The 71,637-nt window shown below is 50.1% G+C and overlaps 1 pseudogene across 1 annotated transcript; it reads right to left on the bottom strand.

Annotated features, from left to right (window-relative positions):
• Positions 1-28,104: 28,104 nt before the first annotated feature.
• Positions 28,105-51,112, bottom strand: LOC138845030 (sickle tail protein homolog; annotated as a pseudogene). Its single transcript, XR_016218795.1, has 10 exons — positions 50,948-51,112; positions 40,765-40,933; positions 38,811-38,817; positions 37,309-37,437; positions 36,961-37,108; positions 34,011-34,235; positions 33,858-33,885; positions 32,886-33,063; positions 31,995-32,143; positions 28,105-31,455 (listed from the first exon to the last, which is right to left on the bottom strand). The product of XR_016218795.1 is annotated as a sickle tail protein homolog (transcript).
• Positions 51,113-71,637: the final 20,525 nt, after the last annotated feature.

Here is a 71,637-nt window from a genome sequence, read left to right as displayed (position 1 = left end):
ATGTCTCTGCCTGTCTTGCCCAAAGGAGTCACCAACTCATTGTGGTGACACAACAGTCTACATAGTCTCTTAGAAACAAGTCATATGCATCGGCAATCTGCCACCAATTCTAAGCACCAATGTGCCTAATTTGGCATGACACAATGTCTCTGCCTGTCTTGCTCAAAGGAATCTCCAACTTGTTGTGGTGACACAAGAGCAGTCAACGTAGTCTCTTAAGCCAGTCATATGCATCTGGCAATCTGCCACCAATTCTAAGCACCAATGTGCCTAATTTGGCATGACACAATGTCTCTGCCTATCTTGTCCAAAGGAGTCTTCATTTGGTGGTGACACAAAAATGGTTGACATAGTCTCATAAGCAAGCCATATTCATCTGGCAATCTGCCACCAATTCTAAGCACCAATGTGCCTAATTTGGCCTTTGTGCAGCACACAAGAAATTAGGAGGTTTTCCAAGCAGTGAATGTGGTCAGCAGTATTCCTCCTGTTGTAAAGGCATCCTGAAATATGCTCGTACTGTACAGGTGAGTGAGTGACAGGATGAATTAAGGATGTAGTGAGGAAGGACACAAACATTTGAAAGCTGGGGCCAGTTGCTGTCTTTGAGGCAGTTGTACTGGTGCTTGTGATAAAATGAGAGGGAATGTGAATGAGCAGAGGGGTAAGAGTAGGTGTTTGGCAGTGGCAGGCCAGAATATGTGCCTGTGCCTATAGGGTTGAAAACAGACATTGAAACAGTACCCATGTGCTCACTTGGACAGTGGGTAACTGTTTCTTCAAAAGAAAAGTGGGGAATAGCTTGCACCAGATGCAACGGGACCCAAAACATAATGGTTGCTCTGCATAATGGCAATGTTCTGCAGAGTGTGTTTCCGATGGAGTGCATCCTGGAGCACTCAGTCACAAATGGATTGGGTGGAGCATTTCCAGGAGATGCAAGCACAGACTTGGAGTCAGTGTGTACCCGGCTGTTGAAACCCCAGTCCTTTCTCTCTCTCTGGAGAGTTCATACATTTGGTGCAACACAGATATTGGCAAGCTGCAGGACATATGTAAGACCAAGCATTCAGACAGAACTAAGATAGTGGTGGTCAAGTTTGTTCAAAGGAAAGTGTGTTATTGATGGTCAAGGTTGTATAAGAAAGATATTGGTGGTCAAATTGTATAAAGGAAAGTGTGATATTGGTTTCAAGGTTGTTTAAGTAAGATGTTGGTGGTCAAGATTGTATAAAGTAAAGTGCAATATTGGTGGTCAAGCTTGTTTAAGTAAGATATTGGTTGTCAAGGTTGTTTAAAGGAAAGTGTGATATTGGTGGTCAAGGTTGTTTAAGGAAGATATCGGTGACAACCTTGACCACCAATATCACACTTTCCTTTAAACAACCTTGACAACCAATATCTTCCTTAAACAACCTTGACCACCAATATCACACATTCCTTTATACAACCTTGACCACCAACATCTTATACAAGCTTGACCACCAATATCACACTTTCCTTTATACAACTTGACCACCAATATCTTTCTTATGCAACCTTGACCACCAATATCACGCTTTCCTTTAAACAACCTTGACCACCAATATCTTAGTTCTGTCTGAATATTTGATCTGACGTTGTCCTGGAGCTTGTCAATCTCTGTGTTGCACAGTGTAACTCCTTTCTATCATCTCAGAATGCTTTTCCTTCATACAGTGCAGGTGATACGTGCTTCATTGGAAACATTCCTCTGCATCATTCATTTCCTATAAAAGATTTGAGAAAGAGTCAGAAATTTCTCCATCTTGAAAAGCTTCCAAATCCTGTTTGCCTATTGTCAACATGAATGCATGCAACACACACACATACACACAGCCACAATCACCACCCACACACACCCCACACACACACGTACAATGTAGATTTTTTTTTCAATCTGCCAAAACATTAAAAGCAATGTTCTATATTTTATGAAACCTGAAACACAGGTAGTAAAAGAAAAATAGGCAAATGGGATTACATCAAACTAAGGAGCTTTGGAACGGCAAAGGAAACAGCAAAGCAAACAGACAATGACAGAATGGGAGAAATATCTACAAACTAGTCAGCTGATAAAGGATTAGTATGTTAGAATAATAAGGAGCTCATGAAACTGAGTATACACAAAACAAAAAATCCAGTGAAAAAATGGGTAAAGGACATAAATAGGCATTTTTCAAAGGATGAACTACAAAGGGCCAATAGATGAGGCCAGCATTGTGTGTAGCAGATTAAGCCTCTGCCTATGATGCTGGTATCCCATATGTGCACAGGTTGGAGACCCAGCTGGTGCACTTCTAATCCAGATTCCTACTAATGCACCTGGGAAAGCAGCAGATCACCCAAGTCCTTGGTCCCCTGCACCCATGTGTGAGACCCAGCTCAAGCTAAGATGTTTATGAACAGCAAAGGAAACACTTGACAAAGAGAAGAGGCATCAGACCAAATGGTAGAAAATATTTGCAAACTATTCTCCTGATAAACCATTAAGATATAAAACATATAAGGGGCTCAAGAAACTGAACCAAAACAAAACAAATAACCCCATGAATAAATGGACAACGGAGATGAAAAGGCATTCTTCAAAGGATGAAATCCAAATGGACAACAGACACATGGACAAATGCTCGGGGTCACTAACCATCATGGAAATGCAAATAAAAACCACAATGAATTTCATGTCACCTAAGTGAGAATGCCTATCATCCAAAAATTAAAAAGAAAAAGAAAGAGAAGTGCTTTTGAAGCTGTGGGAGAAAAGGTACCTAGTCCACTGTTGGTGGGAATGTAAACTAGTACAGCCATTGTGGAAGACAGTATTGAGATTCTTCAAAAATCTGAAAATACACCTATCATATGACCCAGCCCTTGCACTCTTGGGAATTTACCCAAAGGAATGAAATCAGCATATGAAAGGGTCATCTGTACCCCCCCACATTGATGTTTATGAGTGAAGCTGACATCCTTATAGTTTATCATTTGTTACAGCCCTTGTCTACTATTGCACAACAGTGGTCTTTGTATTTTTTTCTGGTTGAGTTCTTCATTGAGTGTAGGATTAAACCTGTGAGTATGAAGTGCATTGAATGTGTGGGGTTGAGTGTTTTGTGGCCACCAGTGTCCCATATGGGTGCTGGTTTATGTCCTGTGCACAACAACTACTAAAGGCCTGGCAAAAAAGGCCGAGATTGGCTCAAGTGTTTGGACTACGGTATCCCATGTGGGAGACCTGGAAGAAGCTCCTGGCTCCTGTGTTGGCCTGGCCCAGCTCTGGCTATTGTGGCCATCTGGGAAGTGACCTACCAGATGGAAGATCTCTCTTTCTCTCCTCCTAATTCTTGCTTTCAAAAAATAAACAATATTAAAAGGGAAAAAAAAACAGGAGGAAGGAGGGAGGGAAAGGAGACAACAAAGGTGGGAGGGATCATTGCAGGCTTGAAACTGAATATATGAAATACATGAAATCTGTTCTCTTCACGTAAATAAATATGTTTAATGAGAAGTTATTTTAATGCTAGCACCAGTACAACAGCTCTGAAGGGGTGGACCAGCCCTGGTTTAATAAATCCCCAAACATCAACTCATATGTGTCCTTTCTCACTATGTACTCCACTCGTTTCTTTCCTCACACAGTTGTAGAGGAAAGTATAGTTCAGGATGTCCTTATATCAGGTAGGAATGCACTTGAAACAATAGAGCAACTCTAATTCTATGCATTGAGCACAGCTCCACGGCATGCCTCCTAGAAACCTGATTTGAGGACAGCTTTCCAATATTTGCTTACATGAGCTCATAGGAAATCTTCATCTGGGCCCTGCTAGCAAAGGGTTGGCCATCTTGTACATGGCAGCCTCACCCTGATTATTGTATTTCACTTGGGCAAATTGTCTATTAAAACACGTTTTAGAAGGAGTCAATAGCCTTTCTGACACTATTGGAAGCATAGAATCTCTCTCTGTCTTTCACACACACACACACACACCGTTTCATATGTGACAAATAATTCAGCCCAATGTGGCCAATGTAGGAACATAAACCTTTCCTAATCTAACATGATGTTGTTGCAGTTAAGCTATTTTCTGATTTTTTTCATTGGGGGTAGAGCACAATTTGAAATTCTACATTGCAGTCATTTTTAGGACTGTTTAAAGTAGACTCCTACTGAATGCAGTCTCCAGAACTTTTTATCAAGCATAACCTACTCTTCACTTCCCCTCCCCCTAGTCTCTGGCAATCAGTATTCTATTTTCTGTTTCTGTGACACTGAGCCCTATGTATACCTTAAATAAGAGAAAGAAATGAACAAAGGCCTTGCACGGGAGTGTAACTAGCCCTGGACCCTGGTCTTTGTCAGCAGTTAAACACTGATCTAAAGCCTGCACTCTTCCCACTGCACACTTCACAAATGTTTAGGCACACTGAGAAGGAACACAGGCCTCCCAAATGGTGTCTTGACGCAGTGGAGAATGCCGGCCCCATCCCCTTATGGACTGCACACGTCCTTTCACTCTGGGCCAGTGTGTTTCAGGATGTGTTTACATCAGGAACAGACAGTGTGGAACAAGCTAGCTGTTAGGACATTTCTGCAATTTCCTATTTCATCGTTCCTTCCATTAGCTAATGTTCCATGGCCTAGAATCTTCTTACTCTTTTTCTTTCTGTTTGAGAATAGCTACCCAAAGTTTACATGAGCACACACATATCACTTTTCAAAAACCATTCTCTGTACTGTAGCTTCAAGTCCCTGTTTGTGCTGTACCATGTTTGAACCCAACACTCAATGTTTAGGATTCCTCTACTGCCCACTTCAACACTGACTCACCTGGCAAGCAGATCTGGATCTCTCTTGAATTCAAATCCCTTTTGTCATGTGGCAGACCCAGGAAATAGAGGGACTTCATGACCAGACTTCATCTGGGCCAATCACTTCTTAAAAGAAGATGCTAGAGGAAGCTAGAATCCTCTCCTGCATTAAAGCAGATGGCCACAGTCAAACCCTCTTTGTCTCAAACAAAAAAATGGATGTTTCGCACATTTGATAAAACAATCTGTACCAAGGTGTCCTGAATCACCAATAAGAAAAAAATCACTCTTTCCTAACCTAACCAACTTGGTATTTTACACGTTATTGGTTTGTAACTATGGTAACATACACATAAGTGTTGACTTGTAACCATAGAAACAGACATATAAGTTTTAGCAAGTATAATTCAGGAGGGCTATTATTACTTCTTTGAATCTGCCTCCACTACATGCCTTATTTGATATACTTTATCTTAAAGCAACAGAAACAGTCCTGGAAAAGAAAGAACCCCTCCCCCAAGTCCTGGTTTTAGGAGGCACCCACACACCGACGCTGAGGCCTGGGTTCCACTCATTGTGTGTTTCCTTCATTCTTCATTCACTCACTCATTAAGCATAAGGATTTCAGGACTGTTCAGGCTGGGGACACAGTGTGGCCCTGGACCTCACAGCTGTGTGGCCCTTTTTCTCAACTTCCTGAGTTCCTTGCTTTAGCTTTAGCTCACATTCCAGGGTCTGAAAAGCTCATCCCCCTAATCTAATAGCATCTGCCCAAGCTTTTTAGGAGCTCATGTGTAATCTTTCAAAATCCATTCCAGATTCTATAACCCCCAATCTGTTTTGTCTTTGTCCCACCCCTACCCCATGTTGTGCCTCTGAGTGTCCCATTCCATCCTCTGTCCCATTCCAGCTCTGAACTCACCTGACCCAGCTGCTCAGATATGACTTGGCTACTGGGCCACTTCTGGATACCACCAGAATAGAGCTTGGGGTTATGTGGCAGAAGAAAGAAGTGGTCACCCGCTGACTAGACTTCAGGTAGGCCAATCTGCTGAAAAAGATTTTGGAGGAAGTCAAACATCTCACACTTTACAACAGATGCCCAGAGTATGAACCCTCTGCTGATCTCATACACAAAATATGTGTGACTACATGTTACCTGTCTCTACGCCTGCAGGGCTTGGCCATTGGTTGCTGCTCAGCTCTGTCATGTGGAGAATCATTTTAAAAACAAGTGAATGGAGGTCATAAGGCTGCTGCAGCCCACTCGAGGACATGGAGAGCTATCATGGGAACACCACCGCTGCAACCCAGCATACTACTAAGTACTCACACACGATGATAACATCCCCAGAGAGAGGCCAGATGGCCTTCCTTTCCTCAATACTGGATACAACAGATTATACTGGTACAAGTTATTCCTGGGGAGACTCTCACTATCAACACTAAAGAATTCAGAATATTCAATGGGCTGCCTATGTGCCTCTCATGTCCCCGTCCTCTGCCACCTATATATCTACCTCTTGGTTATACATCATAGGTGGTAGAAGACAATGGGATCCATAAAATTCACATAGTGCCTCAGAAAATGTCATGTGTCCACACCATTTCAATGCAAGTACCACAGTTCATACTATCATTCTCCTATGTATCCATCCACATGCCCTGAACTGATGCATTCCTCAAATCAAGGAGAATTTCCCCCACCTTATGTCCCACAGCCTACACCACAGCAGCTGAGGCCACCACTACCCACAACATTTTTCTACCAGCAGAATAATGGTAGGATATGAATTTCCTAAATAGCACATAGATTTAGTTTAGTAAAATTACACATTTGGACAATTATTAAAATGTCAAAGGAGCAAAACAGTAACATTTCAAGGAATGTGGGGATTTCATACAGTCATGTGAGGATTCATGATAATCCTTGGGCCTAAGATTTTGTATTGTGCAAAATACAACTTTCTATATATCAGTGTGTTGTCTTTTGATATAGCAGTGTCAAAATTCACGACCTCAATAGCAATCAAGTGCTACAGACTGCACAGCATGATATTCCTATTAGAAACAACCATTTGATCAAAGCCCCAGTCTACAGTTATTGATGTATAATGACCAGTTGCTTGGATGAGACTCTCAAGTTTTGGGATGCCTGTTTATCAAATCCTATAATGATGCTGCACATCCTGAAGAGCTTTACTATACAGATGTGATACAGTATGATCATGGTAGCAACTGTGGAGACAGGCTGACTATCAGTAAGAGAACCAACCTTCTGAATTCACAGGGATCAAAATCTCCACTGAATTGCCAGCATTGGGGTGTGGCTATTTTAATAAACAAACAGAACAAGCCAACTGGTTTGGCCCTGGGAAGTATTTGCCCTGGGAAGAGTTGTTATTCATTGTATCAATCTTGCAAATCCAGCCAAAGATAACTGCATCTCTAAAGGTCATCTATCCAATGGAATCAACACTTTAGTGCCTCAAGTTCTCTATGGAGTAAATGGAATCTCAACCATCTTGGTTTTGGCACCCTTACAACTGGCGGACCTGTTTTGTCAATTCTGGGACAGAGATGCCAGAAGAAAACTAAAACCTTCAGGACAGCTCATTCATAGAGCAACTTGCTGACTCAATTACAATAGAAACAGACCTGCCTATCCTTGCAGCTAAGACTGGTCCAAGGGACATGAGTTTCTTAATCCCTCAAAGAAGGACTGCTTTTTCCTGCGTAAGGGAGCAGAAGAGCTATAGCTTAGAGGCCAGAGGCATCAGGATTGTCCAGAATTGTTCTCATCTCTCTGCACTCATGGGAGTTGTGTTATTGGATAGCTGTCATCCACAGAAATGGAGTCCAACCACTGGAGATAATGTCATTGTTCACCAATTAGTGACTCCTCCTCTCCATTGCATGCCTGCTACAGGGATTTGCTGAAATTCCAAGGAGACGAAATTACTATAAAAGTCAGATTCCTGTGGGCAATGCCAGAGACTGCACCATGCTTATTCAACAACGTGTACATTCAAGCTATTTGAAAGCAGTCTAGTGACCCTGGACCTTGTTATAAAATATTTGGGGATTAAAAGAAACAACAAAGTTTGAGCACAACCAGATCAAGTCAATTATAACTACCACCACCCCACCAAACCAACAACAAACAAAAACCACACAGGTCCCCAGCAGCCTACAGTGGAATCCTCATGCCCTGTAGCTGAGTTCTCAGGGCTCCCCATTTCTTTCACTCACTTTAACTCAGGGCAGAGCAACAGAACACACCCTCCCCAAGAACAGAGGGGATGAATCCCTCTCATTCTCTCCTTCATTAGGCTCCTGCAGTTTGGTCTGCTCCAACCATGTTGTAAAGGCTGATGCAAGCACACTAATCAGGCAGGAGAGGATCTAACTGCCTGTTCAGAGAAAAGGAAATTGTTAGAGGTACTCTAGTCTATTCAGAGGAACCAAGTGCAGATGAAGGCAAAATACTTTAGTCACCTAACCAGGACTTGCTCATGGAAAAGGGTCCTGTAAAGAACCAAGTAATATTTCCAGCTGAGGGGTAATCTGTCCTTGGGGCCACATCCCCTATACCCACCATCATGTTTCTGGGAGTCTGGTTGTCATAACGGGGAGCTTCAGAACTGTGGCCGTGGGAAGGAAACTTCCTGCTGGGGTTCTTTTTGTAGGTGTAAAAGGATGGGGTGACTGGATCACAAGTGGGTGGGGGTGTGTTAGGGTCTAGAGGACTAGTAAGAAGGAGGAGTTGGGGATAACATAGAGGCTGAGTAGGAACAGGTAGGATAACACAGGGCCATGAGCAGGTTAGGTACGATTAGGAACAGAGTCTTGAGGAGCTGGGTGTGGAGTGAATAAGATCAGGTGCTGGGGAGGGGTGTAATTTGTCAGGGATGGAAAAAGATGACAAAGTGAGGAGACCTGGAGGAGGGTAGATTAGAGGATTATAATTTGACGGGCCTGAGGCAGGGCAAGACTGAAGCGAGAGGTCATACGGAAGGTAAGAACAGTGTGGAAGATCAGGCTGGTGTGGGAGACAAATGGGCAGACAGGACATAGTCGTAGAAGGTTGAGGTGGCTATGGAGGAATGAGAGGGAGGAGGTGGAGGAAGAGGAGGGTGAGGCTAGGGAGAAGGACCTTAGCGAGGGTGGGGCGGGAAGGAAGAGCCTGAGGAGCGGTCAGGCTGGGATGGACGAGCAGGGGGGCGAGGCAAGCGTCGAGGTACAGAGCGCAGGTGAGCATGGTCAGGAGGGTGAGGAGGAGGAGCAGCACGGGGCTGAGATGGAGGATACGGAGGAGGGTGAGGCTGGAAGGACGGAGCAGAAAGACGGACAGGCTGGGGCGCAGCAACAAGAGGCTGGAGTGGAAGAAAAAGAGGAAATGACTGATAAGGAGAACGAAAATGAGGGTAAGACTTGGGAGGAGGGTCAGAAGGAGGGTGAGGCTGAGGCTGGGAGAGAGCAGCAGGAGGAGTGCGAGGCTTGGGTGCAGGATCAGAAGGCAGGCGAGCACAGAGCGGAGAAGCAGCAGGACGCCGAGAGCGGGCTGGGGGACCAGGAGGGTGAGGGTGCTGCACAGATGTAGTAGGAGGGTGGCGCCGACGGGAGGGGACAGAAGGAGGGTGGCGTTGCGGAGAGAGACTAGAGGAAAGCCGAAGATGGCGCCGAGAAGCAGCAGAACGTGGAGAGCGGGCTGGGGGACCAGGAGGAGGGTGAGGGCGGTGTATAGGGGCAATGAAAGGTTCGCGCCAAGTTGAACGGACTGAAGGAAGGTGGCGCTGTGGAGATAGGCTGGACGAGAGACGAGGTTTATGAAGGGCAGTGACAGGAAGGTGGTGTAGGTGTAAAAGGGTAGGAGAAGGGTGAGGGTGTTGAGAAAGAAGGGCTAGGAAGCGTTTGCGTAGATCACGGCCGCAGGGGAAAGGAAGGCAGAGAGGAACATCTGGGGGAGGTTTGGACTTGGGTTTACATGTAGGAGGGCGAGGCTTGTGCTTGGGAGCAGGGGGTGGGCGGGGTTTAGGTTTAGTGACAGAAGGGCATGGCTGGTGTTTCCTATGACAAGGGGGATGAGACTTGAGGGAGGAACTAGGAGCAGGAAGAGGGTTTTGTGGAAGCCCACGACGGGAAGCTGGAGGGGCAGGAGCAGGGCCAGGTTGGGGTGCAGGATCAGAAGGAGGGTGGGGCAAGTAAGGAGGAGCAGGAGGAGGGAAAGGCTCAAACACTGGTCCGGGAGGAGGGTCCGGGAGAGGAGAAGCAGAGTCAGATGTGGGCAGGGCACTAGGAGGAGGGTGAGATCCAGATGCAGGACCTGGGGCTTTGGTCTGGTGCGAAGGGACACGAGGGAAGGATGGATAGTTGGGATGGAGTAGAGGGTGCAGAGGAGGATAAGGCCAGTTCAGAAATGCAGGGTGGTAAGATTCAAATATAGATTTAGGGGGGTCAGTCTGGGGCGGAGGAATAGACAGGTGAAGCCAGGGTTCAGGATCAGCAGGGTCAGGCCAGAGGGAAGATACGGAATAAGGGGGAATATGGTCTTGGGAGGCAAAACTTTTTTTAGTCTTATCTGTCATTCTGTCCTGCGTCCAGAAGTCAGAATCAGCGACTGGTAGGTGTCCAGGACTACAGCTGCTTTTATAGGCCAGCCTGTGTCACAGGGTCCCTTATGACATCAACATGCCCTGCCCCTCTGGGCAGTGAGTAGCCCCGCCCATCAGGGAAATGGTGCCATGGGATAGATTCAAGAGTAATCAAGGGAAATAGGACAGAGAAGAAATGGATCTATATGACAGTCCTTCTAGGGGTAACATGTTCTTTGGCCTATCCCTAGGCAGAGTGACCAAAGGCCATGGATACATTCTAATGAGAATGTTGGCACCTAGAACTGAGGTGTGATGTACAAATTGGGAGATGTGGGAAGATATCAGTTCCCCAGTTCAGCTAACTCATTTTCTTTTTCTTTCCTTTTTATTACTTTTTTTAAGATTTTATTTATTTGACAGGCAGAGTTAGAGAGAGGTACAGACAGAGAGTGAGGTCTTCCATGTGGTGGTTCACTCCCTAGATGGCCACAATGGCTGGAGCTGTGCCAATCCGAAGCCAGGAGCCAGGAGCCAGGAGCCTCTTCCTGGTCTCCCACATGAGTGCAAGGGCCCAAGGACCTGGGCCATCCTCCACTGCACTCCCAGGCCACAGTAGAGAGCTGGACTGGAAGAGGAGCAACTGGAACAGAATCCAGCACCCCAACGAGAGCTAGAACTTGGGGTGTTGGTGCCACAGGCAGAGGATTAGCCAAGTGAGCTGTGGCACTGGCCAGACCATTAAATTTCAACATGAGCTTTGGAGGAGACAAACATTCAAACCATAACAGACTGTAAGGTTTGGGAAAATTCTGAATCCTTGGTCTAAGGTTCATTGTCCTCTAAGGCCATTTCTTTAATAACAAAGGACATTAAGTGTTTGGTCCAACTGAAGCTGAACCTTTAAGTGTATTCAGGTAATTTGCCAAAATCTGCCTAGTCTCTCTAACATAAACATTCCTACCAGGACAAGGCAGGGTCTCCACATTATTGCCAACAGGCAATCAGTCGGTCTTTGAAATGTCTCTTGTTTCTAGCCCTTCTTTTTCATTCTACTCTTACTGCCATCATGCCAGTCCAGGTTCTCCTGATGACATTTATCTACATATGAGGGATGCAGAAGAAAATTATACAGATATATATGTTGCCCGAGAATTGTATGTATCACATATAATGTGCTGTGTTGATGACTACTTATACACTTTAATACATGTGGAGGGATGACACACAGAGTTATTAGCCAGCCATGCCTTGTGCCTTTAGTGCTGGGAGCACCTCTGAGAGCAGAGGACATTCACAGCCTCAAGGGAACATTTCTTTGCCCCAGAGAAAGCAGAGCACAAATTAACCCAGAAAAACGAAGAAAATGGTAGATTTAAAAAAATCCAGTCTTGAAGACCCACAGCTGGGCTTCAATTTGACATCACCCCATTTTTGGGAAGTGTTTTGAGTGTTAAAAGTTTGGCTTTGAGCTGGCATCTTGGCACAGTAGGTTAAGCCATAGCTTGCAACTCTGGAATCCCACATCAAGAATGCCAGTTTGAGTTCCAGCTGATCTGCTTCCAATCCAGCTTCCTGCTAATGTGGCTGGGAAAGCAGCAGGTGATGGCTCAAGAACTTGGGTCCCTACTACACATGCAGGAGACCCAGATGGAGTTCCTTGTTCCTGACTTCTGCCTAGCCTAGCCCTAGCTGCTGTAGTCATTTGGGTAGAACCAGTAAATGGAAGATCTCTTTCTCTTTCTCTCCATTTCTCTCTCTCTCTCTCTGTATCTCTTTCTCTCCCTCTCCCTCTTTTGCTCTGCTTTTCAAAGAAATATATAAATCTTTTCCTTTAGAGGCAGGCACTGTGGCTCACTAGGCTAATCCTCCACCTGTGGCACCGGCACCCCAGGTTCTAGTCCTGGTTGGGGCGCCCATTCTCTGCTGCTTGCTTCTCTTCCAGTCCAGCTCTCTGCCATGTCCCAGGAAGGCAGTGGAGGATGGCCCAAGTGCTTGGGCCCTGCACCCACATGGGAGACCAGGAGGAAGCACCTGGCTCCTGGCTTCGGATCGGCACTGTGCCAGCCGTAGTGGCCATTTGAGGGGTGAACCAATGGAAAGAAGACCTTTCTTTCTGTCTCTCTCATTGTCTAACTCTGCCTGTCAAAAAAAAAATCTTTTTCTTTAAAAATAAAGCAAGCTTGGCTTTGAATAAAAAATCCAAAACCCCAAGGAACTGGGTCCATGAAGGTTGCACCACAGACATAAAAGTAGTCTTTCATGGTTAAAGTGCATCTTCTGCCCACGTCTCAGTGGCTATAGGAAGGGCAGGTGAGTGGACAGGCAAGAAGGAGCCTTGCTCCACCCTCCCCAGGCCTCAGACCTGAATGATGAAGGAATAGTGCCTAAGGGAGCAGAGCTGGCAGTGGCTGCAAGCACCCCCAATGATTCTGGGTACTGAGGGGATTTTCAGCATCATTTTATCTTGGTTTTTAGCACAAATTTGTTAAGTAACTTCAGTAACCTTCTCTTAAAATCTCTCTCTAATAAATGGGGTTAACAGCTGTAAACCCCAAGGGGTGGGATGTTACATGTTTATTGGCATTCCTGTGCCATGAACGAGCACCACCTATCACTCTACATGTTCACTCTTCTCCTTTGAATTCCACATTCTCTCAAGCTCCACCACCCACAAGTCAGGAAGGTTTTCTGCCAACTAAACATGGTCCTTCTCTAGCATTTGAGACTTTTCAATTATCTATAGAGCTGAAATCTTCATAGTAAAGTAATAAGCACTTAATAAAATGTACCCAATTTAGTTCGAGACAAAAGCACCATTTGACATCTAAAAATAACTCAAGTACTGAAAAATCACTAAAACTACAAACCATAAAGGCTTTCGGGGGCTTTTATTTAGTCCTTTTGTGTGGCAGGAACTTGGATGGCAGCAATGAATTACATGAGCTCCTGTCCTAGGATACTCCCATTCTAGTAGGAGATGATGCATAAGTCAACAGGTCACTTCAATACTGTACGTGCTGTACTACAGAGCATGGGGGGAACTGTTACTTCAGCCCAGGTAGTCAGCCAAGCCTTCTGGAAGAGAGATTTGGAGCTTAGTGGAGTGTCCTTGACCTGAGAAAAGGTGACTGTGGCTTCCTAGGAGCTGGCAGTATGGTGAAGGAGACAGATGAGTAGATGGATCACTACAATACACTGAGACAAGGACTTGGAGTGGAAGCAAACATGTGCTGCTCTGGGAACACCAAAGAATCATTAATTTTGTGGGAGGTTGTGGTTGGGGGTGTGGGATCTGTGGTCAGTGGGGAGTAATGCAATAGAAAGCAGATGCCCTGGGAGCACAAATGAAAGGAGAAATAGGGGGCCAGCACTGGGGCATAGCAGGTAAGGCCGCCACCTGCAGTGCTGGCATCCCATATGGGCGCCGGTTCGAGTCCCAGCCGCTCCGCTTCTGACCCAGCTCTCTGCTATGGCCTGGGAAAGCAATGGAAGATGGCCCAAGTCTTTGGGCCTTGCACCCATGTGGGAGACCTGGAAGAAGCTCCTGGCTCCTGGTTTTGGCAGTTGCATCCATTTGGGGAGTGAGCCAAAAGATGGAAGACATCCTCTCTCTCTCTCTCTCTTCCTCTCTGTAATTCTGCCTTTCAAATAAGTAAATAAATCTTTATTTAAAAAAAGAAAGAAAAGTAGAAATGGAGATGTGCCAGGAAAGAAAGAGTGCAAACAAAAAACAAGCATTCCAGGTAAAGGGAGCATCTTGAGGCTAGCCATGAAGGCACAGATTGGGAACATTTTTTTAACTTTTATTTAGTAAATATAAATTTCCAAAGTACAGTTTATGGATTACAATGGATTTTTCCACCCATAACTTCCCTCCCACCTGCAACCGTCCCATCTCCCGCTCCCTCTCCCATTCCATTCACATCAAGATTCATTTTCAATTATCTTTATATACAGAAGATCAGTTAAGTATATATTAAGTAAAGATTTCATCAGTTTGCCCCCACACAGATCACAAAGTGCAAAATGCTGTTTGAGCACTAGTCATAACATTAATTCACATTGAACTACACATTAAGGACAGAGATGCTACATGAGGAGTAAGTGCACAGTGACTCCTGTTGTTGACTTAACAAATTGACACTCTTGTTTAAGGCATCAGCAATCTCCCCATGCTCTAGTCATGAGTTGCCAAGGCCATGGAATCCCCCTGGGCTCGCTGACTTTGATCTTATTAACACAAGGTCAGAGTCAAAGTGGAAGTTCTCTCCTCCCTTCAGAGAAAGGTACCTCCTTCTTTGGTGGCCCATTCTTTCTACTGGGATCTCACTCACAGAGGCCTTTCATTTAGATTTTTTTTTTTTTTTTGCCAGAGTGTCTTGGATTTCCATGCCTAAAATACTCTCATGGGTTCTTCAGCCAGATCCAAATGCCTTAAGGGCTGATTCCAAGGCCAGAGTGCTGTTTAGGACATCTGCCATTCTATGAGTCTGCTGTGTATCCCGCTTCCCATGTTGGATTGTTCTCTCCCTTTTTGATTCTATCAGTTAGTATTAGCAGACACTAGTCTTGTTTGTGTGATCCCTTTGACACTTAGACCTATCAGTATGATCATTTGTGAACTGAAATTGATCACTTGGACTAGTGAGATGGCATTGGTACATGCAATCTTGATGGGATTGTATTGGAATCCCCTGGCACATTTCTAACTCCACCATCTGGGGCAAGTAAGCTTGAGCATGTCCCAAATTGTACATCTCCTCCCTCTCTTATTCCCACTCTTATATTTAACAGAGATCACTTTTCAGTTAAATTTCAACACCTAAGAATAATTATGTGTTAATTACAGAGCATTACAATAACATTACAATAGCAATTAAGTAGAACAAAAAATACTAAAAGAGATAAAGTATTAAATTGTACATCAACAGTGATGACAAAGGCTGATCAAGTCACTGTTTCTCATAGTGTCCATTTCATTTCACCAGGTTTCCTTTTTGATGCTCAGTTAGTTGTCACCGATCAGGGAGAACATATAATATTTGTCCCTCTGGGACTGGCTTATTTCACTCTGCATGATGTTTTCCAGATTCCTCCATTTTGTTGCAAATGACTGGATTTCATGGTTTTTTTACTGCTGTACAGTATTCTGCAGAGTGCATGTCCCATAATTTCTTTATCCAGTCTACTGTTGATGGGCATTTGGGTTGATTCCAGGTCTTAGCTATTGTGAATTGAGCTGCAATAAACATTAAGGTGCAGACAGCTTTTTTGTTTACCAATTTAATTTCCTTTGGGTAAATTCCAAGGAGTGGTATGGTTGGGTTGAATGGTAGGGTTATATTCAGGTTTCTGAGGAATCTCCAGAATGACTTCCACAGTGGCTTTACCAGGTTGCATTCCCACCAACAGTAGGTTAGTGTCCCTTTTTCCCCACATCCTCGCCAGGATCTGTTGGTGGTGGATTTCTGAATGTGAGCCATTCTAACCGGGGGGAGGTGAAACCTCATTGTGGTTTTGATTTGCATTTCCCTGATTGCTAGTGATCCTGAACATTTTTTCATGTGCATGTTGGCCATTTGGATTTCCTCTTTTGAAAAATGTCTATTGAGGTCCTTGGCCCATCTCTCAAGTGGGTTGTTTGTTTTGTTTTTGTGGAGTTTCTTGATCTCTTTGTAGCTTCTGGTTATCAACCCTTTATCTGTTGCATAGTTTGCAAGTATTTTTTCCCATCCTGTTGGTTGCCTCTTCACTTTCCTATTTCTTTTGCAATACAGAAACTTCTCAATTTGATGCAATCCCAACAGTTAATTTTGGCTTTGACTGCCTGTGCTTCCAGGGTCTTTTCCAAGAAGTCTTTGCCTGTGCCTATATCTTACAGGGTTTCTCCAATGTTCTCTAATAATTTGATAGCGTTGGGTGATAGATTTAGGTCTTTAATCTATGTTGAGTGGATGTTTGTGTAAGGTGAAAGGTAGCAGTCTTGCTTCATGCTTCTGCACGTGGAAATCCAATTTTCCCAGCACCATTTATTGAATAGACTGTCCTTACTCCAGGGATTGGTTTTGGATCCTTGATCAAATATAAATTGGCTGTAGATATTTGGATTGATTTCTGGTGTTTCTATTCTGTTCCATTGGTCTATCCATCTGTTTCTGTACCAGTACCATGCTGTTTTGATAACAACTGCCCTGTAGTATGCCCTGAAATCTGGTATTGTGATGCCTCCGGCTTTGTTTTTGTTGTACAAGATTGCTTTAGCTATTCGAGGTCTCCTGTGTCTCCATGTGAACTTCAGCATCATTTTTTCCAGATCTGAGAAGAATGTCTTTGGTATTGATTGGTATTGCATTGAATCTATAAATTGCTATTGGGAGAATGGACATTTTGATGATATTGATTCTTCCAATCCATGAGCATGGAAGATTGTTCCATTTTTTGGTATCCTCTTCTATTTCTTTCTTTAAGATTTTGTAATTCTCATCACAGAGATCTTTAACATACTTGGTTAATTTTATTCCAAGGTATTTGATTGCTTTTGTGGCTATTGTGAATGGGATTGATCTTAGAAGTTCTTTCTCAGCCATGGCATTGCCTGTGTATACCAAGGCTGTTGCTTTTTGTGCATTGATTTCATATCCTGCTACTTTACCAAATGCTTCTATGAGTTCCAATACTCTCTTAGTAGAGTTCTTTGGGTCCCCTAAGCAAAAAATCATATCATCTGCAAAGAGGGATAATTTGAGTTCTTTTCTTCCAAATTTGTATCCTTTTAATTTCTTTTTCTTGCCTAATAGCTCTGGCTAGAACTTCCAGAACTCTGTTGAATACCAGTGGTGAGAGTGGTCATCCGTCTGGTACCAGATCTCAGTGGAAATGCTTCCAACTTTTCCCCATTCAATAGAATATGGCCATGGGTTTTTTCATAAATTGCTTTGATTGTATTGAGGAATGTTCCTTCCAAACCCAGTTTGCTTAGGGTTTTCATCATGAAAGGGTGTTGTATTTTATCAAATGCTTTCTCTGCATCTATTGAGATAATCATATGGTTTTTCTTCTGCAGTCTGTTAATGTGGTGTATCACATTGATTGATTTGCACACACTGAACCATCCCTGCATATCAGGGATAAATCCCACTTGTTCTGGGTGGATGATCTTTCTGATGTGTTCTTGCATTCTACTGGCCAGTATTTTATTGAGGATTTTTGCATCTATGTTCATCAGGGATATTGGTCTGTAATTTTCTTTCAATGCTGCATCTTTCTCCAGCTTAGGAATTAAGGTGATGATGGCTTCATAGAAAGAATTTGGGAGGATTCCCTCTTTTTCGATTGTTCTGAATAGTTTGAGAAGAATTGGAGTTAGTTCTTCTTTAAGTGTCTGGTAGAATTCAACAGTGAATCCATCTGGTCCTGGGCTTTTCTTTGTTGGGAGGGCCGTTATTACTGTTTCAATTTCTGTCTCAGTTATGGGTCTGTTTAGGTTTTCTATGTCTTCCTGGTTCAATTTAGGTAGGTTGTATGTGCCCAGGAATCTATCCATTTCTGATAGATTTCCCTGTTTGCTGGCATACAAGTCCTTGTAGTAATTTCTGATGATTCTTTTTATTTCTGTGGTGTCTGTTGTAATATTTCCTTTTTCATCTCTGATTTTATTGATTTGGGTCTTTTCTTTTCTTTTTTTAGTTAGTTGGGCCAATGGGATGTCCATTTTGTTTATTTTTTCAAAAAAACAGCTCCTCGTTTGGCTGATGTTTTGTAATTTTTTTTTTATTCAATCCTGTTGATTTCTTCTCTGATTTTATTTCTCTTCTGCTACTAGATTTGGGTCTGGTTTGCTGCAGTTTTTCTAGATCCTTGAGATGCATTGATAGCTCATTTATTTGGTGCCTTTCCAATTTCTTGATGTAGGCACCTATTGCTATAAACTTTCCTCTTAACACTGCTTTTGCCGTATCCCATAAGTTTTGATATATTGTGTTGTTATCCTCATTTACTTCCAGAAACTTTTTGATTTCTCTTTTGATTTCTTCTATGACCTAGTGTTCATTCAGGAGTATGTTGTTCAGTCTCTATGTGTTTGCATGCATTCTAGGGATTCCTGAGTTGCTAATTTCCAGCTTCATTCCACTGTGGTCTGAGAAGATGCATCATATGATTCTAATTCTTTTAAATTTGCTGAGACTTGCTTTATGGCCTAGTATGTGGTCAGTCCTAGAGTAGGTTCCATGTACTGCTGAGAAGAATGTAAAGTCTTTAAATGTAGGGTTGAAAGTTCTGTAGATATCAGTTAGATCTATTTGGGCTATAGTGTCAATTAAATCTGCTGTTTCCTTATTGATCTTCTGTCCTGTTGATCTGTCTATTTCTGAGAGTGGAGTATTGAAGTCTCCCAGTACTATTGTATTGGAGTCTAAGTCTCCCTTTAAGTCCCTTAACATATCTTTTAAATACACCGGTGCCCTGTAGTTAGGTGCATATACGTTTATAATAGTTACATCTTCCTGTTGAATTGCTCCCTTAATCATTATATAGTGCCCCTCTTTTTCTCTCTTAACAGTTTTTGTGTTAAAATTTATTTTGTCTGATATTAAGATGGCTATGCCCACTCTTTTTTCATTTCTATTGGCATGGTATATCTTTTTTCAGCCTTTCACTTTCAGTGAACTTTCCCCCATGGGGCTTCAAGCCTCATTCCCTCTAGGCTCTTTCTTCTTTTAAAAAATTAATTCAAAAGGATGGTAGATTAGTCCACGTGTGCTACTTTATCAAAATACCTTAGTCTGGGTAATTTGTAGAACAGAAATTTGTTTCTCACAGTTCTGGAGGTTGGAAGTCCAAGATGCATGAGTAGCAGGTTCACTGCCTGGTGAGACCCTGATTTCTGCTTCCAAGGTGGTACCTCCTCACTGCATCCTCTGGAGAGCACACTGTGCTCTCTCATGGCAGGAAAGCAAAGGAGAGAACTCTTGCCGAAAATTCTTTTTAAAGGACATTGATTTTTTCATGAGGGTGGAGCTCTCAGAACTTTCCACCTCTTAACAGCATCACAATGGGTGTGAAGTTGCAACATTTGGAAGGGACAAAAACATTCAAACCTTAGCAGATGGCAACAGCAGAGCATTGCACTAAGCCCAAGGCCCTTCTGAGAATGGACCCTGTGCTGCTGAGGATCTATGAGGCTGGCCCTGAGATAGGAAAGAAGAAAAGCAGAACACCCTTTGAAAATAAAACAGCAGTGGCTTTCTCAAGATGGTGGTTCTGAGCCTATTTTAAAAGCAAAACCAGGCCAAAGGGAAAGCTCCCTACTTCATGGGCTACCAGCTAGTTTTATTTGGCTGACATCTCAAATTCAAAAATGAAACTCCTTTCCCTGAGACATCCTTTTGTTGCCATTTTTCTTTTATTTCTTGTGGGATGCACCACTTAAAATACACACACACACACACACACACATACACAAACCAACCTGGATTCAGCCTGGTTAGAGGGATCGGCACTGTGGTATAATGGGTTAAGCTTCCACCTGTGATGTTGGCATCCACCTTCCAGGGGAACTCGTCTTCAAGGCATGAGTATCTCCCTGCTGGGTGTGGGAACCATCCCCATCCTCCACTTTCCAAGACCAAGTACTCCTTTTGGACTTCAAGCCCAAAGCAGGTCAACACACATCAAGAAACAAAAGCAGGGACTGGTACTGTGGTTTGCTGGGTAAAAGCTGCTGCCTGCAATGCTGGCAGCCCATTTGGGCAGTGGTTTGATTGCTGGCTGCTCCACTTCCAATCCAGCTCCCTGCTAATGTGCCTGAGAAAGCAGTAGAAGATAGCCTAAGTGCTTGGGCTCCTGCACCCATGTGAGAGACTTGGAATAAGCTCCTGGCTCCTGGCTTGGGATCAGCCCAGTGCTGGCCTTTGTGGCCATTTGGGGAGTGAACCAGCAGATGGAAGTGCTCTCTCTCTCTCTCTCTATAACTCTCTCAAATAAAAAAATAAATCTTAAAAAAAAACTGGTAAGAAGTTGGGTCCTATGCCTGTTTCATTGTCTGTAAAATGGAAATAATTAGGAAGTTTTAAAGGGCCAGTTTAATATAAAGTAACTACAGCCATCCCATCAGTCTATACAGATTATCCTATCAAATGTTGCCTTTGAATTCTCTCTTGAAGTCATTGCTTTTTTATTTTATTTATTATTTATTTGACAGGTAGAGTTATAGACAGTGAGAGAGACAGAGAGAAAGGTCTTCTTTCCATTGGTTCACTCCCCAAATGACCGCCATAGCCAGCGCTGTGCCAATCCGAAGCCAGGAGCCAGATGCTTCCTCCTGGTCTCCCATGTGGGTGCAGGGCCCAAGCACTTGGGACATCCTCCACTGCCTTCCTGGGCCACAGCGAAGAGCTGGAATGGAAGAGGTGCAACCAGGACTAGAACCCGGGACCAGAAGTCATTGCTTTTTCCCTCTCCTAGATTCTCACCTTTGGTCATTCATGGGATCCTGAGCATTGGCCTCCCTGGCTCGCCTTCTTGCATCTACTACTACCAAAATCATTTTCCTTGCAAACAGGTTCTGTCCTGTCACTGCTCCAAGAGCCAGCTTCTCTACTTACAAATCTTAAATCAGTTTTTAAAGTGTTGCCTAGTGGTCAAGTTTAAGCTTCCCTGTGTGGATTTCATGGCTCTCCCAGACCTAGTGGGAACCCTGGAGGGACAAGTTGATTGAGCTTCACAAACTTTCCTTTTATCATTCTATGTCTTCCTGTTGAGGAAGGCCATGAGAATGCAACCTGAAGACACACTTAGGAGCACTGGAGCAGGGAAAACTGTAGACTTTTATCTACTCTGCCTAGCAGTTCATCCTTCAAAGAGACAGCATGGAATGCAGGATTCAGAGGCAATAGGTGAACACAATGTGGTCTGAAAGAGTACTGGTAACTGGGGAGTTAGAACATTATCTGAAAGCACTCACATTTCTAATGACCTAGACCTTTCATTCAACAACACTTCTCATTCACTGACTCTGGGAAAGGACTCAGATTTAAGAAAGTCCCCTGATACTGCCTTCACAGACTCCATCATCTTTTATAGTATTGTGCACACAAGGGTGGTTCAGAAAGTTCATGGAAAAATGGAATTAAAAGGTAAGGTTTTGTTGTGTGTGTGTGAAAAACTTTTCAAATGCAGGTATAGTTTTTCACAATACGTATTTTCCAGAAACTTTTTGAAGAGCCCTCATACAGTCTCATGATTCTTTCATGAGTCATCAGCGGAAGAAAGAAATTCAAGAACTACAGAGTGAGGTACTTGGTGGTACATGAGGAGAAACAAGAAAGCAGGGAATTGGCTGAAAAGGAAATATTGAACTACCTATCAAAGGACAAGAAGCCAAGGAACCATAGAACCATCCCTGGGAAGTGACCAAAATGGAGGAGTGGAGCAGCTCTCCTTGAGTATTTCTGGAGAGAGAGTGCAGTGTAGGAAAAGCAATGTCACCCATGTCAAGGAGATAAGGTAGCAGGCTGGGGAAGAGGTGATGACAAACAGGGAACCAGCCAGCACTTCAAGCAGGAGAAGTAAGAAGGGTCCCCATGACTCTGGGAGGGTAGCCCATGGAGGAATTGTGTAGGAGGCAGCAAAGTGCAGTGTTTAAAACAAATGTCAGCCAAAATTTGAGGTACAGACTTAAGGAGCAGAATGGGGTGGTCCTTGGGCCACATCAAAGCAGTGGCAAAGGGAAGAATAGAGAGAGCCATGTGGAAGGAAGAGGGTGAGGAAAACAAGGAGACTGAGCAGCAGTGCAGCAAGCCCTGGACAAGGAAGAGAAGTCTCAGGTAAGACAACTCGCCTTCTCTGCCATTCTTCACACGCCCAGAGACAGGCTTTTGTCAAGGCCAAGGTCATTTTGTGGGTTCTGTGTTTCTAGGGTGGCTCCTCCTGCAATGAGCGGATGCTCCAATCCAGCTAAAATGACAGACAGGAGGCAGGCATTTGGCCTACTGGTTAACATGCCTGTCTCCTACATCAGAGGGCCAGGATTCAGTTTCCAGCTCTGGTTCCTGAGCCCAGCTTCCTGTTAAAGTAAACTCTGGGAGACAGCCAGGATAGCTCAAATCTCTGGGTTCCTGCAACTCATGCGGGGGAACTGGATGGAGCTTCTGGCACTGTGCTTCAGCCCCAGCCACTTGTGGGCATTTGGAGAATGAAACAGCAGATGGGAGCTCACCCCTTCTGTGGGGAGCAACTGGGAGCAACTCGGACTAGACTAAGTTACTGGAATTAAGACTTATTCTATGCATCTGCTCTCCCACAATATGGCGCTGGGAGAGGAGAAAACAGCTTCTACGCAGCTGCCTCTTGCCAACTTGAGTGATGACCTCCAGGAGCTGATCCTGCTCCTGATTGGAGGAGAGCAGCGTACTCGGCGTGTGGGTAGCAGAGTGGGGATTGGTGGAAGAGGACTATAAAGGAGGAGAGAGACAACATGCACCAGGAACATCTATCTGAAGGAACACCTGTGCAGCCCCTGAGAGAGCCGGCCGGCGGTGTGCTGGCGTGTGTTCCACGGAGGTGGAAGGGACGGTAGCCAACCCGGGAAGAACCAGCAGCAAACCCGGGGAGGGCCGAGCAGACAAAAGAACAGCGCAGGGTCCTGTGTCGTTCCTCCGCGAAGAGGGGAGCGACACCTTCTGTCTCTCTCTCCCTGTAGTCCAATTTTTTTTTTTATGAAAAAATGTCTATGAAAGGGTTAGCTATCCCTAAAATGAAAAAATAGGGAATGTGATTTCGTGAAAGGGATGTAGATTGCATACTGATACTACTGTCTGATGAATGCCAAATTACAACAGTAGGCATTTACACATGCCAACCTACTGTGAGGGAAACTGAGAATCTGAAAGCTTAAAAACCCAGCCCACAATGGAACCAGACTAGAAATCCATGAAATCCTCCTTCTAACTGCCTAACATCCTTCCTGTGAGCATCCAGGGAGAATCTTGAAGCTATGCGTATGGCTGGATGCAACAGCCACCTCTACACGTTTCCGTAACAGCTTTGGATGGGTGACGCTGGAAATACCTGATATTGCCGCAGCCTCTCTAATTCAGAGCAACCTGCCTTTGAGCCTCCCTTCTCGACCTTCCCCTGCCTCACAGGGGTACAGCTGCCACTGACCTCTCTAATAGTTTACAGACGGGTCATATCCACCAATGCTACACTTCACAATACCTTTAAGGATTTTGTGTGATCACCCTAGATTTCTGAGATATGTGGATGACTACAACTCATTAATCACATTTTACTAATGAGGATTAGTTTGCTTATCACACTTAGTTTTGGACAAATAGAGCAGGACTCCTGCTTCCCGATCTCTAATAAAAGCGGTAAAGACCCCCCCCTAACGTTTCTTCATCTCTGTTCAGTCTTGGATGTCTGGAAGGTTAAGCAAGAGAGAGAAGCCATTATAATTCGCAGTGGAAATCCACACACCTCTCCGCATTGCTGACATGATAGTCCCATCTTCTAGCATGTCATGATTTATAAAAAAGTTGTGTACTGCCCTTGTCAGGCAGAGCACACTGCACAAGCACAGCAGTTCCAAGCTGCACCGGCTATAGAAATTATCCAACCTAATCATCTCTTTTATTGGTAAAGAGCTTAAAGCCAAGGGAATAAGTATATTGCCCAAGGTCACACCAGCAGTTTGTGGCCAATACAAGATCAAATTTCAAGCTTTCTGACACCCTCTATTATAGCTCCATACCCTCTCTTATGAAGGTAAAATTCTTTGTTGATCTCTCCAAACTACTTCCATAATATCTTCCTGATGATTAGCAAACCAATATAATAGGCATAGATTCTGCAGGCAAGAGAGATTAAATGACTCTTCCCCGAGGGTATGGGGACTATTACAAAGGGAAGAAAAAACAAGAATAAAAAGTTCTAAGTCTCCTGAAATTTGAAGGATATGGCCGATAAAATTAGCAATCTTTCCAGGGTCTGGGTTAGATGGTGTCTAACTTGCATCGGCATTTAGTATTTGCTCTTTTTAAAGAGAATTCTTTTTGATGGAGTTTTGAGGAGTAGAGAATGGAGAAATTTGTTTAAACACATTTTCTTTCAGATAGAAATGCTTTAAATGACCAGTATCTGCAACACTGGAGAAAACATATCAAATTTACCCAAAGTGGTTCTTTCCTGCTTAAGCAAGATGAAACACTGGTTCTTAACTTTCACTGTTCCAGTCTGTCCTGTGGCTATTGGAGTCAATAGTAAGTGGCCACCCACTATGGCCAGAGGGCATGGCCAGGAGCTGGAGAACTGTCAAAAGGAAACAAGTCCTGGCACATGCTCTGAAAGAGGACTGGGGTGCAGAGAGCAGAGCTTCAAGATTTCAGTCCTGCAGAATGCATGGCCCCAAGGAGCTAGAGTGAAGAGGGAGGTCTTCCAGCAGAGGGACTTTCAAAGGTTTTTGTGGAGGAGCTGAGTCTTGAAAGGAGATAGGATTTTGAAAAGGGGCTAAGAAGGAAAGGAACTGCACGTAAAGGAAACACAGCTCTAAAGTGAGTGCTAAGATGAGTACACTGATTTTTAAACTATTAAATGCTTTGTTGGCATTATATTAAAAATGATTCTAATATAGTCCCCTACAGCAGATAGAAAGATGTAGTGTCAAATAACAGGGATGAAAGGATGCAGAGCCAACTTTTCAGTTGACAAATCTTTGTTGCACATAAAATGCTCGTCAGTTACTGCACTAGGTATTGGGAATACAAAGATGTCAGTAACTTTGAACAAATTTATCAAAGGGCTTAAAAATCAGACACACTCTTCAATTCATGGTAAAATGTTTGCTCTTCAAAATGATGCTATCATATACTTCCTTCTAGGCAGTCAAAAGATTCCATTCTATCATATTTTCGGGAGAAATCCAGAATGAACACAAAATAGGATCAGGTGAATATGGACACACATACTATACGATCTCATCTCATAAGAAAGATTTCATGGGGTCGGCACCATGGCTCACTTGGTTAATCCTCCACCTGCGGCACTGACATCCCATATGGGTGCTGGGTTCTAGTCCCAGTTGCTCCTCTTCCAATCCAGCTCTCTGCTGAGGCGCAGGAGGGCAGTTGAGGATGGCCCAAGTGCTTGGGCACCTGCACCTGCATGGGAGACCAGGAAGAAACACCTGGCTCCAGGCTTTGGATCGGCACAGTGCTGTCTCTCTTACTGTCTGTAACTCTCTCAAATCAGTAAATAAAATCTTAAAAAAAAAAAAAGATTTCATGGCATACTAGGATAGACACAGGATGTCATTCACTTGAAACAATCAAGTTGCCTGGATGCACAATAGCTACAGCATGGAGGCTGCACCCCGTGGCCCCCCAAACTCAACACATGCCTCCTTCACTTGGCCCTGCTGCCACCCCAATCACAGAAGCTCTGCCTTCTTCATCTCTCCCACTTCCCAGCTTCCACTTTATCATCCTCACCAACTCTGGGCTGTACCTTTTCTACTCCACCTGAATGGTCTAAAACACTTATGAACCCCTTTCAGCTCAGCCAAAAGCAGCTCTAACAACACAACTGTTAGGCCATATGTGCAGTGAATATGCTGGTATTATCTTAGATAAGAAATGTTAGATGCCAGTGAAAAATAGAGGTAAACTGAAAGGAAGTGAGGTATTTCAATGTAGTTTTCACGCTCTTTTGTAAGTATGTTTTCATAGTTGCTTTCCTGATTATTCAGAATTCTAATACAGATGATGAAAGAGCATGTTATAAACATGTCCTAACAATACACTAAGAACTTACCGGTATTCACACACACATACATGGAGAAAAAAGAAGATACGGGTGTCTTTCAAAAGGGAAAAACCTAGAAAAGATGAGGACAATTATACAAATATGAGTATGGTACTGACATGTTGCACAGGGATAATTATAGACTAGTAGAACCCATGGAAACAGATTGTTGCAGAAGATAATAATGTCTGTTTTTCTCTCCTTAAATTGTATAAGCTACTACCTGGTATATTTTTTTCCCTCACAGTACATATCAGGTAATTTTCAAATTGACAGGAAATAATTTATGTAGAAGACCGAATTTTAAAAATCATTGCAAGTTTAGAATTTTGCAATTGAAAAAGTTGATTTAAAATGTTGATTTTTTTTTTCCCTTAGGATATTTAGCATTCAATATTGTGTTTTAGGAAAGGAAAATACCCAAGGAACTATCTTGGAACTGCCTGAGGAGGGTGGGAGAATGCATTAACATGCACTGCCCTATATTACACTCTTTCTGTTCAAGTAACAGTTTTTCATGGCAATTACTCAACAAGATAACATTTGCACACACAAGCAAATCAGGCTAAAAAGTAGGGTAACTTGTTTCAAAGTTAATAAACCAGAAATGTTTTTATCGAAATAATAAACAGGAGAATTTTATAGACAAAAGCATACATTTACATGGACCACCAATTAAAACAATTGTGTAGCAGATTACAGCAAAACCTCATTTCCAAGTTTCTTAAAAAGAGATTTTATAAATTCAAGTAGAATAAACCAGAGAAAATTTAGAATTAGACAAGTACTATATAATTACTATTGCATAATAAGTTACAAGATTAAACATTGTAGATCAGAGTTTTAGATTTTACTTTAATTTAGGTGACAACAAAGTTTTACAGCTATATGCTATGAAAATGTTTATTCATGAAATACATTAGTGTCAGCTACAATGCCGTTTTTGGAATCCTTAAATTCTAATTCTTGAAAACCTGTAAGATGATTTAACTACAGTATATCTCATATGTGGTATGAAAATACTGGTTAACATCATTTCTCTTGAATGCTATGTGCTTATTCATAGAAAACTCCTAAATAAGAGTTGGAATTTGGTTCACAGTTTCTAAACTGTGCACAAATTTTTTATGACAACCTGTTACCCACAGAGGAAGCTGTCCATAAACTAAGACAAGATGGAATTTACTAATTTTATATACATCATTGTAAAATTTTCTTGGTTCTAAATCTCTAACCAGTAGGGATCTTAGGGTAACAGGGAGAGTGAACAATGGTAAATTAACATAAAAGGTAAGAAACATCAGAACAAGAAGTGGAGAGTTCACACTGGACATTCACTTAATTCAATAAAATTTCCATATTTGCTTTTTACTCAAATAATCTAGTAACCTAAATCATGAAATTTCTAATCCAGTAATGGTTGTTGTCAAACTTAGTAAATAAAAACACAATCCAATGTACAAAAGACACTTGTTTTAATTTTAAAGATATTTACACCTTAGTATGTTTTAAACTATTTACTCAAATAAATTCTTGCCACTGTGTGCTGTTTCCTATGGCTATTCATTGGTGCCTATTTCTGGATTGCATAGACATGTTACTTACTAGCAAGTAAATCTTGTTTGAAAAAGCATGGATATGAGCAGTTATGAAAAATGGAGGATCCCCATCTGTGTCTCTAGATTAAAGTACAACCAATGATTTGTAGTGCTCCAATAATTTATATGAATATAAAATGTAACAATTTGCATTCTTAAGTGTATGACATGTATGAGATTGCAAATAACTTAATAAAAACTTTGTTCAGTAATAGGATTTTATTTCAAAGATGTGATCTTAAACAAAATGAATTCTCAAGTTTTAAAGCATACAACGACTCACTTTTATTATTTATTTAAGAAAAAATTATTATAATGACTTACAAAGTGTTTATCATGGAAAAACACCCATTTTTATTTCTTTAACCTTACCTCATACTGTAATTTAGAATCAATTTCATAAAATGAAAAATTTGATCTGTGCAACTAGTAACATGGTTTCATTCAAGATTTAGAGATAATATTTGCAATTCAAGCAGAATTTTGCTACAATTTTTCTACAAAGCCCTGGAATATCTACTTATTTAATTAGCTTTGCTTCTTAGAAAATCTAAAAGGGTTTCAAGTCTTCTACAGATACAGATTTTGAACACCACTGAACTCTTTCCAAAAAAACAGAGTTATTTTAAGTTATGTTTTCCTCCACTGTAGAAAATCTTGAAGATCTTTTTTTTCCTCCCTCCACCAAAATCTCATTTTCACCTGAAATAATCACGTTCAGGTTTTCTCAGAAGGTAAAGTATACATTCTCACAAGGTTTCAAATTTCAGGATTCCAATAGTGCCTTTAGGCTAAGCACCCCCTTTGTGTGCCTGTTATTTTGCAGTTCTGTTATTTGCACCCCATGTGGGTCCTTTGGAGGCTCCCAAGCCCTGACTAACCATGAATCCCTCCGTCCCTCAAAGTGGATCACTGACCACAAAGATGCCTGATGATCTCCAAGCCCTATCTTCTGTCCAAAAGGAAAAGGTAGGGCTTTGTGAGGCCAAAAGGAAGCGAAGGAAAACCGGACAAATGTAGCTCCTGCTCAAAGTGAAAAGTGCTTGGGCAGATTAGTATTTTTTTTTCCTGTGAGGCATCCTGCCAAACTTTTTTCCTCTTTTTTTTTTTTTTTTTTTGAGAGAGAGAGAGAGAGAGAAGAGTTATTATTGAGTTACTATTATTTTATTGGTCTGATTTTTTTTTCTGTTTCTTGGAAAGTGTGGGTATTTACCACCCCCGTGGGCCCTGGAATCTGGGCCGGGCCGTTTTGTGTTTTTCCCTTCAGTCCACATCCCTGACCCCTGCTGCCCCTGCCTCACCCTGTCGAAAGCCCAGCTCCAGGCGGCTCCCAAGGACACATCCTACTCTTGCCCTCTTGCCCCACTAGCTCAGGATTCCCCATCCCAGCCTCCCCGAGAGCCAGAAATCTTCACTTAACCGCCCCCTAACCACAACAACCACCTCCGCCCCACTCGCCCCCACTCAGAGCGCTGCCTGGGCTTGGCCACCTCAGCTCCCTCCGGAAGGCTTTAATTCGCAGTCCCTCAGCCCTCTGCCGCTGTGCCCACCCCCTCGCAGCAGCCCAGCACTGCCGGAGTCCGGTTACCTGCTCCCCAGGGACAGACGCTGACACATGCGGAGGTCCTGCTGACACCGCAACCCTCTCAGGAGGCCCGGCGTGACCCGGACCCTCAGGTAAGGAGCTGGGCGCGCCGGTGGGTGGGCTGCCGGGTAGGGGGTCCCGGGGGAGCTCTGAGGGCTCGCGGGGGCCGGCGCAGAGGTGGGGTGCTGTTTGTCCTCCCTTAGGAACTGAGACGGGGTCGGTCACGGGGACCAGTTCGGGGGAGGCAGCAGCGCCTTTCCTGGTCTGGCGAGGAGGCGACAGCCCGCCGAGGGGAGACCGCCGCCAACGGGAGGTCGCGTGGCAGCGCCCACGCGCAAGACACCGGTTCCTCCAAACGGAACTTGACGGCTCCTCGGACATCCGCGGAATCCGCACTTAACGGGCTTAACGTGCAGCGCCTCAGGAGGCTCCATGCTGGAAAAGTGTTTCCGCCACCGCCCTCCCACCCCCCAAACCAGAGCTGCGGCTCCAGCTCTCAGAGGTGCGGGCGTGGGCTCCAGCGTTGCCCACCATGAAACACACATTCACGCAGGCTTCCTGCTGGCAGCCCCATGTGCACGCCTGGCTTTGCAAGTCTGTCCTCTCGGGAGCGCAGACCTCGGCGTTCTAACGCGTGGGCCCCGCCCGGCAGCCCCAGGCCCCGGCGCGGCCGCCTGGGTGCAAGTGGGCGCCTGTGCGTGTGTGCACACGCGGGGGTGGCGGGATGTCCCCGAGGCTTCTTTCGCTGGAGAGACTGGGTGGACTCTGGCGGGAGGGGGAGGGAACGTGGGAGGGGCGGGTCCCGCGGCTCACCCGCTGCCTGTGGGGCCCTCGACCTGGCTCATACCCCTGGGCGGGCTCTAGGGGCGCTTTCCTAGGCTGGCTGGGAGAGTTGTGAAAGGAGTGCCTGTGGGAGACTCCGCTCTCACAGCGTCCGCTCCACCTGCATGCTGGCTGAGCCGGGAGGTCACGCAGCTTTGCCACTGCCTCTGTCCCTTTGATCCTGGCTGGTGGCGAGCGTGCCCGCGGTTGCGGGGCAGGTAATGCCGAGGTGTCCCAGGAAGTGCGGACACGCGGGCCGGCGTGGCGAAGGCCCAGCTGAGGGAGGGAGGCTCCTTCGGTGAGAGAGGAGACAGGAAAATGAGGGCACCCCTCAGTGCTTTGTTGTGCAGAGGGCTCTGGCTCCGGGATGCACGCGGGACCCGGGCTCCCGGGAGCCGGGGACCACGGAGCGGCCAGTCGGCCGCCGCTGATGGCCTGGCGGCTTGGGGAAAGGTTGGTTGGTAAGGGCAGGCTCCGGAGGGCGCAGCTCTTTCCCCCTCGCCCGGGGAGGCGCAGCATCTACGCCCCCGCCCCCACCCTCCTCTGTTGAGGTTGCATTAGGCTCAGGTTCACCTGGATTGGAAACTTGGGGCAAGTCGGCGGTCATGGTGTCTTCCTCCCCGAGCTGAGTCCCAGAGGCGGACGCCCCTCGCCCACACCCTTGGCATCCCACGTGTGAATGCCAAAGAGGCATTCTCCTCCTGTGAATGCCAAAGAGAGGAGCCCGTTGGAAGCCAGCTTCCACCAGAGCTCAGCGAGGCTGCACACCCGCAGAGTCCCGCCTTGGCAACCTCTGGCATGAAGCAGACACTCTTGAGACGGAGGGGAAGGACAGCGAATGCTCCCAGCTGACGCCAGGAAAGTGTGCAACCGCTTCTCTGTAGGAGTCTCAGAGCTGGTCAGTGGGCTGCCCGCTCTCACAGGCGGCACAGGTGCTGCGGGCACCTAGCTCAGCTCCATCTTGAGCGGGGGGAGCCGCAGCAGGAGATGCACCTGCTCTCTGCGGCCAGCACGTCTGTGAACACTGGGCAGGGAGTCCCAGATGCCCTGCACGTCATCCACATACCTACAGCTCTGCCATTATTTTGCCTCCTTCCTCTTCCTCCTCCTCGTCCTTGGGAGACGCAGTGACTGCTAATGAGGCCGGGGTCCAGGATGAGGTGGGCTCCTCTGTGGAACACTTGGTTGCTCTGGTCTGTGGTCTTGGTCTGGCGTCCTCGCTGCTCGCCTATGGAGAGTCAAAGTACAGATGCTGGCGTTACGCCAGCCAGGAGCCAGCGAGCGGGGGATGTGCAGTGCCCACAGCCTACACCACTGACTGTGCGTCCCCGTCTAGCAGAGGTCTGCTGTCTGCTCGGCGCTGCATTTGCACTTCGTGTGCACCAGCTGTGTGCACTGACAATGCTGGAGAAACAGCAACTCTTCCACATCCAGCTCCCTGAACTTCTTCCTGAACAGCCTCCCACGCCTGTGTGGGCCCGCCTCAGTGATCGCTGGCATCCCCACCTACCCCACACATGCTGGGCCAATGCCTTCCTGGGAAGAAGCCCATGACCTGCCTCAGCCAAGTCAGGATCCCCCTGGGCTGCTGCATCTAGTGACTGCTCCCCTCCATGGCACCTGCCTGGATCCACCCAGGTCCCCCTCCACGCACCTCCCCCATCCAGCCCAGTGTCCGCCTCTCTTCTCTGCCTCACGACTTCTACTTTTGAGTGAGGAGTGCCTGCTCTGAGAGTGACCTCTGGACCTGAAACCAGCATGCCAGACCTTGGCCGTGACTGTCTCCTTCCTGCTGGTGTAGACCACGTCCCCCGACCTCGTGGTGGTGAGCCCGGTTCCCGGCAGGTAGCTTCGCCGAGGGGGCGGGGGAGGAGGGGGTGGTGACTTTCCCCCCTGCTCTGAATTTGGAGAGTCTCCTGGAAAACAGGGTGACACTGCAAACATCAACTCTCTGCGAGATACCATCCACGGGTCAGTGTGGGCTGTAACAGTGCCATCCAATGGAAGAATTCCCTGTATGGAGGGATGACTGCGGGTATAGACCCAGACCCAGAGAGACCCTGCGTGAGTATCCACCTCTACCTCAGTTTCCTCACTTGTCAAATGGGTAGAACAGTAGTACCCTTGGGGCCTGTGTTGTGGCTCTGTGGGTTAAGCTGTGCTTGCAATGCCAGCATCATATAAGAACACCGGTTGGTGTCCCGGCTGCTCCACTTTTTTTTTTCTTTAGAAGTTTATTTTACTTATTTGAAAGAGTTACAGAGAGAGGTACAGAAAGACCGAGAGGTCCTCCATCTGCTGGTTCACTCCCCAGATGGCCACAAAGGCCAGAGCTGCGCGGATCCGAAGTCAGGAGCCAGAAGCTTCTTCTAGGTCTCCCACGTGGGTGTAGAGGCCCATGGACTTGGGCCATCTTCCACTGCCTTCCTGGGCCATAGCAGAGAGCTGGATCGGAAGAGGAGCAGCCAGGACACCAACTGGTGCTCATATGGGATGCCGGCACTGCAGGCAGCAGCTTTACCCACGACGCCACAGTGCTGGACCCCTCACCTCCTGCCCAAGATTCTTGAGCAGTGAGACACAGGCCCAGTGACCAGACCCTATCCCAGAGGTGGCACCACACAGCGCCCTGGACGTCCACTGGGACCCGGAGCTCACCTGAGAGCTCCAGCTTGTCCACTGTGCCCTCTCCCTGGGTGCCGGGCCCAGCGCGGGCGGCATCTCCAGGTTTGGAATGGACTTCATGATGTTGGCCTGAGCTTCTTCCAGTAGCTTCTCAAACTCTTTGCCGTTGTAGCGGTCCAGGTTCGGCCTTTTCTCATTTCTTTTCAGCTTTCTGAAGGGAACCAGCAAGTAAAGAAAGGTTAGGGAAAAAAAGCAAACAAAAACAAGAACCCAGAGGGAAAGCGCGTGGCCGTGTTGGGGATTCCTGTTGGGGTGGGGGGTGGGGGGTGGGCGTGGACGGAGGACAGCCTGGGCCCAGGCCCCTCTCCCTTCTGCTGCCACCTGTGCTGGGACAGGTGCCGTCTGGCCCAGAGACACTCCCAGAGCACTCAGATTAGGGGATGCGACACACACGCCCACCAGCACCCGGGTCACGGGCGCCTAGGGGACGTCTCCCACTACCAACTCTGTTTTCTCCCATCGTGGGGCTGGGAGCAACACCTGCTAAGAACCGAAAACATCCCAAGGCTCAGTTGCACTTAAGTGGAAGAATTGCCACCAGTTAAGACCCCCGGGACCCCGGGTTCTCACTTTAAAACAGGGGTGGGGGTGGGGGTGGGGGTGGGAGTGGGGGCATCTAGATTCTGGAGAGTTCTGCAACAGGGAACATTGGAGGACCACATTCCTAAACACCTGCCTACTCTTAAAAACATATCTGCACTGTGGCGCAGTGGCCTAGTGGGCTACCTCTCCGCCCACAGTGCCGGTTATCCCATAGGGGTGTGGGTTCGAGTCCTGGCTGCTCCACTTCCGGTCCAGCTCTCTGCTATGGCCTGGGAGAGCAGTGGAAGACCACCCCGGCTGGGACTGGGAGTTCACTGGGCCTGGACCCCAGGTGCTCTGCTATCGGAGGTGGTCTGGCTAGCAGCATCTTGGGCACTGGGTCCACCGCCGGCCCGGGGATACACCTGGTGCTTTTGCTGTCTTGGCGGGGCTGGGGGAGGAGTGGTTACACCTGCAGGGGCTCTCCCAGGCCTGTAGGCTGGGCCTCTCTCCCCGCCCAGAGACCCAAGGCCTCTGGAGACCCAACACCCTGCCCGGGAGGGCAGGGGCCTGCGCTACCTCCACGGCCGCGGCTCTGGTCCTGGCGTCCTCCGCAAGCGGGCCGGCGGGCTCTGCGCCTGCTGCCCGGTCAGGGGCACCACGTCCGGCTTCGTGTCACCGCGGGCTGGGCCGCAGTCCTCCGGCCCCCCCAGGACCTCCGCGGCCATGGCCTTCTCCACCGCCATGTAGTGCGCGGCCTGGGCAGCACCAGCGCCCTTCAGGAGCCTGTTGGTCAGGTGCCTAGGAGAGAACACGCACAGGTGCGAGGCAGCGTTAGCCAAGACCAGTCACTTCCGGTGTCACCACCTAGAGGAGCCGGCCGGAAATGCTGTTAAAGCAGAGTGTTAGTTCCGGGGTGTGGGTTTTCATTTTAAATTCCGGACCCCCTCATGGGTCCAGCGGTTACCCCTACAGCTGCTTGCCCTGCCTGGTGCGCTGTGGTGCCTGCCGCCATCCCTTCACTGTGCAGGTGCTGGTGCCGGTGCCATGGTGCGGACAACCTGACCCAACAACACACTCTCTCTCTCTGCCTGTGGCTTCCACCTGAACCCAGCCCCCATGGCCCCGGGAAACAGTCCTCACCCACGGCCTCCTGCTGTGTTCCAGTTCCTTCTGCTGGGGCTCTCTGGCTGCCTCATCTTCCCACAGGGTCAGTGGTGACCATGGCCTTATGTTCAGTCCTCACGCTGCCATGTTTCAGAGTCACGTGAGGCTGTGTGTCCATCCCTACCCATGGGAATGACGAGGCCTGGGGGCCAGAGAGTCCTGTGTGTGAGACCAGTTCTACTTGGTCTCACCATCACACCTGGGAATCCCACCGTTCTTTAAAAAAGATTTATTATCTATTTATTTGAAAGGCAGAGTGACAAAAGAGGTGGAGGGAGAGATAGAGATCGTTCATCTGCTGGATCACTCCTCAAATGGCCTCCAGGCACAAGCCAGGATCCCAGAATTCCACTTGGGTCTCCCATGTGGGTGCAGGGGCCCCAGGGTTTAGGCCATCTTCCACTGTCTTCTATCTGAAGTAGAGCAGCTGGGACTCTGGTGCTGATACGGGATGCTGGTGTTGCAAGTGGTGGCTTAACCAGCTATGCCGCACTCCAGCCCCACCCCCTTCCTATTAAAATGCTCTTTCCTAGGCCGGCATTGTGGTGTGGTGGGTCAAGTTGCTGTCTGCCCTGCTGTCATATCATATGGGCGCTGGTTTAAGTCCTGGCTGCTCCACTTCTGATCCAGCTCCCTGCTAATGCACCTGGGAAAGCAGCAGAAGATGGCCCAAGTGCTTGGCCCTTGACACCTTCGTGGGAGACCTGGATAGAGTTCCTGTCTGCTGGGTTCAGCCACTGCAGCCACTTGGGGAGTGAACCTGCAGATGGAAGATCTCTGTTTCTTTCTCCCCCTCTCTCTAATTCTGCCATTCAAATAAGCAAAAATAAAGCTTAAAAAATGCTCTTTCTTCCTTTCTTGGTTTGATAAAAGATATCACAAGTCTCTCCTCTGCTCCTCAACTTTATTTCTTGCTCCTTACTTTGCATGTTCAGTGCATTGAATCTCCAAGCCCCGCCCTGCTCCCAGCCCCTCCCTCTGAGTTAAGGCAGGGACCCCCTCTAGCTAGTCTTCTGAACTTCAGCCGAAGTCTGCAGTACCCTAGTGGGCACCTCTGTTGGGATGTGGTTTCCATGTCTCAAGTTCAACATATAGGGACACACGGCTGTCGCTTGGCAACCCCCAGAGTCTGCTCTGAACTGTGCCTGGTGCTTGCCTCCCCTTCCCCACCACGGTGTGGAACAGGACACGTGCACGACCTCGGGATGTGCGTATTCCCGCCTCATCCCCTGGGTCCTGATGGCAGCCGAAATGCCCTTCCCATTTCTGTTTATTTTCAGTTATTTAACTGGTGTCCTGCCTCACTCTCCCCACTGGTGGTTTCAGAGACAAGACATCACGTGGCAGTCAACACTGGAGGGAAGGCAGACACAGAGCTACATTCTTCCACAGGGGCAGAGTTACCTGCCAGGCCGTGGGCTGCCTGTGTTTGCTTAACAAGAGGGTCCCTCACAAAAGTGCTCCTGGAAACAAACCCTGCCCACACGTGGACCAGCACAGTGTTAGTGAGCGTGGACCAGCACAGTGCTAGTGGGTGTGGACTTCTGGAATCTTCTTTTCCAGGGAAGTGTCCGATGAGTCTGTGGTTTCTTTGGGTCCTTTGCCACATGGTGACCCTGGCTGATGCGGGGGTTCTCCCTCAATGGGGGTAACTGGCTTGGGCCCCTCAAGGGGGACTTGCTTCTCCCTCCTACACCTTCAGTTGGTAATTGCATTAAGACTTGGTTTCAACACCATTTCTTCTCCTGTCCTGAAGCAAAGGAGGCAAACCCACTGTTCAGCCTCAAAACGTTCTTGCAAAAAATCCCTCCTTTATTAAAAAAAAAAATGTCTACTGAAGTTTAAGCCCTGGAAGGCACAGTGCAGTAAGCCTGTGTTGCTCAATTAGGCCCTTACTTCATAGAGCAATAGAAATTCAAGGTAGGAGGGAGTCCAGGCTTCTGATCAGCACACCGGAAGTGAGTCCTGATGAGTGACAGCAAGGAGATGGGTGGGACTTGGCAGAGGCGGGGAGTCCTACACAGCAACCCAGGTCTTCCTGGCCATGCCCCACTCTGGTGGCCCCGCCCAGCCGTCAGCCCGGCTGCTCCTATCCCGCCCTTTTCACTGGGGTCTCCCCCCCTCCGCTCCACCTCAGAAGCCCCGCCCTCCAGCCCCGCCCCCTTCTCCAGCAGCCCCGCCTCACTTCAGCTGCCCCAGGGCCCCTCCCCTCCGATCCTGCCCTTCTCTTCCCTATTGGCCCTGCTCCTCGCTCCTCCAATCCCACCTTTCTTTTCTCTGGTGGCCCCGCCCCACCCCAGTGGCCCCACCCTACCCCAGCGCCCCGTGTCAGCGCAGCCGGTGCAGGGCGGCCACTCACCTGCGCAGCACCATCAGGACGTCTGTGAGGCCCCGCACCCGCTTCAGGAGCCAGTCCAGCTTGTGCGGCTCCTCCTTCAGGAAGCCCACGGCCTCCACCTCGATGCGCAGGACCGCACGCATCTTGTTCTGCAGGGTGGGGAACTCCCCTGCGGGCCAGAGCGGGCAGTGAGATCTCGGGGAGGGGGGCGTGCCTGGGGCGAGGTCAGCTGGGCCTAGGGCCTGTCACGGAAGCCCCTCTCCAAGGGCAGATGTCCCCAGCAGCGCGCCTCCCCGCCCCCACTAGTGCTGGCTGCAGGCCAGAGTCCGCAGGGCGCTCATCTTTCAGGGCAGCCACGGCTTCTCCCACCTTTCAGGGCAGCCACGGCTTCTCCCACCTGCCGCAGGAGGTGGGACGTCCTCCACGTCTTTCAGCATCACGGCATGGACCGTGGCTGTGGGCCTCTTCTTCAGGTCGTCCATGAATTCCTCTAGCTCGCTGCAGGGTAGTCAGACCACAGGTGGGGCTCAGCACCCAGGCTCCCAGCCCTGCGCCTCCCACAGCCACCGCGTAACCCCCGCGGGCACCAGGAAGCATCCCCAGGTGGGCCCTGGGCTGGCCAAGGGGACACTGTGTCCGGCTCAACAACACCCACTGGTCACGGCCAGGGGTAGTGATGACCGCTAAGGGAGGGGCCAGCACACACTGTGATGGGGGGAGCGGGGCGAGAAAGGGAGGGGGGGAAGGGGACAGAGATGGGGAGGGGTAAGGGTAAGAGGAGGGGAAGAGGGCTGGCAGTAGAGGAGGAGGGGGAGATGGAGGGGAGAGAAAGGGAGAGAGATGGAGAGGATGAGAGAGGGAGAGAGGTAGGTAGAGGGAGAGAAAGAGGGAGAGAGAGGTGTTGTGGCTGTGGGATTAGTCCATAGGTCTTTAACTTCAGCCTTTGGCATCTTTCGTGTGTGTAGGGGGAGGGGCTGTCTTGTGCCCCCTCAGGTTTTCTGCAGCATCTCTGCTCTCCAGGAGCAATGCCCCTCAGTCACCCAGCTGTGATAAGCAGGGCTGTCCCCAGTCCCCAAGCACTGTTGGCTATCTCTGGGGGTGGGGGAACAGGCTGCCCCTGATTGAGCACCCCCCCACACCCCTGACTGTGCCATCAGTGAGGACGGATTCTCTCCTCTCCAACAGAGCTGCGTCCAGCACCAGCACCTGCATTGCGCCCTGGGGCAGGAGACAGCCCGCTGGCCGCTGGTGTCTCTCCCCAATCCCTGCAGCTTTGCCTGGAGCTCCAAGGAGTGAAAACCCCTGTTGAAAAGGTGGTAGCAGAGAGACAGTGGTGCCTCCGCAGGAACTCTGAGCCTGCAGCCCGCAGCAGGAAGACCAGGGGGCATGTGGCCAAGGAGACAGAGCCTCTGAGAGCATGGTGGCTGCAGGAGGGGTCCGGGCAGGGCCCCCGTTCTCACGTCCAGCAAGGACCACAGGGATAGGGCAAATTCATCCGCCTTCCTGGAGCAGCATGGAGCGCCCGTGCTGTCTCTCATTCTGCTATGGAGGCTGCCGCTGCATCTTTTGGATGGGACGAGGCTCTGCCAGGACCCCTCCCACAGCCCTGCATCCTGGAGGCCCAGGGCCCAGGACCCCCTGGCAGCTCCAGGTGCTTCTGCATTTTGTGCCCAAAGAGCACTGCTTTGCAGGGTGAACTGGACAGACCAGCGAAGACCCGAGTGCCATCAGGGCTGCGTGCACAGCCCAAGCTCCTGCACAGAGCCATCGTCCGCCCAAGCCACTTCCTCAAATTCTACTTCCACATCATCTGCACACTGTGCCTTGTGGATTTCGGGACCTGCACACAGCAGAGACCCCGAAAACTCCACCACAGCTCTCGTGCAGGGACCATGGGACATGGAAGTGGACTGCACTGTGCACAAAGCTCCCAGGCTTTTTGAGACGTACTTTAGATGAAGCATCACAGATCAAATCGTTCACTTGAAAGCTGGGACAGAAACCACGGAGCTGAAATACTTGCTGAATCCCGTGTCTGATCCTGTTATCAAGACAACTTTTGGAATAGCGGCTGAGATCAGTTAACAGCCAGATGCTGCATTTGTAGCCTCCTGTGTAAGGTAGGGCCTGCACTTGACCTTTGTCTCAAAGGAGCGGAACATCTGTTCAGACCTCTTTCATTAGAGATCCATCTACTCCTGCCATCAGGAAGCCATGAAGGAGAAAGGATCTTCACCCCACTTCTCTCCATAGTTTCAGCTGTAGGCTCAAAATCTGTCTGTCTGCCATGTGAATGGTTCCCCAGGGACTCGGCCCAACAGGAGCCGGTTTCTCGTGTGGACATAGAAGGAAGGGGCGAGGGAGGGAGGGAGAGAAGGAGATGGCTGTGGAGGTACAGGTGCTCCAGACCTGAGGTTTCCAGCTTTCCTTGACAACACACTCTCGCCTCCACGTCCGTCCCATCGGTGAACCCACACACACCTTACAACAGGTGCACAGAACCCTGCCACGGGAGTCTATAAAACAATGCGTTTTCCAGATTCTTTTGGAAAACCCAGTTTTAAAAAAACAGGGCTGTTCCAAAAAACATTTCAGACAAAAAACAAGTAGCGCCCTTACCAGCTCACAGTGGGTGATTAACTCTCCAAGTGCATGAGTGGAGAGGGATTTCAGAAAATGTGGATCAACAGTGGCCTAATTTAATTGGGGGGGGGGGCAATGATACATTGATCTTTTTTCCCCCTTGACAATGTTAAGAGAGATGCTTTAGTTCTCATCAAACACAGTGGATTGGCCTCAGGCGGACCTGGGCTGTAGCTTGAATGTGAGACGGGAGATGGGACAGAGTGTCTGTAAGCTGCAACTTTACAACCCCCAATGTGGGAGACTTCGGCTTTCCCAGAAACAAGAGAATTACTCACACCAAGGGACCCAGAAATGTGAATATTCATTATCTAAAAATGAAAAGTTCCATGGTCAATCTTCCGTGCACAACTAAACGTTAACATAAAACACGTGGGCAGCCGGATAAGCTGCCACCTGCGGATTCATCCCATATGAGCACCGGTTCAAGTCCCAGCTGCTCCACTTCCCGTCCAGCTCCCTGCTAATGCACCTGGGAAAGCAGCAGAAGATGGCCCAAGTGCTTGGGCCCCTGCACCTGCATGGGAGACCTGGAAGAAGCTCCTGGCTCCAGGCTTCAGCCTGGCCCAGCCCCAGCCATTGTAGCCATGTGGAGAGTGAACCAGTGGATGGAAGACCTCTCTCTCTCTCTGTAACCCTGCCTTTCAAATAAATAAAATGAGTATTTTTAAAATGACAGATGCAGCAGCCTCATGGGGGAGAAGACATACAACTCTGCTCCTTTCAATGGTGGGACTTGGGATCTTCAGTGAGAACCTTTACAAGATCGGGTGCACCGGGGGAACATGTTGCATTTAGATTCTCCTGTGATCTCAACTACAGCTGGATGATAGGGAGATAATTTCAGGGCTGGGTTGTTCTTGCTAGGAGTCTGAGTTGTGTGGATGTGACACAGACTTCCCATGGGTCACTGTGCTGGGCATTTGTACCTGACACTGAATTCTGGGAAAGATCGGGTGCTGCAGTCGGCCTGAGGTTGGCTGAAGTCTCCTGGGCCTACATGGAGGGGGGGCCTGAGGTCCCTGGATACTCACAACCCAGCACCACTCTGACTTGTACACAGTCGGTGCTCGCTAAAGAGAGGCGAGAACACTAACCAGAAGGGCCTCTTTGTTGGCCAAGACCGCTTTTCCTTCCAGGCTAAGGTGCCCGGGGCCTGGAGCCGCAGGTGCTCACCTTAGCTTCTGGCCAATCCTCCCTCTTCGCGGAGGTACTTTTGTCTCTCCTGTTCCACCAGGGTGCGCTGTCGCTGCACGGGGTCCTCCAGGCGCCTCATGGTCTCCGCGACTTTGCTGCTGATCCCCAGCTCTGCCTTTTTTATCATTGTGGGTAGCAGCTCCTGGTTCTGCAGCTGCGGGACGAAAGAGATGGACCTCGGCGGGTGCTGGGAGGTCACAGCCCCGCTGCTTTTTAATGTATTTGTTTCAGCGAGAAAGGCAAGGGCACCCACGCTGCACCGAGCACTGCTGCTTCTCCCAACATCTGAGTTCCAGCAGCCACCAAGCAACCAGACCCGTGTGCCTATGTCTGCCACCTTTGCATAGAGAGGGCGCAATCGAGGGCCCCAGTTCTGCAGCCATGGACGCTCTGGGTCACAGTCCCCAAAACTTCTCCTAGCTCACAGTGAGACTTTGCACTTCTCTCTTAGGCTTTCTTGATCTCTGTTGGAAACAGGCTGGGTGTTTGTCCCCTCCAAAACTCACACTGAACCTGAGTCCTCAGGGCTGGTGCCATGGCTCAGCAGGCCACGCTGCTGCCTATAGCACTATATAGCATATATAGCGCCTATAGCACCACAAATGGGTGCCGGTTTGAGTCCTGGCTGCTCCACTTCCCACCCACTCCCTGGGAGGCAGGAGTGACAGCGCAAGTGCTTGGGTGCATGTGGGAGACCTGGATGTCGCAGGCCTTTGAGGAGTGAATTAGCAGATGGACGATCTCTGTCTCTCTCTGCCTTTCAAATAAAATGAAAAACAAATCACGAAAAATGTCAAAATCCCATCATCCTCAGCAATATGCAAATGGTATTAGAAGATGGGGCCCTGGGCCAGCCTTGTGGTGCAGCAGACTAAAGGTCCACTTACTTGGCATCCCGTTTCCAAGTCCAGCTCCAGCCCTGGCTCCTCTGCTTCCAACCCAGCTCCCTGCTGTTGCACCTGGGAAGGCAGCAAGGGACAGCACAGGTACCCGGGCTGTGCCGCCCACGTGGGAGACTCAGATGTAGTTCCTGGCTCCCGACTTTGGTCTGGCGTAGCCCTCAAGGATTCTGCATGGTGCAGAACATGTCCTTAACAAATGCTGATCTGGCCAGGAACCTCTTTAGAGTGTCACTTAAAGGAGACGCTGCCTCCAGCTTGGGTGCATGGTTCCATGCACCAGATAGCATGAAATCGCAGGTCCTTGGAACACGCGACTCAGCGATGGTGGCGTTGAGTGTTCTAGATGTGCCCAGGGCTCTTGGCAGCTTACCCATTTCCCAGGATCTAACATGGGCTGCTTCTGTCCCCAAGCCCACGATAGCCATATAGTTTCTGGAACACACTTGTGTCTGCAACTATAGAGGAGTACAGGGAAGAGCAAGGTGGCCGCCAGGATTCCCCCATTGACAGTAATGATGGTCTGCCTGTTACACAATCCCTCCAGTTCCTGTGCAACTTCAACGGACACGGTTTGGTGGCCGCCTGATTACACAGACAGGTCTACACTGCTGTGGCTGTCCCCAGCCTCAGGCCAGTCCACTCTCTGCACACTCTCTGCACGCCTGATTGGTTACACCTGCTCGAAATCTCATCCCATCCTGCTTTTCCTCTAAAGCACAACCCTTTCTACATGGGCCCCGTTGGGTCCCAACACAAGCCTGGCCTCTGACAGACTGCCAGGGGCTCCCTTTCTGGTTTCACTGCCTCAGAGCCTGGTGACCAGCAGCCAGCTGTCAATCTCTGTGTCTGTCCATTGAAAGGTGGAAGTTAACAGCTCACGGCTCACAGGCTGGTTGTGCAGATCCCGCGAGACAGTAATGAGAGGGCTGATGGAGGTGTCTGGTAGAGTTCTAGCCCTGAGCACATGGCAGCTGTTGCTACTGGGGAGCCTGAAGCCGGTGGGGGGGGGCTGCGGTTCAGTCTGGGGCAGAATAGAAAGAACCATGCCAGTGCCAGTCCCAGTGATCTGTGAAAGCACCACATCATGCATGCTGCTGGCTAAAGTCCTTTTATTAGGGTCTTCAAAACAGCCAGCCAGGCACTATCTGGCTTGCTGAACACAATCAGTAGGGGTGGGGGCAGCACTCAAAGGCCAGCTTCCTTCTGGGCACTCTGCTGCTGCCATTTTGCCCACAAGGCGCTGGACAGGGTGGCGCCTCTGTCTGCGGTCGGGCACCTCCCACTGCACGTGCCCTGCACCCTCTCCAGACCAGGCACTCTCTTGTCTGTCGCAGGCATTCTGGAGCTGCAGGTCCCAGCTCCTGTTCCATTTCTACTCTCGGCAGTCTCTGGGAGACTGTGAGCAGAAGCCCACTAAGGATCTGTTGAATGAGTAGGCTGAACACAGCAGGGATGTTTGACAGTCACAGCCAACCGTGGCGAATCCGAAATTGTTGTCTAAGACGTTGAAATCTGCAGTGACCCATGCTCTCGTTGGTAGCAGATATGAACAATGGCAACCAAGATGGAAATTAACTACCGGGATATTTGAACAAACTTGACATCCAAGCTCAAAAGACAGGAAACGTGGAGCCCCCAGAGTTCAAACGACTTTTTTGGGGATCGCCTGGCAATGACAAGGCATAGGCAGGACTGGGACCTGGTCATTCGAACTCAACCCAATTGCTTGCCTCCCCCGCCCCCACCCTGGCCCCAAGGTGCACTTCTAACTAAGACAGGAACCCTGTCTGCTTTGTTTGTGGCTCCAATCACAGTTCCTGGCACACAGCAGGTACTCCCCCCAACACGAGAGAGCTTCAAGAGTTCATGGCACGTGCATGTCCTGAGAATGCGAGGCATGGATTTCAAAATCTCTTGCACCATTCATCTTTGAATCCCATCGGTTTTCTCAAGTACCCGTGGGTATGTCCTGCAAATCAAGGTCGAAGCGACACCTGTGAGAAGGCAGTGGCCGTGCTGGGAGAACTCCAGTGCAGGAAAGAACCGCGTGCGACTTGACCCACTCCGTCAGACGAGGAACAGGGAGAGAGAGAGAGCATTCCAGTTTATTACCAGACTTCCCAGAAAGAGGGGCTGGGTGGGATCCCACCAGGGCACCAAGAGGGCATTTTTCACAGCACATGCAGGCGATGGCGAGTGAATTGCGCATACGCCTCTGTGCAGTCTCCTCCGCCCCCCACCTGATCTGTCTGGTGTTCAAGCCACAGCTCTGTCCCTGTTCCCCCCAGCAGAGAGCAAAGAGTCCCAAAGCCCGGATAGGGATCTTATGGCTTCCAGTAAGTCAGTTCTCAGCATCTCAGACCATCAAGTTGGGAGGTGAGCCCTCAACTACAATTGTTAGAAAAAATTAATCAACTCTACGGAGGTACGATTTAAGAATGATGAAATGCACGCATTGCAAATGCATGGGGGAGGTTCGACAAACAAAGCCACAACTGAACAAGGAAACAACGCTTTCTGCCACCTCAGATAACTCCTTCATGACCCTCTGCCTTCAACACCCCACCCCCAGCCCACCGAAACCACTAACCCACTCCTGTCACTGTGCATTAGCTTCTCCAGCTCCGGAAAGTCACAGAAATGGAACCACACCCATGAGAACGCACTCCCTTGGGTCTGGCTTCTTTCATTCCAGGCATTATTTTCAACTCGCAGCCGTGTGTCCCATCTTCCAGTGAGTCATTCTTTTTAGTGCCGAGAGGTGTTGTGTATGCACCTACTAAACATTTTAGCTTTGTGTACATTAACCTGATTCTGGTGATCTGCCGAATTCACTGATTTTCTTTTGCAGGTTCCGAACTCCTGACTTCAGACATACAATGATGTCATTAGCGAGTATAAACAACTATACTTTTCAATTCCCATCTGTCTACCTCTGTGTTATTCCTTGGTTTTACTGTGCTTGGTAGGCTCCTCTGTATGGTGTCACAGAGAATCAAATGCCAGGTCTGGCCCAGGATTTGCCAGTGCTGTGGTTGATTAGTACTTTGGGTGTTTAAGGGCCCCCAAATCTCATGCTAATGTTTAATTGATTGGGGACTGGCATTGTGGCACAGTGGGTTAAGATGCTGCCTGTGATAACAGCATGGGTTTGAGTCCTGGCTGCTCTGCTTCCTATCCAGCTCCCTGCTACTGTGCCTAGGAAACCAGCAGAAGATGGTTCAAGTGCTTGGACCCCTGCCATCCACATGGGAGACCTGGATGGAGTTCCAGGCTCCTGGCTTCAGCCTGGCCCAGCCCTAACTGTTGTGGCCATTTGGGGAGTGAACCAGTAGATGGAAAATTGATCTCTGTTTTTGTCTGTCTCTCCCTGTGTCTCCATAACTCTGCCTTAAATAAAACTTTTAAAATGCTTAATGGCTTTGGGGTATGAACTTTGATTATGGTGTGAAAAGGTGTGGCTTTTGGGACGTGATCAGATTTGCTGGGGTCACTGGTGGAGCCCCGATTAGTCAGGGTGGTTTTATGTGGAGGGACGGCACAGACGCTGGTGGGGAGCCTGCTTCCTCTCTCTGCTTCCTGGCTTGCGGAGTGAGCCTCCTCGGCTCCCACCACCCACCTCCACCATCAGACGCCAAATCAGTGGGGCCATGTGATCTGGTACTGTGAACCTCCAAACACTCAGCTGCCTTACAGCTCCTTCTGCCAGTGGCAGTTTCTCTCGGGAATTTGTGTGACAAAATGCTGACATACAAATATTGGGAATGTGTCTAGTGTTTCCTAATCAACTTTATGCATCTGTAGGTTGTCAAGTTAAGAAAGTTTCCTTCCAGGCCAGCGGTTCCCATATGGGCGCTGGTTCAAGTCCCAGCTGCTCCACTTCTGATCCTGCTCTCTGCTATGGCCTGGGAGGGCAGTGGAGGATGGCCCAAGTCCTTGGGACCCTGCACCTGCATGGGAGACCTGGAAGAAGCTCCTGGTTCCTGGCTTTGGATCGATGCAGCTCCAGCTGTTGCAGCCATTTGGGGGGTGAACCAGTGGATGGAAGACCTCTCTCTTTATCTCTCTCTCTCCTTCTCTCCATCCATAAACATACCTCTCAAATAAATAAACAAGATCTTTAAAAAAGATAAAGTTTTCTTCTACTCTTAGCGTGCTGTTTCTATCATCAACATTGAATTCTGACCCCTGCTTTTCCTGCCTTTACTGAAACAACACGGTTCTCATCCTACACCTTGTTCAAGAGGTCAAGTTCGTTACTTAGCTTTTTCATACTGAAACCACCTCATACTCCTGAGATAAAACCCTGGAGGAACGAGTCATCCCTTTTATAGCTGGCTGGGTCCAATGCTGATATTTTGTTAAAGAACCTTCAGTTTTCATGAGGGATATGGGCCTATGGTTCTCTTTTGTTACATCTTTGTCTGGTTCGAGCTGGGCAATGCCTCTGTCTTATGAGTCTTGTTTCTGATGGGCCAGCTCTTTCTTCTTTGCATTTCCCTGTCTGCAGTGTCCCTCTCTCCCCCACTTCCCCCAGCTACTTTTAAGATGTCCCTGTTTATCCCTGGTGTCGAGCAACTTGGCTGCGATGTGTGCTCTGTCACTTCCTTTGTGGTTGGCGTTCTGGGGGTTTTCTCAGCTTTTTTTGGTTTGTGGATTTACAGCTTACACCAAATTTGGGAAAAATCTCAGATATTATCTCTCTTTTTTTTTTTTTTTTTTTGACAGGCAGTGGACAGTGAGAGAGAGAGATAGAGAGAAAGGTCTTCCTTTGCCATTGGTTCACCCTCCAATGGCCGCCGTGGCCAGTGCACTGCGGCCGGCGCACCGCGCTGATCCGAAGGCAGGAGCCAAGTGCTTTTCCTGGTCTCCCATGGGGTGCAGGGCCCAAGCACTTGGGCCATCCTCCACTGCACTCCGGGGCCATAGCAGAGAGCTGGCCTGGAAGAGGGGCAACCGGGACAGAATCCGGCACCCCGACCAGGACTAGAACCTGGTGTGCTGGCGCCGCAAGGCGGAGGATTAGCCTAGTGAGCTGCGACACTGGCCCAGATATTATCTCTTGAACTGTCTTTCCCTCTATCTTGGATCACTTACCACTACCCCATGGGTCACTGTAGTTCCGTTCACTGTCTTCACGCCTCTGTCTTTCTATGCTTCCATCTGGACAGCCTCCATCACATTTTCAATTTGACTGATTCCGTGTTCGGGCTGTGATTAATCTTCTGTGAGGTCCATTCATACTCTGTGTTTCCCAGCTCTTGAAGACCCTATTTCGGCACCATGTCTAGTAATTTCTGATTGGATGCTGGGCATGGGACGTGCAATCCTGCTGTTTTCCTTTCTGGGTCTTGGACTCCTGGGAGGCCACTGCATCGGGGACGGACTTTGCTCTTTAGAGACTCGTTTTTGGAATCAAGGGCAGCCTTCCTCCAGGGCTACTTCAGCACCAAGACTGAAACCCAGCGGCGCAACTCCGCCTCTCCACGCTTGCTTGTCAGAGAGTGGTCATCTCCCAGGCTGTGTGAGCTCGCTACCACCCGTGCATAGCTTACTGCTCACTCACAGACCCACAGATGTCCATAGCGCCTTCTCACATGCTCTCTATACACATTGACCTCGCAGCTCTGATAACTGTGTCCTGCTCGCCAGCTCTGGGTCTGTGTCGTATCTGTGTGGTGCCTCCATCCAGAAAGCCAGGTGAATCCTAAGCTTCCCTTCTCTGTAGGGTCACACTCCCGCGCTGTGTGCTGTCCAATGTCAACACCATTGCTTTGTGAAATTATCTACCTTCCACTTTCCTAGCTGCTAATGGCGGGAAGGCCAGGCAGTTCCTCCCTCCTGCCTGGAAGCAGTTTATTGACAAGCATCCTTAGACAGAAATAATGCTCCTGGCCATTAAAATCTTAATTGGACCACATAAGCTACCCATAATAACTTCATGAAGAAACTAGAAAGTTACTTAAACCTAATTCCACCCACCTCCAAATGGACCTGTAGTTCACATACCCAATCCTGGTTTCTTAGGCAAATCCTGAGACTGTGGGGCTTGCCCACAGGGCACGGGGACATGGCACAGAGCCCCTGTCAGCTCTCCTGCCACTGTGTCACCCTCTGTGCTACCTGCAGGAGGGACCTTGGGGGGCTGAGCACTCCCAGAACCATAACCACACTGACTCTGGCTTTGCTCCTCAGCAGGGTCCCTGCATGGTCTGTGAGCGGCAAGTCCAGAAGTTCCACGATGACAGCTGGGCTCCAGACTGAGCCCTGGCCTCCAGGCTAAGTTCCTCCAGGCTTCAGAGACCAGCACGGAGGGTGCCTGGTCACAGCTGTATGTTCTGCGGGTGCTGTCTGCATCTCCCACAGCCTCTGGCTGTCGGGGGATGTGACAAATGCTTGGAGTAAATAGCAGTCCAACATCAATCCCTGTGCTCATCCCACTGCCCGTCCTGCCTGGCCCGCTCCACGTGGACCATGCCCCAGCAAGCTCCCCACAGGGACACTCCGAGAGCTCCCTTGGCTCTCTTTGGATGTCAGCGGGACACTGGGGCCCTGGACCAGTTCTATCTGATGAGCAGAGAGGTGGAGACAAGTGTTCTGAATGATATCCTTTCAAACATAAGAGATTTGGGTGCTGGGGCTCCTGTTCTATCTCCTCCCTCTCATGGGAAGGGGCAGCAATTCTCAGGAATCTACAAAAGGCCACATTATGACCAGAATAAAAATAACCTATTGTTTTTTTTTTAATTTATCAGGAAGCAAGAGATGGAGTGAGCAACAGTGGGAATTTAGAGAAACGGAATGCATCCATTCTCTCAACTTGGGTCAGGTCTCATCTTTCTCCCAGAAGTTTCTGCTTCTAGAAACTTCTCTCACCCCTCAGCGCCTCCCAGAGGGACCAAAGTACAGTCCCTTCTGTGGATATAGGATTGTCCTGATTATCCTAGTAACATCAGGTCCTGCGGCATCATGGGAAAGACACCGCCCCAGCTAACCACAGGCCACCTGTGGGCACGGGGACATGGCGCAGAGCCCCTGTCAGCTCTCCTGCCACTGTGTCACCCTCTGTGCTAACTGCGGGAGGGACCTCGGGGGGCTGAGCACTCCCAGAACCTGCTAGGCTCCCCCTGCCTATGCTCCAGTCCACGCCGACGAGGTCAGACCCTTTCAAACAAATTAATCCTAGTAGACAGATGTGCAGGGAAGGGTGATCACGGGCCACCCTCTGCCTTCCCAAACAGACTCTGCCCTGTTGAAATCCACCCCCCCGGGGGGGCTGCACCAGGTGTCCCCTCCCAAGAATCACCCATCAGTCTGAAAGACGAACGCTCCAAGAGGACTTCCCGACGGTTCCATCATCCGATTTCCAGAGCTTGGCTGCCAAGCACAAGGCTTCACGCGGTCTCGCCATTGTACAGCGCGGTTCCCAGCACATCTCAGCGTCTCAGCCCATCTCTGTTCTTGTGAGACCGTGGCAGGGGCTTCCGTGTATCTCTGGTGACGGCCCCACTGTCGGACATGTCGGCCAGTGGGCTCATGCTTCCCTCTGGTTTGTGGGAACCTACATGCTGGGGGAGAGCTGGGGTTGAGTGGCCCTTGTGAATCGTGGCAGGAGGGGCAGACAGTGGGCAGGGAGGGAAGCTGACAGGGAGTGGACCCCAGAGTCAGCCAGGGCACCGAACGAGGTGCCGCCCCCTCTTCCTGCGTGTCTGCCCTTTATTCCCAGGAAGCAGGAACAGCTGGACAGTGCTGGAACAAGCAGGGTGCTGGTGTGGTTCCCACGCCGTCCCAGACCTAAACCTTGACCTTGACCTGTTTGAGGAGGCTGTGATTCTGTCAGGAGTGGCCACTGGTGGGAGAGCCCGCCCAGCCAGCGGGAATGCCCAGCTGTGCCACAGCTTAGCCTCTGACACCTATGAAACAGCCATGGCACACGTGCAGTTCACACCAAAGCAACTCTACTCCTGTCTCCAACCAGAAAGGGCCCGGTTTGGAGAGCAGGTGGGTCCGGTGCACCACCATGCCTTATTTTTCTGCTGGGTCCAGTGAGAGCACAATTCCAGCATGGCCAGCAGGTGGCGCCAGAGGCAGGGACAGTGTGTGTGAAGGGGCTTAATTTCCACAAAGTCCTGGTGAAGAAAGGGGTTTGGGGGAAGGCCCTCTCTACTGGAAACAGAGATTTCAGTGACTTTCCAACATTTTAAGGAAGAGGTATTTCACAGAAAGCTCATATTCCCAGATTCCCTCGAAGCACTAAAACACCTACAAATGCTGGTCTCACGGCATCCGGTTATCAGCTGGCTGGGTAGAGCGTACCACAGCCCACTGTCCCTTCTCTCTTCCACCTGCTGGATGAGGAAGCTATCTGACTCTGCCACCCTGCATGCAAGCCCTGCCCGACCTGGACACTTTATTTCATTGCAAAGTGTCTTAATTTTTTTTTCTTTTTAAATGCGAGAGACAGAGAGCAAGCTCCCATCTGCTGGTTCACTCTCCAAATGCCTGCAATGGCCAGGGCCACAGCTGGGAGTTGGAAATTCAATCAGGGTCTCTTAGATAGGTGGCAGAGACCTGAGTCCTGCAGCCGTCACCAGGCACTGGGAAGAACCCGGATGTAGGAGCCAGAGCTGGAGCAGAACCCAGGCACTCCAGTGTGCAAGGTAGTGCCTTAACCGTGAAGCCAAATGCCCACCCTGCAAAGTGTCCCTAAGACTGTAGAGCTCATACCAGCAGTGGGGAACTTCATGGATGCCACAGACCGGAAGTGGACGTGCGCTGGCTATCCAAGCACAGAGATGCAGCGGCCCTGGGAGCTGGGGACACTGGGCAGCCTGGTCAGGCCCATCTGGTGCTGGGGCCTTGGGGCAGGGCCCTCGGGCACACCACCCTTCTTGGCCCAGGGAAATCCCTTTGTCAGCCTTAGATAGGTGATGGGAGAATTCTCCATCGTGGAGGTCTGGGGGGAGATGGAGGGCACCAGGCTCCTGAGTGCGCTTGCTTTTAGCAGTGCTGCACGAGAGCTCCCCAAGGGCAGCGCAGAAGCCTGCATCCGGGTGACACCAGGCGAGGCCAGCGTTGTCCAGGCAGTGAGGTGTTAGGCCGACGCGGTGCAAATGCACGGTGTCACAGAGACCGCAGCCCCTGGTTCCCTAGGACCTGAGCCAGGGCACAGATTCGTCTGCTTTTTTCCTATTTGTCAATCGTGGTGGCCAAGCCATAGGACAGGAGGAGGGGTCGGTGAGGGGGGAGAGGGACGTGCATGCTACCTGCAGCTGTTGCATCTGCTGCAGCTGGCATCTGAGCTCTGCCATGCCGTGACGCATGTCCAGCAGGCTCAGGTGCATGGCCGAGGCGCCGGCGAGATTGGGTGGCCCCAGTGGCTCCGCGGGCTCCAGGGCGCCGAGGGTCTTCCCGCCGGCAATGTGGGTCATGCCTGTGAGGAGAGAGCAGCGAAGGAGCTGAGAACGTGGGAAAAGGGGGCCCGAGCTGCCCCCTCCCCAGGTGGCCCCTGAAATACACCCATTTCCCCCACACTGTGACTGTCTCGTCTAACGCACACTGTGTGACCCCAGCCGTGTTCCACCCGGTGAGGACCACAGGAAGGTGGCCAGGGGGCAGGTGCCGGGGTAAGGAAGCTAAAGGCCTGTGCTCCTGCCTGTCCATCCATCCGTCTGTCCGTCCATCCATCCGTCCATCCGTCTACCCATCCATCTATCAGTATCATCTTTTTCTACCGACTTATCTCTACCTTCCTACCTACCTGTCCTTGTACCCATGTATTTATCTATCTCACATACTTATCTACTTAGCTACCTATGTGTCTAACTTCCGTCTGCCTTTCTATCTATGTAATCCTTATCTACCTTTCCACCTACTTTCTCTACCTACCTACTTAGCTATTGTGTTTCTGTCTCCACCTACTTTCTATCTACCTGCCTATTTACCTATCTACCTATCTGCCTAATCTCTATCCACCTTGCCACCCACTTATCTCTATCTACCTACCTACTGGTCTGTCTGTCTCTCTCCTTCAAACACACAGATTTGGGCAAAGTTCGCAGGTGCGGGTTGAGCATCGCTTATCCACAGCCCCTGGGACCCGAAGGACTGCAGATCTGGGGAATATTTGCACAGACGTGACTGGCTGGACAGCCCCAACCTGAAGATCCAAAATCGGAAATGCTTTAAAATCTGCAACCGCTGGCACACAAAAAAGCTTCAGATTTTAGGGCATTTTGGGGTTTGTGGATCCAAAGGATTAAGGGAGTCTCCAGCTGGTGCAGTTCCAAATGTTTTATGTTTTTTATTACTTTTTTTTTTTTTTTGTATTTTCAAATCACGGTAAACATCTATCCCTTTATCATAGAAAAATTAATTTTAAAGTTCTGCAACCCATTACAAGGGCTCTTAAAATGCCTATTATGGAAAACCCACAGCTGGATTTCAACATCGTTATACTCTTATTAATTTATCTTTTCATTTTCTGGGAATGATGTGCGTGTGCATGCGTGGCCGTCTCCCACACGGCAGCGAGTAGACGCGCGTCTCACCCTCAGGCAGAGCTGTGTGTGATCACCACTGGTCTACTGGGTCTGCTCAGCTCCCAGAACCAACCCTGCCCTCCTCCCCTTGATGGAGAGCGTGAACACGACCTGGGGTTCTTCACGGCTGGGTGGCCGTGTGGGACAACTGGTCTCCCACAGGCTGCAGGGCAGCAGGCACTGGAAAGGATGTGTAAAGGGGTCCAGCAGACCTGACGCTGACCTTGTCCACTCTGCCTCACGCCACCCCCAGTCCCAGCTCTGACTGGCTTCTGGCTGTCTGCTGTCCCCCCACCACCCCCCAAATCGGAATCAGCCCCAGAAAGGGGCTCACAGGAGGCTCCTCCAGTTGAGTTGCCAGGAACAGTGGCGGGTCAGAGGAGCACGGCGCCCTCTGGTGGCAGCTGCTCTGAGAGTGGTCACAACCACCCACGTGGCTCATTCCCTAAGCAGAAGCACAGGCATGCATGTGCCCACACGCACACACGCATACACACACACACATGCACACACACAACGAATGACAGCATCACCGTGTTCTTCAAAAACGACACCAAGCTAGTACCAACACGGGTTCAGGAGCTGGCCAGACCGGCTGTCACTCGGACTAGCCACATGCTTTTTGTTTCTGCTTTCTAAGCTGACAGGCAGAGACACGGAGAGTTTCCAACTGCGGGTTCCCTCCTCAAATGCCCACAACAGCCGAGACTGGGCCGGGCTGAAGCCAGGAGCCAGGAGTTGCATCCAGGTCTCCCATGTGGGTGGCAGGGACCTGATCACTTGAGCCATCCCCGCTGCCTCCCAGGGTCTGCAACAGCAGAAGGCTGGAGTCAGGAGCGGGGGCCAGGATGAGCCCTGAGCCTCGCATGTGCGACGTGGGCACCCCAACCTCTGCGGCGAAGGCTTGCCTTTGGTGGTGCAGCTTCGAATAAGGAAGCCAACCTCACTGAGCTGATCTCTTTAATACAGACAACAACTCCCTCATAGGGCCACGTGTGTTGAATGATCCAACACCCGGTAGGCACTGGAAAGGGAGCATCCCTCCGCTCTCTTCCACCTGCCTCGAATTCCACCTTCCCGAAGAAACCTGCAAGTACCGGTTTCTCCAGGTTGCACACCACGGCCACCATTCCACTTCCTCGTCTATGCTGCGGGGACCCTACCTCCTGCCTTGTGGCTCACTTCCCCGGATTCTGCAGCAATGGACACATTCTGGTCACCATACAGGGCTCCCACTGCATGAGACCCAGCCCTGACGGGCTCCAAGGGCAGAGACGTGGGGACCAAGGGAGCATGCGTGCGTGGGGGTGCTGCTGTGGCATCACAGACAGAAAACCTGGCAGCTGGACTGTTTGTCTTGCAGACTCGGCTGATGTCCCACTGGGGAAAGGACCCAGGGGAATCCACCTCGCTCCTTCCCTGCACCCGTAACAGGCCCTGGTCCCTTTGAAGGGACTGGGGTAGCTCAACACAAAGGGAGAGGCAGTGACAGCAGACGGTATCCATGTGTTTCATACATGTGGAACACGGGACTTCAAATTGCTCCTTTTTGGTTAAGATGCAGCTTGGGATACTCACATCCCATATTACAGCAGCCGGGGTTCAGGACCAGCTCTGCTCCCCAGCCAGCTCGCTGCTACGGAGCTCCCTGGGAGGCAGTACGTGGGTCCCTGGCACCCACGTGGGAGACCTGGATAGAGTTCCAGGCTCCTGGCTATGGCCTGGCCCGGCCCTGGCTATTGGCCAGGGGGTGCGGAGGGCACTGGGGAGTGAACCAGTAGACGGAAGATCTCTGTCTCTCTCTCACAATGTCACACCTTTCCCTTGAGGCTACTGTCACGAGTTAGGAAACACTGTCAGATGCTATCCGACATGCCCGCTGCTGTTATCCCCCCAGAGTGAAGAAGGGGAGGGGGCCTGGCCCTGTGGATAAGGCGCCGGCATCTCATGGGGCATGCCTCAGGTCCAGTCCCAGCTCCACTTGGATCCAGCTTCCTGCTAATGGGGACCCTTGAGGGGGCACACACCATGGCCCAAGACCTTGGGTCCCTGCCACCCATGTGGATGACCCAGATGGAGTTCCTGGTTGTGGGTTTCAGCCTGGCCCAGCCCTGGCTGCTGCAGCCATTTGGGGAGTGAACCAGCGAGTGGAAGGTCCCTCTCTCTCTCTCTCTCTCTCTCTCTCTCTCTCCTTCTTGCTCTGTCTTTCAAGTAAGATGAAAATAAATAAGCAAAAATTTAAAAACTGGAAAGAAAGAAGAGAACACAAAACAGCATGTCTTGTCTGGAATAAAATATTGAATATTGACGGTTGTTCCGGGGGATTAAAAGGGATGTAAAGTTTCAGTGTTCAGTCTGTTCCTTTTTTCCTCTCTCATTTCCCCAAGAAATAAGAAACAGACTGAACACCAATGTCCAAAGCAAACTGGCAACTGTTGCAAAGGCCAGTGTAGCAATTCTGCCTTTGGCCAAGGCCACAGATTGATTCTGTAGCAAAACAAAGGGTGCCATCTAGATCAGGAACCCGGGACAAGCAGTCCCTCTGCTCTCAGAGCTGAACTGTGCTCACTCAGGGCATGGCCAGGGCTAACATGGCCTGGGGCCCAAGTCCCCTGTCCTGTCCACTCTCCTGTGTGGCTCAAAACCAGTCCACGTGGCTTCCCCAAGTTAAGATTGGCACCCAATCCTCCCCATGCTGGGCACACCCCCATGGATGATTCCTATTGTAATTCCAGGGTGGGCGGGGTGAAGGAATCCTAACTTCACAGAGGACTGACTGGGGGCTGTAGCCCAGGACCTGGGGCACACACACCCCCATCACAGGGACTGCAGCCTAGGACATGGGCCACACACACCCAGGGGCTATAGCCCAGGACCTGGGGCACACACAACCCCATCACAGGGACTGCAGCCCAGGACATGGGCCACACACATACCCGAGGGCTGATAGCCCAGGACCTGGGGCACACACACCCCCACCACAGGGACTGCAGCCCAGGACCTGGGGCACACACACCAGGGGGCTGTGGCCCAGGATGTGGGCATACACCCCCAGGGGCTGCTGCCCAGGACCTGGGGCACACACAGCTGGATGTTAGGGTATGCCCCTGGCAGTTGCAGAGACTCCCCCTTGTTGGAATTCGGGCACTGAAGAGCCAGGGGCAGGAGCATGTGCACTGCCCTCTCCCAGAGCGACCACCATCGGTCACCCTCTCTCTGCTCTGCTCTCAGCCAAGCCCACACTGCAGGGTGACAGCCTCTCTGGGCCCAGAACTTTCCAATGGCTTCCCTGTGGACTAATTCCCTCCACTCCCACAGCTCCTTTCACCCCTTCCCTGCCCTTCCCCAGTCCTGTTCGTCCCTCTGACCTCTGTTTGCATCACTGCTCGTGTGGGGGCTTAGCCGGACATCTGTGGGGTGGCACCAAGCAGGTGACCCTGGGGACAGGTTAGCTGTGCGTGGGACGAGCTGGAGTTCATGCACAGTGGCTGCAGACCTGGTGGAGCTCGGGAGGTCACTCACTCACCTGCGCCATCTGTGTGGCTCCTGCTGGCTGCTGGTCTCATTTTCTCACTGAATGAAAGAAAAAGAGAATTAGCGATGGAGTTCCCCAGTGCCCCACCCCTTCCTTTCCAAACAACCCGCAGTGATGCGATTAAGCCATGAGGGTCTCTCAGCATCAGCACCACACTGGGCCGGAATGGAGATGGCTGCCCTGGCATGCATCTGACACTCCCGGCTCACGCGCGGCTGTGGCACGAGAGTGGGTGTGGACACACATGGTGGGCGCCGTGAGTGGCCCAGGAAGCGACATGCATGGAGAAGCACGCTCACCCTTCTTGACTCAAAGTGTCAACTTTGAGCAAGAAAGATAAGGAAAACAAACACCAACCCCCCCACCTCCACCACCATGATTCATAGAAATGCAAATATTTCCAGCCTTGAAATGATTACAAGGAAACGAATTTAATGAATGAATGATCTTAATGATTAAAGAGAAAGAGATGGAATTTTCTCGTCATTGGCTCGCTGGCTTCTCTTTACCTAGTGGCATCTTTGTAATTACTTGTAATGGACCCTTTAAAAAGTGCAGACTGCCCAAGGCCAGTTAGGCTGGCGATCTGCTTCTCCATAGCCTGCACCCTCTCTCTGGAAAACAAGAGAAGTGTGTGTTAAAGCTCTGTGCATGCTCAGGCTGGTTTTCAGAGGGCACTGATCCACCTGAGGCTTTGCAAAAAGGCACCGTGGCTCATCCCAACCTGGGCTTGGGGAACCTGCAGTGCCTGGGAACCCATTCCTGCTGCGACCAAGCGGCGACAATCAGAGGCAGGCACGAAGCCTCTTGGAAACCTGAACAAGCGCTTCCCTTGCCCGCCCACACATCCTGTGTTTCTGAGCCTGACTGCACCTGTCAAGCCAGGTGGTGCCTCCCCTCCCCTCCATGCTTCCAAGCTGTGCCCTCAGCTGAGAGGCTGATGACCGGTTGGGGTGAAAGAGGGAGACAGAGTGACAGTTCCAGAGCCCAGGGCAACCCAGGCAAATGACAGGGCGCAAACATGACTGGAATCAGTGTAATCAGTGTGTGGTGATGCTCAGTCGAACATCACAGGAAATTCAGCCCGGAGGCTTTTACAGGATCCAGCAGGAAAATAAGCAGCCATCGGAAGACATAAATGAAAAGCTCTCTCAATTACTGACTGCACACACCGCACTTGTCTGTCCGTCTGTCCCTCCCTCCCTCCCTCCTTCCACCTCACAGATGCCTCCCACATCCCAACTCCTCTGGAATTCAAAATCCACTGGCTTGCTTGGGTCCCTGACAATGGACGTGTCCAACTATTACCTCTCTTCCTAGCACTTTATAGAACCAACACACAACAAGTGGCCAGGCTGAGCCGGGCACAGCATGTTCAAAGTCAGTGGCTCTTAATGAAATACAAGACTGCTCCTGACAGTGGAAAATGGAGTTAAATCAGAAGTTTACCTTGGTGCAAAGGATCTGAAATCCATGCACACAAGGAGTCTTCAAATTGCTCATGGAAAATGCAAAGTATGCAAGAACTGTGCATGCATTTCACCTTTTTGTTTGTTTGCACCAAAACAAACTTCTCTTTTAATTCCATAATTTCTTGAAGGACCCTCTGAGGAGCCAATTGCTTATCTGGTTTTCAGTGGAAAAAACAAGGTGGCCCATTCTTCCAGTAGGAAAAGCAATGGTGAAGGGGGCGGGGCAGGGAGAGGTGGTCTGTCAAGAGTGTGTTTCCAGGGGAACTTTTTCCAGGCACAGCTTTGCAGCCTTGAGTTTTGTCTCGGGGTCGGAGCCCTTAGCACTGCAGGAAACACAGAGCTTAACTTTGCAATCCTGAGCTTCTGATGCCAGAACGCCACACGTTCTCTTTAGCTGAACATTGCAGGTTCTGTCCCAATACAGCTTCTTGAATATCCATGATGCACTCTGGGTAGTTAATGGTTGTAAACTCCACCAAAGGAGAGCAATCATCAGCCTGCAATGCAAGCACTCATAGAACGAGCTCTCCGTTCTAAGAGAGCAGAAGCAGCCATCTCCAGGGCAAGTGTTTCCGGAAGTATCTGTGGATGCCACACCTCCGGGCAGTACAGCACTGTCACTCATGCCTGGGATCCCAGCCTCCACTTTGCCATGAAATGGTCCATGTGCCACAGAGAAAAACCAGAGAGAAATTCCAACCGGGACAGCAGGTTAGTAAGTGCCTACCGGGAATCCCAAGTTCATGGCCCACGGTGACAGCAGACTCTCAGACATGCTGGGCGTGGGGGCCGATCACGCTGCCTGCCCCTTGGCAGACAGGGACTCCCAGGAGCTCTCAGGAAATGACACGTGTCCCTGGGAAAGCTGTCCTGGTCACCCACTCACCCTGCAGTGGGGCAGCCTGACCTCACGGCACCGGAGTCCAGCTCAGGACCTGGGCGTGCAGCTGCCCTCACAGCTGTCTCAGACGCCCTTGCTCCCTGCTCCCTCCAGTCCTTGGCAGTCACACAGGAAGTGCCTTTCTATAAAGTGGCAATGGCATCTCTAGGAAGTGACTTCAGGGCTCTGTGCAGCTCCCGTTGGGACAGGAAGGTGTGGTGACCCCCTAAGTACACGCAGAAGATGGTAGGAAACACACAGCTGGGTACGTCTATAGCACTGGCGGATATTCTGGGGTCCGCGAAGGGGCAGGTGGCAGAGGGAGCCAAGGGGTTCCAGCCCTGGCCAGGGGCACAAGCTGACTAGGGCTAGACCATGTTCTGTCTGGTTTTCAAGGTGTTACATACCATTTTTAGAAAGTATTTATGAGAGAGTGAGAGAGTGAGCGAGAGAGAGAGCGATCTATCTACTGGTTCCTCAAGTAGCACACAATGGCTGGGGCTGGGCTGGGCCAGGAGTCAGGAGCTCCACCCAGGTCTTCCATGTGGATGGCAGGGGGCCAGGTACCTGAGCCCTCACTGCTGCCCATAGTCAGGACTTGGAGCTGAGCACTGGGCACTGAGCCCAGGCACTGTGACCCAGGTTATAGGCAACCTAACGAACATCTTCACTTCAGGTCCCGGGGCCTGCTTCCCTGTGTCCTTTCTCATCCCCTTCCGCTCAAAGCTCTCATCGCTTCATCTGACAAAGGATGCCATACTGGAGTGCAGGTTCCATCCCGGCTGCTCCACGGCCTATCCAGCTCCCTGCTAAGGCACCTGGGAAGACAGTGGAAGATGGCCCGAGGGATTGGGCCCCTGCACCCACATGGGAGACCTGCATGGAGCTCTTGGCTCCTGTTTTGGCCTGGCTCAGCGCTGGCTGCTGTCACCATTTGAGAAGTGAACCAGCAGGTGGAAGATCAATCCCTCCCTCCCACTCTCAGAATACATAAGTAGATACCAAAGCAAAGTCACTGACTCATTCCAGTAAAGGACACTGACCTTTAACAGATCCAGCAGAATGGCTGGAGCTGTCCCAGTCATGGCAAAGGTGGGGCCCGCTCCACGGGGCTGTGTGTTCCCACCCTTGGCTCAGCAGGTGCCTGGCTTCTCCTCTGGGCTTCCCCAGCTTTGGGGCAGAGAGAGAGAGAAAGACAACAGCCAACTGGTATCCCACTCTCCTAACTCCTCAGGGTGGAAACCAACACAGTGAGTTGTGTGAGTATCCCGGAGGGTAGTCTGGGTGCTGGGAGCAAATGCCCTGTGTCCAGGTGCTTGGTTCTCCTGGTTGGATCTGGGAGGATGCGCACACTTCCCCCAGGTGGCCCCTTCCAAGCAAGGAGACAAGACACATTAGATATACTGAGTCGGACCTGCTCCCCCGACAGCCTCCTCTGAGGGTTTATCCCTTGACCTGCACCAGAGAGGGGTGGCAATTCTCTCCCCTGCTCCTGGAAACAGGGGAGCCTGTGGGAGGCGGAGGCAGCAGGCTGAGCCCATGCAAGCCCTGTGTCCCAGGCAAACCCACCTTACAACAAGTATAATCCTTCAGACACAGAGTAACGAGGAAACATATCCCAACAACTGACTCACCGGAGCGCCAGTTTCCAGGATTCATTTTAGAGAGATTATCTGATTTATAAATGAATACATAAGATTGTCTTTCTATTTCATGGCTGGTAACCTGGAAACAATTTTACGGCTTAACTAAATTACAGCAACTGGAAATGCAGACAGCCTCGCCTCGGGATGAGATGTTATGGAGGAGATGTGAGGGCACAAAGGGGAGAGGGAAGCGCAGAGGCAGGAGAGGTGACACACGACCCTGTCAGTTACTGCCACAGCCATCTGCATGGGGGCCGTGAGAATATTAAAGAGGCAGAGGCAAATTCCTGCCGATCATGCCCAGTTTAAGGGATTACAGGGCTGGAACCATCACTGTTGAAAAGTTGATTTCAGAATCATTTTATAAACCCTTTTATAGCACTCCATAAACCACACTTTCATGATGAGCATGTGCGGTTAGGGCATCACTGAGCCACCAGTCAGCAGGGCTGAAGGAGTGAATCCCCCAGGGCCCAAACAATGTGAAGAAGGAATTCCAGGGCTGGGGGCAGTGCGGTGCTGTGGCATAGCTGGTAAAGCCCCCACCTGCAGTGCCGGCATCCCATATGGGCGCCAGTTCGAGTCCTGGCTGCTCCACTTCTGACCCAGCTCTCTGCTATGGCCTGGGAAAGCAGTAGAAGGTGGCCCAAGTCCTTGGGCCTCTGCACTCGTGTAAGAGACCTGGAATAAGCTCCTGGCTCCTGGCTTCAGATCGGCACAGCTATGGCAGTTGAGGCCATTTGGGGAGTGAACCATCAGATGGAAGACCTCTCTTTCTCCCTCTCTCTCTGCCTCTCAAATTTAAAATATAAATATAAATATATAAATATATATATATATAAAGAAATGCAGGGAACACGCTGAACCCCGTGTTAAAATCCTACTTCAGGAGCAGGGCCCATCTGCGGGCAGCCTGCTCTCTGCTGCCTGAGCCCAGAGCACAGCAGCGGAGCCGTTCAGCCTTTGACTGCATTTGTAGCACTTTTGGATTCAAGTTCTTCCTCCACCACTACTGACCGGGGCGCGAGCCTCTGCACCACCCAGCCCTCATCACTGGAGGCCCAAGTACACCAATGGCCATCAGGAAATGAGTCGACATGGCAATGCGTCTGAGACTGGAACCTTCCCCACCACGGATCCCACAGCAGATGGTGTTCAGTATCCACAGACCGACTAGGGGCCTCGAGCCCCCCCTGGAAGCACTAACCTTGCTTCCTGCCCCTGAGTGGTTCTAGACAGGCTGGCATGCCCAGGGCACTTATCAGCTGCTCCCTCATTGGCTAATCATTCTAACATTTGGTGATTTCTTTTCCTTGGAAAGCACAGTCACTGATTCAATCAACAAACATGTGGGAGCACTTACTATGTGCGAAGGACAGTGCTTGCAAAGAACAGACCTCATCTTTGCTAAGCTGTGTCTGCCCTCCACCACGGCCCCTCCCTCTCCCTCGGGAGAAACCTCACTGAGCTAAGCCCTGGGTCTTGGCAGCTCTGACGGCATTTTCCAGAACTGCACAGTGACCAGGTTGAAAGAGAGGCCATGTCCTTGTTTGTTCATGCCCTGATTCTTTGGTATGAGGGGAAAAAACAATAGCAAAGGAAAACCAAAGTAATTGAAGACGCTGTTTGCCGATGAGTTCAACAAAACACTGGAATCCGAAAGCTCTGATTTTGTGGTAAAGCTGCAAAGACCACTCCAGGCGATGAGCTTTCTATATTTCTCCAAAGTGAACCAATTGGTTACGAAAGCCACAGAGGGGCCAGCGCTGTGCAACAGCAGGCTAAGTGACTCCGGTGGTGCCAGCAGCCCGTATTGGAGAGCCTGGCTGCTCTGCTTCCGACTCAGCTCCCTGCTAACGCCCCTGGGGAGGCAGTGGAAGGTGACCCAAGTGCTTGGGCCCCTGCACCCATGTGGGAGACCTGGAAGAAGCTCCTGGCTTCAGCCTGGCCCAGCCCTGGCTGTTGTGGCCACCTGGGAAGTGAACCAATGGATGAAGATCTCTCTCTCTCTTTCACTGTTCCAAGACTCCTGGCAATTTTAACTTCTCGAAACCTCTGGGCTGACAGAGGCTTTATGGAGCTGGTGGTCGTAGGCTGCTCCTTCTCTCCCTGGTCTCTGCTCACAGAGGGAGCAGGAAGACAGAGAATCCTGCCTTGCCCGTCAGCACCCACTCCGCCATTCTGCTCCACGTCCCCTGGTGACCCCTGCTCCTGAGCTCAGGATGACTCACTCTGAAGTCCCCAGGGAATTCCCTCCTGGACTTTGGTGTCTCCGGCACCAGAAGCTGTTCTCCTGGGAGTCCTGCCCCAGCTTGACACCTCCTGCAGCCTCACCATCGGCACAGACGATGCTCCCTCACAGCTGCAGTCTGACCCAGAAGGGTTTTGCGTCTAGAGCTAGAGCCCCAAGTCCCCCCTTTGAGTGTGATTACCTCCACCATCCCTGGTTCCCTTCTTCATGCACCTGTCTGGCTCCTCCCCTGTCCAAGTCACCCACAGGACCTGGCCCTTCCCTGATGACTTTTCCTGCTCCTGACCGGCTGGCAACCCCACACACCCTCACTGCCATGCTGACTGGACTCCTGCTCAGCTTTGCCACTTGCGTGCTACGCTGGCTTTGCTTTCTGACTGAAGGAGGAGGGTGCTAAGGCAGCAGGCACCATGCCTGCACTTCTCTTTCTTCCCACATCAGTTCCTTTCACCCACAGAGTACAGTAGGAGGATTCTCTCCCTGGGCAACCAGGTTTACTCTCATCAGGGAAGGTGTGCACCTGCAGGGCTCTGCACAGAACCCAGAGTGCACGAGGCAGACACACCTAAGAACACCTGTTTAAGAAAGAAGGAAAGAGAAGCAGGCATGGGTGCTTGGTGCTTGGTTAACATTCCTGCACCCCACATTGGAATGCCTGCACTGGAGCCCTGGCTCTACTTCTGACTCCAGTTTCCTGTGAATGTCCACCAGTTCAAGTACTTGGGTTCCTGCCAACCCATGGGAGACCTGGTTTGAGTTCTGGGTTCCTGGCTGTGGCCTGGCTCAGCCCTGGTTGTGAAGGGCATTGTGGGAGTGAAACAATAGATGGAGACCTCTCTCTCTCTGTTTGTCTGCCTTTTAAAACAAACTAAATACAAGTGACAGATCAATGTCACTTGCACCATGACCTGCTGGATTCAGGACAGTGTGAGCAAAGCTGTGAAGACAGTGGTGCTTGGCCCTGCAGAGAAGGGGAGAAGGGGGCATGGGCAGAATCACAGGACCAACTAAAACTCAGGCCAGGAATTCATCTCCACTGGTGCTCTGGCTCAGTCCTCAGTGCTGTGACTTTTCCTTCCTTCCTTCCTTCAACCAACATTCACTGAGCACTGAATGGACAGTGCCCTGGGCATGGAGGACACAGAAGGGAACCAAGCAGACAAAATCCTTCGCCCAAGCAGAGGTTACACTACTGCCCACCAGCAGAATGCAAGCGAAGCTCAGACGTGGAGGAGAAAACCAAAGCTGGCAAGACGGATAGAAAGAGAGGATGGCGTTTTAGGGCAATGGGGTGGGGCCCACGAGAAAACACTTCTGAGTAAAAGCCCTAAAAGAAGTGGGAGAGTAGGTTACCTGCATACCAGCGTGGGAACACTCCAGGCCGTGGGGTGAGCAGGTGCACATGCACACACACACACACACACACACACACCGCTGCAGGCAGGTGCGTGCCCAGCAAGGCTGAGGAGCAGCCAGGGAGCCCTGGGACTGCAGTGCGGGGGGTGAGGGAAAGGTAACAGGAGACATTAGAAGGTTGATCTCATCAGGGCTTCTGGGGAGGAAGATCCTATGGTTTATCTTCCAAACCAGGCCAGCTCTGAGGGGGAGCTACAGCTTACTGTGTCAGGCCCACAGGGGGAGAGGGGCAGACCCCGGCTGGCTGTGTGGCTCATTGCAGGGACTCTGGCTTGGATTCTGAATGTGTCAAAGCCACCACAGAGCTCTGAATTGAGGAGGAACAGGAGAGAACTTGGGTTTTAACAGGATTGCTCTGGCTTCCCTCTGGGAGCCACTGGGGAGGTCACAGTAGTGCAGACCTGGTGAGAGACAATGCTGGCTTGGAGTGGGGGCAGCAGTGAGGCCAGAGCCATGGCTTGAAACAGCATATTTTATTTTATATTTTATTTTATTATATTTTATATTTTATTATATTTTATTTTTTATTTTTGTATGTTATTTTTTGTTTTTTTATTTTATTTTTTATGTTTTTTATGTTACTTTTTTATTTTTTATTTTGTTTTATTATATTTTATTTTTTGTTATTTTTATTATTTTATTTTATTTTTTATTTTTTATTTTTTATTTTTTATTTTCATTTTATTTCATTTCTTTTTATTTCATTTCTTTTCATTTCATTTATTTTATGTTATTTTATTTTATTATTTTATTTTAATTTAAAGGCAGAGCCACAGAGAGAGAGAGAGGGAGAGATCTCTCATCAGCTGGTTCACTCCCCAGATGACCATAATGGCCAGGGCTGGCTCAGGCTGAAGCCAGGAGCTTCTTCTGGGTCACCCATGTAGGGGTCAGGAGCCCAAGCACTTGGACCATCTTCTGCTGCCTTTCCCAGCTGCATTAGCAGGGAGCTGGATGGGAAGTGGAGCAGCCGGGACTCAAACCAGCACCCACATGGGATGCCGGCACTGCAGGCTGTGACTTGACCCGCCATGTCACAATGCTGGCCCCCTGGACATCTTTGAGTGTGCAGATGTGTGTCCTCTGGGTGTCCGGAGACACGGCCATCTGCAACACACCAAAGCGAGTGGATGGATGGAAGAGGAGAGTCTGATGTTGAGCAGGCTGCCCTGGAGGTGAACAATGTCCCTGGGTCCCTTCTGCAGGTGCACTGGCCAGGGCATGCACACCTGTGCAGCTGGGGGAACAGCTCAGGGACACATGTCTCACGGAGGTGTGAGAAGTGAGGGCAGGTGGGGATGCGTGTGTGCATACCCGGCAGCACCTGTGCAACACCACGGCTGCGCCAGGCTCACTGGGTCCCTTCAAACCCAAACTGTCCACAAGGCTCTTGGCTGTCGGCCACAGGCCAGGCACAGGGCAGGTGCAAGGCCTTGCCCCCAGGGAACGTACATCTTGGGGAATGAGAACAGTGGTGCAGAAACTGAGTCATAAAATGGACATGTAAGTTATTATATATAATTTAAAAAATGATGCCATTTATACCGACTGTGGCAGGGGTCAGAGGTGTTCCAACTTAAAGTCTCATGGTCTAAGGGCGGCATTTAGCCTGGTGGCTAAGACGTTTCTGCCCCACACTGGAGGGCCCCAGTTCGATGCCCAGGTCCAGCTCCTGACTCCAGCTTCCTGCTAAGGTGGACCCTGGGAAGCAGCGGTGACGTGGGAACACTGGGCGGAGTTCCTGCCTCCTGGCTTTGGCCCTGGCTGTGAGGAGTGAACCAGCATGTGGGAGCTCGCTCTCTCTCTCTGTGCCTCTCAAATAAATGGATAAACAAATAAAAAGATGGCTAGGAAGGCTCTCTGAGCTGCTGGCCTGCAGGTAAAGCCGGCAGAAGTCTGGTGGAAGAAGCAGGAGCAGCAGGAGCAGAGACACTGTCCCCAGGTGGGATAATCCTGGATAAGAGTAGGTAGAGGAGGCCAGGGACAGGGGGTGTGAGAGGCACGAAGGGGCCTGGGGTCTTCCCAGGCCCCACCCACGTTAAACAGGGGGAACCATCTGAAACCCAACTTGACTTACAATTCTAGGTTTGCCAGACTTTCCGGATGGAAGGGATTTCTTTAGACCCCACTGATTCTTCCCACTCTGCTTCTGGGATCTTAGCAGCAGCAACACTAAAAGGCACAGCTGGCTGGCCGGGTAAAGTTCAGCTCCACCCAGGCCCAGTGGGTGTCCCCAGCAGGAGAGGGTGGGCCCAGACCTTGGAGGCTGTGGCTGGGACCTGCCCGCGCAGCGCATGGCGTGGGCAATGCTCCAAGTAGCCTTCCATCCGTTTCTCAACTGACTCTCGCAGCAGCCTGCTCTGCCTGGCTCCCCAAAACCAGTCCTGACACCACCCCCCTACACTGCCTGAGGGCTTCTGGTCAGGGAGAGCCCGCCTAGACAGAGGTGGTGGTTCCCTGCATAGCTACACCAGGACCGGAGGCCCATGGAGGCAGGCAAACAGCTCTCGAGGGCTGCCCTGCCTGGCTGCCTCCCCGTGGGTGGGGCCTTTTGCATCCTGCTGAGGCCGCACACAGGGACTGCAACCTCCACTCCCCGGGCATGAAGTCACCCTTGTTGCATTATTTTTCTCTTCCCCCAGGGAAAGTCTTTGAAAGTCACCCTCTGAAAGCCACATCTCACTTTTTGCACAGGTACCAACCTGTAGGCATAGCTCTCGGTTTGCGTTCCTGGCTACCTGAACCCAGGTGTGCCTATTCAGAGGCAAGGGCATCTCCTGTGGGGTCCTCAGGTGGCTGTGGAAACCACCTCACCCCCCCACCCCACTCCCCACTTCTAACCTGTAAAACCTTGGGGCCACGATTAAGACACTACTTGGGATGCCTACATCCCATATCCGAGCGCTTGGTTCAAGTCTAGGCTCCTCCACTTCCGGTCCAGTTTCCTGTGAGTGCTCACCCTGGGAGGCAGCAGGTGGAGTTCTGGGATCCAACTTCAGTCTGGCCCAGCCCTGCCTATCAGGGGCCTTGGGGGACTGACCCAGTGGACAGATCTCTCTCTCTCTTTCAAATAAAATGAAAACAAATCCTTTTTTTTTTTTTTTTTTTTTTTTTTTTTTTTGGACAGGCAGAGTTAGACAGTGAGAGACAGAAAGAGGTCTTCCTTCCGTTGGTTCACCCCCCACAAATGGCCACTACAGCCAGTGTGCTGCGCTAATCTGAAGCCAGGAGCCAGGTGCTTCTCCTGGTCTCCCATGCGGGTGCAGGGCCCAAGCACTTGGGCCATCCTCCACTGCACTCCTGGGCAACAGCAGAGAGCTAGACTGGAAGAGGAGCAACCGGGACAGAACTGGTGCCCCAACCGGGACTAGAACCCGGAGTGCCAGCGCTGCAGGCGGAGGATTAGCCTAGTGAGCCATGGCGCCAGCCAGCAAATCCATTCTTAAAAATTAAAAAGAGAAGATGGTGATGTTCAGGATGAAGAAGGAAGATGTTTTCTCTCTGTGATGACTCTGCTATGTCTTTTTTATTTTTTATTTTTTATTTTTTTTGTCTTCTTAGTTACTTGTGCTTGTTGGGGGAAGTAGGGATACACACCCTTCACTCCAAACGCACAGGATGCAGAGTCAGTGTCACAACAGAGGCATCTTTTTTAAAACATTTACTTATGGGGTAGGCGCTGTGGTGTATTGGGTTAAGCCTCCTTCTGCAGCACCAGCATCCCATACGGGTGCCGGTTCGAGTCCCGGCTGCTCTACTCTGATCCAGCTCCCTGCTACAGCCTGGAGGAGCAGCAGAAGATGACCCAAGTGCTTGGGCCCCTGCACTCCCAAGGGAGACCCAGAAGAAGCTCCTGGATCCTGGCTTCATAATGGCTCAGCTCTGGCTGTTGCCGCCATTTGGGGAGTGAACCAGCAGATGGAAGACCTTTCTCTCCCTCTCTCTGTAACTCTGTCTCTTAAATAAATATACATTTTTTAAAAAAGATTCTTTACTTATTTGCAAGCTAGAGTTACAGAGATAAGGAGAGACAGAGAGAGAGAAAGAGAGAGAGAGAGAGAGTCTGGTTATCCAGGAGCCAGGAGCTTTATCCATGTCCCCCACATGGCTGGCAGGGTCCCAAGGACTTGGGTCATCTTCCGCTGGGAAGAACCTTTTTTTTCTTTGATTTACTTATTAATTTGAAAGGCAGAGATACACATACACATACACATACACACATACAGAGAGAGAGAGAGAGAGAGATCCTCCATCTGCTGGTTCACTCCCCCAGATGGCCACAATGGCAGGAGCTAAGCCAGGCTGAAGACAGGAGCCAGGAGCCTCTTCTGGGTCTCCTACATGGTGTGCAGGGGCCCAAGAACTTGAGCAATCCTCCACTGCTTTCCCAGGTCATAGCAGACAGCTGGATTGGAAGTAGAGCAGCTGGGATTCGAACCGGTGCCCATATGGGATGCCGGCACTGCAGGCAGAGGCTTAACCTTGTATGCCGCAGAGCCAGCCCCGGGAAGCACCTCTTGACAAGACATGCTGCTGCTGCTGCTGCTGCCCGACACCCAGACGGGCCCTGTGAGGACATGAGCCTGGAGGGGAGGCGGCGCTCCCTGGGAGCACAGTGGGCTCTGCGGCGCCATTTCTGAGAAGTGCGGCTTGTGCTGAGACCCAGCTGTACTTGTGAACCAAGCCATCAGTGGTAACAAATGTCCAGGGTTCAGATGAGGACAAGGGTCCTCTCCACAGTCCCCAGCAGCCCCAAGGACAATTACGAGAGGGGCTAACAGGTGGATAGCGCCCAGGATCGCATGGCAGCTGTGTGCCCCAGCTGACTCAGATGGCCTGTCTGCGGGCTGGCGGCTGCCACACCGATTCTGTGTGGACTTGGTGATCCTGGTGCATTTCAAGGAGGCTGAGTGACCCTGGAGAGGAGCTGCCCCCTGGTCTGGAGCTGGTGAGGAAAGGGAGCAATTGGAGTGTCCCCCGGTTGGGGTTAACGTTCAGTTTCTGGCTTCAGGCTTACGACCAACAGCACCGTGTGAATGCTCAGCGGAGACCCAGCGAGGTTCATGCTAATTTGCTCTCATCAGCAACAGACGGTGGCTTTTCCTTGGGAGAAAATGACAGTCGCATGGTCCATGTGGCTGTCAGCATCCCGGCATGTTGGGGTGGGCACAAGGCTACCTCCCTAAACTTGCCAGCTGGTCAAGTATGTTGCCTGAACTCTGGAACACCTGACAAACACCACTTGGACAATTCAGCTACATCCCTGTGCACTGGGGGATAATCCAACACACTGGCACTCATTTTTATACGCACTGTCGGGAGAGATCCGACCCAGTCTCTCCCCAGATGGTCTCTCCATTTTATGACATCACGTCCCAGATTCTAGAACGTCTCAGTGCCCTCACAAAGCCCCCTGGACCTGTCAGAGTTCCATAGCATAATCTGCAGCAATTAGCCTAGCCTGCATCCCTTCTTTGGGATTTAATTCTGTGCAAGCAGGCCCCCAATTACCGCCCAATTGTAATTGAAGAGCTCGTTTGTTCTTTTCATTGTTTACAACTTGGAATTCACAGCGGCTGGATTTCCAGCTGGCCCACAGAAGCTTCCGGAACCTACCACGTATTATTAGTCTTGGCACGGTTGCACACTGTTTTGAAGGAAGATGTGTCTCAACATCGCAGCTGGGCTTGGAGATGGTGGGGAGAGACTGCTCCATGCACCCATCCCAGGGGTCCCTGACCCTCCTCCTGGCTTCACTGGGAGACACTGTCCTCTTAAAAGGACAGAAGAGGATCCCTGGCCTCGCCCAAGCCAACCACAATCCTACCGCGCTGGTCACCCCACCAGGCCGAGCCTTTGGTAGGCATCTGTGACTCAGAAGCTTTCTACACCTGACGGACGCACAGCTTTTAACCTCGCCCACCTGTCTTCGTGATTTATGTTGCTTGTATAGGGATAGCACATCTAAGTTCCTTTGGAAACTGCAAAGCCCGTGGGCCTACAGCTGAGCCCATAAAGGGAGCCCAGTAAACATTCACTGACCCCTACCATGAGCCAGTGGAGAGCAGCACAGTGCAGGGCTGCCCAGCACCTGAACGTAAGCTTGTCATTCCCAGCAGGCCAGGCCAGGCCAGGGGTCCTGAGCAGCAGCCACACAGCCCAGATGCAACTAAGGGTGCTCCAAATGGGCCCTTCATTTTGACCCTGGCCCTTAGACCATGTGGCCAGAGAAAGTGGCTATGGGGGCAGACATCTGGTACGGAGGTTAGGTGTCCGTTGGGATGCATTCACCCGGTATCAGAGTGCTGGGTTTGCATCCCAGATTTATTTATTTACTCAAAAGGCAGAGTTACAGAGATGCAGAGGCAGAGAGAGAGAGAGAGAGAGAGAGAGAGAGAGAGAGATCGTCCATCCACTGGTTCACCCCCCAAATGGCTGCACTGGCCAGAGCTGGTGGATCCAAAGCCAGGAGCCAGGAGCTTCTTCTGGGTCTCCCACATGGGTACAGCAGTCCAAGAAGTCAGGCCATCTTCTACTGCTTTCCCAAGCACATTGGCAAGGAGCTGGATCAGAAGTGGAGCAGCCGGGACTGAAACCAGCGCCCATATGGGATGCAGGCTTTACCTGCTACACCACAGCGCCACCCCCCTGGATTCACTCTTGATTCCAGTTTCTTGCTCATGTGCAAGCACACAGGTGAGCACACGGCCACAGCAAGATTCGGTAACCCGTCCAAGGTCCCCAACCCGGCAAACAAATGTCACTACTGGGGTGTCAGCCAGCTGTCTGACTACAAGCCCATGGCTGCTGGGCAGACGGACTGCACCGGGAGCCAGCGTGGCAAACACAGGCAGTAGCGAGTGGCCATACCACAAGGGCAGGGACAGAACCGTGGTGACACTCGTCACGGAGCACATGTGGGGAAAGTCACAACCGACACCACTGAAACACGGGCATTCTTTCAATTCCCTACTTCAGCAAGTTTGGCCGACAGTGACATGTTTCCTTAGGGCAGTGTTTCTCAACCAGGGACATGCTGTGCTCCCGAGGGAGATGTGCTGTGCTCCCGAGGGCACCCTGACCCGGTCTGGAGACCAGGGCATGACCCAGGTGGGGAGGGTCCCTTGGCCCTGGCATCCCACGCGGCACAGGACAAGCTCCGTCATGCCTACACTGGAGCAGCACAGAGGTTGACAAACTGCTTCGGGGTGGGCAACTGGGGCAGCAGTGCAGTCAGCGTGGGTGACACCCGCATCCCACGTCCCAGCTTCTCCACTTCTGCTCCAGCTTCCTGTTCATGTGCACCCTGGGAGGTGGCAAGTGACGGCTCAAGTCCTTGGGTCCCTGCACCTGTGTGGGAGACCCAGATGGAGTTCCAGGCTCCTGGCATTACACTGGCCCAAGCCCAGCTGTTGAGGGCATTTGGGGAGTGAACCCGCAGAAGGAAGCTCCCTCCATCTCTCTCCTTATCCCCCGCCCCGTCTCTCCCCTTCCAAATAAAATAAAAAAGAACAAGAGAAACCCTGCATTAGAGAGAGGCCGGCTCTCACTGCTTGTGGGATTGCTCACGGGGCTCAGTTCGACCACCCATGTGGGGATGGAAAGAAGAAGTCGCTCTCTGTTGATCACTTAGACTCAATGCTCCCAGCAGACGAGAGAGCTTTCCATGGTCCCCCAGCCACACTGAACACTTTCAAATGACGTAAATCCAAACACAGACCTTCCTGTTAATCTGAGCTCCATCCCATCCCTCAAATGCTACCAACACAGAAACACAAAGTCTCATAAGATGAGAAAGGGATGTACAATGATTAGAGACAGACACCGGCTCCCAGCTGTGCACAGAAGTCTTTCTAACGGAGTAAAGGCACAGGGCTCTGTTCTGGCCCTACCGACGCAGCAGGAAACCCAGTGTCCCACACCATCTCCCTTTCTGCAGAGCCAGGGGCCTGGCCAGGGCAAGATTTTCCATTACTTTGCTGCTCTAGGTGCAAAGTAGCATAAAAGCAGGACCTCGGCTCAGGCTGGCTGTCTTGGAAAATCACGCTTCCACGAGGACTCTGCCATGTATCAGCAGCAAGAGCCATCCTTCCCAGAGGGCAGCGAGTGCCCTTGAATCTCGAGTGTTCATTCAATAAAGACATTTTATATGATCCGATCTGACACAGCACCAGGAAATGGCCAACATCAATGTCCTGGAATTTTATCATTCGTA

Source organism: Oryctolagus cuniculus, chromosome 13 (genome assembly GCF_051225735.1).
Source record: "Oryctolagus cuniculus isolate XC-2025 breed Fujian yellow rabbit chromosome 13, ASM5122573v1, whole genome shotgun sequence".
Classification (NCBI taxonomy): Eukaryota; Metazoa; Chordata; class Mammalia; order Lagomorpha; family Leporidae; genus Oryctolagus; species Oryctolagus cuniculus.
Note: the sequence above shows the minus strand (reverse complement) of the source record. Positions and strands in the feature narration are given on the sequence as shown.